At 53.7% G+C, this 70,607-nt stretch overlaps 2 long non-coding RNA genes across 3 annotated transcripts; one reads left to right on the top strand and one right to left on the bottom strand.

The window, feature by feature from the left end:
* The first annotated feature begins 11,691 nt into the window (after nt 1–11,691).
* On the top strand, nt 11,692–37,111 carry LOC143270034 (uncharacterized). 2 transcript variants are annotated; one of them, XR_013046892.1, is made up of 8 exons: nt 11,692–11,804; nt 16,486–16,755; nt 19,086–19,241; nt 21,775–21,947; nt 22,227–22,396; nt 30,295–30,429; nt 31,493–31,562; nt 34,594–37,111. It is a non-coding gene; the product is annotated as an uncharacterized LOC143270034 (long non-coding RNA). The 2 variants fall into 2 exon arrangements; XR_013046891.1 differs by lacking the exon at nt 34,594–37,111 and having other exon boundaries at nt 11,696–11,804; nt 31,395–32,584.
* A 5,586-nt stretch (nt 37,112–42,697) lies between these two features.
* Nucleotides 42,698–52,594, bottom strand: LOC143270033 (uncharacterized). Its single transcript, XR_013046890.1, has 3 exons — nt 50,765–52,594; nt 45,889–46,045; nt 42,698–45,308 (listed from the first exon to the last, which is right to left on the bottom strand). It is a non-coding gene; the product is annotated as an uncharacterized LOC143270033 (long non-coding RNA).
* Nucleotides 52,595–70,607: the final 18,013 nt, after the last annotated feature.

Genomic DNA, 70,607 nt, shown 5'->3' with positions numbered 1-70,607 from the left:
GACGGTTTCATTTCTCTTGCGCGATATAGGCCAAAGGACGACGGCAGGACAGTATGGCTGGACAGCTGCCAGCCTTACCTGAGGCTGCCACACTGTCCTGCAGAGTATCTGCTCCAACTCACATCCCCACCTCCAATGGACAGAGTCCTGCTCACATGCGGCATTATCAGTTTTTTGCTCTTTAGCCATGCGATGCTGTGTACGGTGGGGGCAGCGCCTTTTTGCAATTTTACTTTGCCTGTTTACCACCATAGAATGCAGGCTGGCCTCAAACTTAGGACCCTCCCTCCTCAGCCTCCACATTGTTGGTATTGCTGGCGTGCACCACCTCACCCAAACCAGTTCCTTTTCACTAAAGACCTTTAAAATCATGTAATGGACCAATAGTCACCCTATTTCTCAGGTTTATTTCAATTTTTTCTTTTTTTTTTTTTCTTTTTTTGCTACTTTTCCTCTCTGTGGTGCTAAGGCTTGACACCAACCTCATGTCTGACCTGCACGTCCCTTCTCTGCTACTGGCCACACCCCTTGCTCCTTCCCAGGATTTCACAGGGTTACCTGAACCCTTATTATTGAATTATTGGCATTCTCTATATATTCATCATGGAAGCCTCTTTGTTATGTGGGTTTGTGTATACATTTGTAAGGAGAGAAAACAATCTTTCAATGTGGGGCTTGCCTTCCCTTTGACAAGAGATGAAGTTTTTCGTAAATTTAACCTGTGCATTTTGACAAATTCTAATCCATCCTTTTTTTTTTTTTTTTTGTCCTGTGGCCAGTGCTTTTTGTATCTTGTCTAAGAAATCTGTCTACACTGATGTTTTTAGAATATAATTTTTATTTGTAGGTCCTTTGTATCTTTGTAGGGATTTTCGGGACATCTTGCCAGTGTCTGAATTTAAATGTTTAAGAAAGCGGGTTTCATTCTCTTTCTTTCATGTTTGGTGGGGTTTGTCACTGGAGGCATTTCTTTGTAGGAGGCTTTAAACTCCAAATTCAATTTAAGGAATACATCTAGAGCTCTTCAGAGTTTCAATTTCATTTTCGAGTAAGCTGTGGGAATTGAGGGTAGGGGCTGTGAGTTTCACCGGCTCTTACCATATTTTCTAGAACGATGCTCCTATAAGGTTTGTTTTTATGACCACCCCAAGGATAATAGTGAAACATTTAAAACCCACCAGCAGATGCTATCAAAAGGCATGGAGTCAAATTCAACAAGTTCTACCCCTCCAGATCCCAGCTGGACACAAAGGCTGGCCATTTGTCCATGTGGTTTCTGGATCCTCTAGCTGTAGGTAGAGTGTACACACAACACACACACACACACACACACACACACACACACACACACACACACACACACACACCAAGACACACACACACACCAAGCAGAGATGCAGCACTTCAGCCACTCCTGCCAACCAGGAGGCCATGCCAGTGGGTGCCCAGCTGCCTGAGGACAGGCCATAGCAGGCCCGGCAGAATGAGGTGTGGGGATTGCCTGGAAAACTTGAGCTGTGTTGTGTATCATTATGAAGCTTTCCCCGTGACACACTTGGTCTGGCTCATGCCAAGTACCTGATGGGGAAGGGTAGGGCCAAGGGCTTGGGGTCTGGGCTTAGCATTTAAGCCTCAGCACCTCCACTTCATTCCCAGCCCCAGCCCTAGATGCTATGTGCTTGCCACCTTTGGGAGGTCTCAGCCACCTGGGACTCCTAGGAACTCTGCCCACCTTCACCCATGCCCGAAGCTGCAGGCAGCCTGTGCTGAGCAATGCTCTTAAGGCATTTCATGGGCAAGCTCCCCCTTAGCATGGGTATCATTATTTTTCCTGAAGTAGCGTGACAGCCCATAGTCCCTGCTGCCTGAGTCAGATGGAGATCATCACCTCTCACAGGCATGGCTTGCTATTGGCCACTCAGGAATCACACTGTCCACAGCTCTCCAGTCCCAGCTCGAATACTCCAGGGCCTGAGGCACAACATGGCGACGGAGACGCTGCCCTGCTCAGAGCCTCTGCCCGGAGCCCTAGGGTGAGAGATGGCTTCTAGGTTGAGAGTAGACCCATCATGGGCACACAGAAGTCACAAGCTGGCAAAGAGGGGGACTCGGATAAAGTTGGCAATGGCAGCGGGAACTGCTCTTTGTGAGAATCTGAGGTCGAGTCCTGCCAGGGAAAGAGGCCCATCTCAGCAGTCACCCCATGAGAAGAAGAAAGAGTCCTGGGCTTCGGTGAGGTCAGGGCTGACCACTACTGTGGGTGAGCCATGATCAGTGGCAGGCAGCCAGAATGGGGTGTAGGGTAGCCGTGTACTGGGACAAGTACTTGACCCCCAAACCTCGTCACTGGTTTCTCCTGTGTGTGAGCTGCACATACGGGAGTCCCGCTTTGTCCCCGAGCACCTGAGCTCCCAACCCTACAGTGTCACCGGTTCTCACCCCACAGAGCTTCGGGCCCCATTCCTGCCCCCAGATCTTGTCAGAGCCTCTGTTCACTGCTTCCTGCGTCCAGCGGCCAGGTCCCCCTCCCCCACTTCTGAAGCTGCGTACTCCGAGGCCTGCCCCCTAAGCCATGGACACTGTGACCATTTCGTCATCGATATCTTGTCTCTGGTCCCTGGCACCTTCCACCTCGAGGGTCTCATGGCGGACCCCTGTTTTACAGGTCAGACGCAGGTAGGGAGGAAGCCTGTTTCTGAGGCAGGGCCCGAGTTGTCTTTCTTCCAGTCCCTTCTCTGGGAGAAAATGTCCCTAGGCACCATGGGTCTGAGGGGCAGGAACCCCCGGGACTGGAAATATCAGAGCACATCCTCTCCTTGATGGATTATCTCCCCTCCTGCCATAACAACACGTCTGACCTCCATGTGGAGATGGAGAAACTGAGGCCTCAGAGCTTAGCAAGGCAGTACAAAAAGGCCACTTCCAGAGGCTGAGCTGCCATCTGGCTTCTGCAGGCCAAAAGGGCTGACTACTCTGTAGGCCCTGTGGCCATGGGCTTCCCTGATTGTGTCCCCCACCCCACCCCCAACCCCACCCCAAGCCTCCTTCCTGCCTGCCCTAACTGAGAAAAAAACCTGAGATGGTAGGAAGCCCTCGCTCATGCAAAAGAGTGTAGGGCAGAGTCCTCTCATGGGTCTCAAGGCTCAGTGACATGCTGAGCTCACGTCCCTGAGCACAGCAGACTCCTGGGTTTCTTGACCTTTCAACTTATGGAGCCCTCCCTATGTCCAAGCCCTGCCCGGGACTGCTGGACTTGAATATCTGGTGTCTCTGAAAGAAAGTAATTTGGAAACAGCTGCATGGAGACAAGACTCTGTCAGGTCGGAGGCAGAGCAGGAGTGACCCTGATACCAGCCGAGGACCACTGTGGGCCACCGGGAAATGGATGGAAAGGCAAACTAGAGCCTTCTCTGGGGCCACTGGAGGAGTATGGCCTGTCTTCAGGGGAAGACATGAAGGGACATATGCCTTGCTTTCAGACATCGGACTTAGAACTCAGCAAAATGAATCTTTGTTAACAGTGAGCTGCTGGGTGTGAAGTAACTTGTTTCAGGAGACTCCTACAGAGGCCCAAACCATGGTGTTCCTGGTGTGAAGAACCTGCAGCAACAGCATTGAGACACCAGGACGCTCTTGGTGTGGAATTCCAGCAGTCAGCTGGCCCTGATCCTGGTCTGGGGACCCTGGTCCTGGTCTGGGGACCCCGATCCTGGTCTGGGGATCCTGATCCTGGTCTGGGGACCCTGATCCTGGTCTGGGGACCCTGATCCTGGTCTGGGGACCCTGATCCTGGTCTGGGGACTCTGATCCTGGTCTGGGGACCCCGATCCTGGTCTGGGGACCCCGATCCTGGTCTGGGGACCCCGATCCTGGTCTGGGGACCCCGATCCTGGTCTGGGGACCCCGATCCTGGTCTGGGGACCCCGATCCTGGTCTGGGGACCCAAGTGTGCTATGCCCTCTCTGAGTTTCAGTGATTCGGTGAAGTCAGACTTCAGGGTTCTCATTTGTAAAGAGGAAATTATTTTCCCGGTGGAGAGACATCTTCCTCCTTCCCCACACTGCTGTGTTTCTGCTTTGAGACAGACTTCTGCTGCCAGAAGAGACATCTTTAAACAAACACACACAACCCCCCTTGTTGGAGTAGACAAAGGCAGATGGAGCAAAACAGAGCGGCTGCCACCCACCACCCTCCCCATGCCCTGCTGCTTCTCCCGGGGCTGAGGCCAGAGCTGTGGAAATGCCCGCTCTACCCTTAAGTTCTCAAGGCTGAACTTGGGAAAAGCGTGATTCACCTCAGCCCGCGACCCCTCTGTCGGCCTCCCCTGCCCCTCTGGAGCCTCTAGCTCTGCCTTCCTGAGGGCACAGCAGGATCGCACTGTCCCGCTGTCCGAAGGGACTGATCCCACAAGGTGTCTGTCCCTCCTTGTGCATGACCCAGCTTCACCCCAGGAGCTAGTTCCTTCTGAGGAGGGTCCCCAGACTTGCTGGGACCTCCACCTTGGAGCTACGGTAATAAAATGGCAGCCCTGAAACTCTGACCCTAGGTCAGAGGGCAGACAGATCAGCACAGGCTAAGATAGGTAGTCCTGGGGTAAGGCCTGGCCTGAAGGAGGGGTAGAGTCTCTGGTGTCACAGGGAGAATTGGGATGATGGGTGGAGAGCCAAGGCAGGGCCCACTCCATTCAGTCACAGGAGTAGGTGGTGACATCCAGGGCCAGTGAGTCAGGTCAGCTGCAGAGTACAAAGCTGGTGAGTCCCAGGGGCCAAGGAAACTCCAGCCATTGTATGCAGAGCCATTGAGTCTTTGGCTCAGTGAGTGCCCAGGGTAGCGTGGTGGAAAGTGCAGTTTTTAGCCACTGTGCATGGGGCCAGTGGCGGGAGCAGGGAGGCATGTGCTCACTTGCCCGATGCTGGGTACCGATCCCGAGTCTCAAAGCCTCTCTCCTCCTCCCGTCAGCTGGAGGCCAGGTTCCATTGACACTTCTCCTGGTCTTGCTGGATATGTGGGCTCGGGGCAGTCTCCACAGACTGAGGATCTCCCGAGACTGTCAAGAGGATAGTTGGGGAGGCTGTGAGGAGCCTATGGGACAAGCACTCAGCGTTCTGGACCTGTACAGGAGTGAGGCAGGCTGCCTGTGCTCACCTCCCACCCCGGGCTCTCTGCCCAAGCTACCTGGGCGAGCCATTCAGTGGAAATCCTACTGCAATATTCCCTGCAGCTCCCGAGTCTTAGCTGTCCCCATCTTTCCTCCGAAGTGTCGCAGCACAAAGGGCCTGGCGGCTGTGCCGAGATGGCCTGGGGGTTGGGGAGGTATGGCTGTGGCTGTGGTGGACCTCTACCACCCCGGCTGAGGGCTGGTGGGACCGAAGCTGTGGTTCTCCATTTCCTTTCTGTCTGTGGTCGGGGGACACCTCCCCTGAACTTACACTTAGGAAAGAGAGACCTCCACAGCACTTCCCGTGCCTCTGGGCAGAGGGCACCGGTGCCCTCCTGGGAAAAGGGAAATGTAAGCAGAAGAGAGAAGTGGTTTGCTCCAAACTGGGGTCGAGTCCATGGCAAAAAGACACAAGGCACAGAGGTGGCAGAGATGTCTCCGGGCTGCTGTTGCAAAGCCTCGGAGGCCCCCGGCCCACCCTTGAGCAGAACCTGCCTAGGGTCCGGAGAGCACGTGTTGGCCGCTCACAGGCAGCGCCTCTGCCTTCCATTTCTCTGTTGCCCGAGCCAGCCTCTTAGACTCTCGTAGTCTGAGATCCACCCTTCAGAGACCCTGCCTTTTGAGGCTAGAAGGCCTATCACCAGCAATTTGTGGGTGGCCGACAGTGTACATACCCCAGGCAGATGGGAGAAGCCTGGACCCAGAGTGCTGACAGGGTTATGACGAGGGAGGGGATCTGGCCCAGTGGGCCCAGCATTCACGGTGCTGAGTGCTCAGTGGCACCAGGGGTTCCTGAGAGCGCATCGGGGAAAGTCTATGGTTGCTGCTGTCTGCAGCTCCCCCAGCGTGCCTGCCCTGCTGCAGGGTTCAGAGCTACCCCCCAGCCGGGCTGTCCATAAGGGGCTCTGAACCCCTGCCATTCTACATTCAGCAGGTCCTGCAGTGCCCTGGGAAAACCAGAGGCTGGCCCTGGGTGGGGTCAGCAGAAAGCGGAAGTGGTACAGCGTGTGGCCACCAGCACATGCTGCGCCTGCCACCACCAGCGGCATGCAGATCCTAGCAGCCCCTGCTGTCAGGAGACTCTTGGGACTGGGAGGGGGTTGCCCAGAGCATCCTGGGAACCCAGTCGCCAGCGGGCATCTTAGAGATGCATGCATTTGCACACGCTTGCACACACTCACATGCACACGTAGGAACCCAGGTGCGCACCACAGGCAGACAGCTATCTTCGGTCTTGTTCTGACTTGCTCACCACAGCAGGGTAGAAAAGCAAATGTTTTTGTCCCCGTGCTGTGGAGGAAGCCGAGGCTCAGGCACCCAGGAGTGACTCAGAGCAGATCATCCAGCCTGCTAGGCAAGGCTGGCCATGTGACCCCAGGTCAGGTGCCTCAGAGCTGGGGAGGGCCAGCATCTGGGGGGAACAAAGGCAAGAAGAGTTTCTTTCTTAATGGTGGTCAACATGACCCTGGGGTAGAGGTGACCAGGAGGACTGACCCTAGGGAGAGGGTGACTTTAGGAGGGAGGTGACCATGGGGGTAGAGGGGTGACCATAGGAAGTGGGGTGATTAGAAGGACAAAGCTTTCTGTAGATAGCTATCTCCCAGGGCAGGTGACCACAGGGGATGATCTTGGGGTAAGAAAAATAACCACAGGGAGCGATGACCGCAGAGGTGGCCGCAGGGGAAATGATGCCTGTCCACAGAGCAGGATGGGGTGCACCCACCCTGTGTTCCACCGGCATAAAGGCCCCGCGTGCCAAGCAGTTGAGGCAAATACTTCTGTGCCTGCCGACAGCCTGCAGCTGTTTGAGGTGACCTGACAACTATGGCCTGGGACCTTAGTGCCTCCAGCCCCTCGGCCTTCCACCATGCCTTGTGGTTACTGGTGGTTCAGCCCCCGCCTCCCCTCCCCCGCCCTGACAAACACACAAGAACCCAAGTTGCCACCGTGATGTCCCCAGTTGCTGAGGACAGAGCTGTGCCGAGGGGTTATGATAATGGATGCTGGCAAGGCTCAACTGCTCTGTGGGAAGCTGGCTGGGGCTTGTGTGGACCGAGACGGCTGAAGGAAGCCGCTCCGTTCCGAGACCAACGTGGACTTTGTCTTCTCACTCAGTGGTATCCTGCATGTCCAGGCAAAAGGGACTTTGAATTAAAACTGGCTCCTGCAGCCCCGGTGTCCTCAGCTCTGTCACAGGGCCTGCTTCTGAGAGGCCCCTGTGGGGAACTGGGCAGCAGAGGTTCTGCGGAGGGCAGCTTCCTGCTCAGCCAGGGGCCCGGGAGGAACTTGCTAACAAGTTCTAGCTTCTGGGTCTGTCCGAGTTTGATTTGGACATGACATCCACCCTTGAAAGTACATAGGCGCCCATCTCTCAGCCTTCCTTCCTGGGCTCCTGAGCCAGGATTGGGCTGTGGGCCAGAGGGGGAGAGGTGGGAAAGGAGGCAGCTGACTGTGTGTGTGTGCACATGCTATAAGCCGGGTAAGGTCTGAAGGAAGCTGTGCCGTCCTCTCCCCACAGCCCTGCCTAGGCTGCGGGATGAGTTGTAGGCTGTGGCTTTTGGTTTGAGGACATCAATAGGCATGGTGGAGAAGACCTGGAATAGGGGCCACACTCATACTGTACTGAGGGTCAGAGTAGCTTTCTTGAGCTGTGACTAGCTCCCAGGACAGCTTGATGCTCTGGGGAAGGTCTCCGAAATGTTCTGGGACTCCCAGCTGGGCAGGAGCTCCTCACCCTTGGGTGTAAACCAGCCCCTGGAAAGCGGTTCCCTGTTCAGTACCCCTGCTCAGCGCTTAGGCACCGCCCCCCTGCTCAGCGCTTAGGCACCGCCCCCCTGTTCAGCGCTTAGGCACCGCCCCCCTGCTCAGCGCTTAGGCACCGCCCCCCTGCTCAGCGCTTAGGCACCGCCCCCCTGCTCAGCGCTTAGGCACCGCCCCCTTGCTCAGTGCTTAGGCACCGCCCCCTTGAGAGGCATCTTTTTTTTTTTTTTTCGTTTTTTGTTTTTTCGAGACAGGGTTTCTCTGTGTAGCTTTGCGCCTTTCCTGGAACTCGCTTTGGAGACCAGGCTGGCCTCGAACTCACAGAGATCCGCCTGCCTCTGCCTCCTGAGTGCTGGGATTAAAGGCATGCGCCACCACCGCCCCCTTGAGAGGCCTCTTATTTATAGACTGAGGCAGTAACCTGGGGACATGGAAAGCACAATGACTCTCGGGTGGTCTTCCTCTGCTCTTCTCCTCCCGGTGGTCTGCATGAAAGTGGACTAAGTTTTGCAGCAGAACGAACCGTGAACCACGCCCTAGGCCCCTTGCCACGGTCTTTAGCAATCTTTCAACCAAGAGTGTTGGCCTGCCTGGGTAGATGGGCTCAGGCGGTGCTTGCTATGCACGAGGGCTTGACTTTCCCAGCACATATGCATTAAAAAACTGGACAGGCAGCAGCAAACTGTAATCCCAGCTCTAGGGAGGCAAAGACAGGGGACCCCCTGGGGCTTGTTGATCTGCTTGCTGGTCTAGCCAAATCAGCTTGTTCCAGGTTTAGTGAGAGACCTTGTCTCAAAAAAATAAGGTGAAGAACAATTTATCCAGACACCCGATGCCAACGTCTGTCCTCCATACTACACCTCCCCCCCCACATACACACACGTGAATAAGCCATAGCTTACAAAGTCTGCCCTTGAAACACCGGAACAGCAGGTTTGAAGCATCCCTGGACATTAAGAGCTATGGTCAGCACAGCCAGCCGAGGCAGAAGGGCAGAGTCTGGAGACCATGAATTTGATTCCTGGATCCAGCCGTACCTGACGCTGTATTCTTGGTGAAGCATTTTAGACTTGGCATTGCTGTTCCAAACGCTGCAGCACAGGAGCCAGCACGGGCAGACTCTGTGGGCTAAGTGGAAATGTCTTCCCAGCATGCACCACAGTAGGCGGACCCCCCCCCCCCACGCCGCGCCAGGGTGAGCAAGAGAAGACGCATGAATCTGGCTCCTGAGGAGCGATGGGTTTCTTTATCCAAGCCCTCCCAGTTCTACACACGCTGTTGAGCCAGGCTGGTGTCCATACATCGGGCTACAGGGACGAAATGGCCACAATGCGCCAAGTCTGACTCACTGTTAACTATGGGGAAAAGCGAGGACCCCCGGTGTGCTGTGTGCACAGGTCTTCAGCTCACTTCGTCTCTCGGGAGTGCCTTTCACACCCTCTTCTGCCTTCATTTTCCATTTACCCTCAAAGCACAGGCAAATGCAGCCATTTGACCTTCCCACAGCTCAGATGAGGACAAGAGCATCCAGCCATGCTGGGGACCGCGCAGGCCACTGTATTTTGGGGGTAGCTGTGATCAGTCAAGCTTCTCTCCCCTTGCTTAACTACTCTTGGGGAAGATTCCCCTAGCGTCTGGCCACTGTGTGTGTACACACGTGTACAAGTTTACGTGTATGCAAGAACATGTGTAGGTGTGGATGTTGACCTATAGAGGTCAGAGATCAACCTTGGATTGTACTGCTCCTTAGCAATCCACCTTGGTTTTTGAGACAGGTCTCTCCCTGGCCTGGAATTTACCATCGACCAGTGAGCAGGGAGCTCCAGGGATCCACCTGTCTTTGCCTTCCCAGGACTGGGATTACAAGCATACACCATCATATCCCTTTTTCTTTGTTTGTTCATTTGTTTTCTTCCTGGGGGCTCTGGGGCTCGAACTAAGATCCTTCCGCTTGCTTAGCAAGCACTTTGCCAAGTGGGCCATCTCACTAGTCCACATCCAGTCACTTTAGTTGGCTGTGTGTGGACAGGTCCAGTTTTAAGCTTCTTATCCATTGGCTCCTGCTTCTGAGTTGGCCTTTGAATCTCTCCAGACGTGGTGTGGGGACGGAAATACAATTGCTTTTGTCCTTACCCCACTCCATCTTCTGGGCTAGCTCCTTCACACTCCCCACCTCTGTGGACTTTGCCATTCTCTTGCCCACACACACAGGCAGGGCCTCACTGAGGAGTCCTTCAGGGGAGGCTGGCTAGATGAGTATCTTGGGATAGTAGAGAACTGTACATGAACTGGGGGCCAGCCACGGCTATTTTTAGCTGGGACTCCGGGTCTTGACTTCTTGGCCTCTAGTAAAATTCAAGACTTGTGGCATTTTCTCCACTGGCCCCAAGGCTCTTCACCTATGTTGGTCACAAAACTTTGGGTCCTCCGGGAACACCGAGCCAATGGGGCTATGTATTTATTTGTCATAAGAAATGGTTGCACATGATTATAGAGAGCACATTATATAGGAGAGCCCATAGGTGGCTCCAGTTCAAGTCTGAAGAGAAGCAAGCAAAACACTACGGCTTGAAGGACTCTCAGGCAGAGGGTGAGTCCCCTCTAGCCGGCTTTTGGGTGTCCCCAGGCCCCCACCAGACTGAAGGAGCCCCCTCATCCTGGGGAAGCCCGTACCTCTCTCAGCTACCAATTCTGAGTTCATCCTGCTCACGCCACCACCCGAAGCGATGCCCACCCGAGCAGGTACCTCCTGGTTCAGACAAATTAACACACAGTATATCACACATTATTGGACGCTAATAGCAGTAGGGCTGCTGGTCTGTGTGATGGGGATGGCCACCACCAGGTCACACATGACACTGATTTCCACCCTGTTCCATCTTGGATCTGTTTTATAAGGAGACCCAATCAACCTTACGGAGATATGGTAGGGTCTTAACCACCACCATCAGCCATATGCTGAGGCCTCCAGCCTCCGGCTACATGAGACGCTTCATAGCAATGGATTCCCAACTCCGTCACCTGCAGCTCTGGCTAAGTTCTCAGTTACAAGTTCATAATAGCCACTGAGCAAGCGGGCCCAGGGAACCAGTGCTTCCAAACTCAGAGCGCTGAAGCCCACAGACTTTGAGGAGATTTGCTATACCATGATAGTGCCGGCTCCCTCTCCTCCCTCTCCCAAATGCCCTGCCATTGTGTGGAGGAAGGGCAGTCATGTTTGCTAAATATCTGCTTGTCTTTATTCACACTCCCTCACCTCCCTTGTGATTAGATTGGGATCACGTGACCAGCCATGGCCAATGAGCGTAGGGGCAGAAGTAATACATGTACCTTCTTGCCAAAATATTCCTGGGCTGTAGGCCACACTGCAATCTTCTACTCCCGCCGTGGGCCTCTGGAAAGTACATCTGTGAGGTGGCGTCACAAATAGGGGGATCAGGATCCCCCAGTGCAGGAAAAGCTGACCTGTCCCTATGGCCCTTTGGAGTGCACTGTAACAGCATGGAGCCATAGGTTTGGAGGTGTTGGTTACTGACTCATTACCCAGACTATCCTGACCAATCCACAGAAGATTACTGGGGTCACCAAAGCCCGCGTGTGCATGAGGCCCCTAGGAGGTGTTCCATCAGGAGAGCAGGCTCAGGTGGACCCGAGAGCCATCTAAGATGCTATCACAAAGCTCTAGGAAGAAGGCTGGCCGTGCCAGCAAGCTGTCCCATCCCTGCATTGTGACGGGCGGGCTGTGTGCATGAGGCAAGAGCCTGGTAAGAGACAGGTGAGTGAGGCAGGAGCAGGCACCTGGAGTCCCGACGCACCTCGTGCGCTCAGGAGGGAAGGCAGCTGCTCCAGCTTTTACAACGGGAGCAAAGGGTACTCTCTCCAGCAGGTAACCCTGTTCTAAGTGGTTCTTATAGAGCCAGAATCCCAGGCTAAGCCCCTATTGGAAACATTGTTCCAGGTCAGTCTGCAGTGAGCTCCTGTATGCGTGGGAGCTCTGACGGCTTGCGTTGGCCTCTCTCTCATCACGTTGTGGTTCAAGAGGCTGTGGAGACAGTACTGAGTCTCCATTCTCCAACTTCCTTTGTACCCAGCCAACAGGAACAACCCCCCCCCCCCCCCCCCCCCGCAAAAAAAAAATAGGACAGGAGAGGTAAAGTTGGGATGTGATGATTAATTTAATGGGTCGTTTGGGCTAGACTGTAGTACCCAGTGATTAGTCAGATGTTGTTTGGGAAGGTGTTTGCCAGATGTGATTCTCACCTGCTGTCAGTCAACTTGGTAAAGAGGATGAGCCTTCTGTGTTTGGCTGGGCGTGGCTCAGTCAGTAGAGACCGGAAGAGCAATCCATCCCCAGGCTTCCCCCAGGAAGGAATTTTGCCTTAAGACTCCTGCAGTCCCCGGCTCACCAGCCTGCCCTCAACCTGCCCTTAAAAGAAATAGATCTCACCTTCCATCATTCAGGTGTGCGTTCTGTCCTATGTGTCAGCGATTTGGCATCCGCACACCCAGCCAACCAGAGACGGGGACGGCCGGCATTCAGGCTGCTGTGGCCACACATGCAGACTTTGTTTCCTCATAATCATACTGAGCCGTGCAAGCTGATGCCTAACTTTGACACTGTGTGGAGGGAGCTTCAAAGCATGTGGGATGGCACTTGTGGGTCATGAGCAAATGCTGCCATTTTGCATATGTGACTTGGTCATCCGGCTGGCTGAGTCCAGGTATGTGAACCCACTCACAGATGGGGAGGGCCACCCAAGGTCTGTGGTCCATTTCTCTGGAGGTCCCTGTATCTAGTCTGTACTCCACGGGGCGAGGGCTTGCCAGTGTCCTTTGAGTAGAAACCATAGCTGCTGTCAGGCATCTCCAACTACTGGTCTCTGAGGCTCACAGGTCAGTACTTCTTAGACCTGACTTCACAGCTACCCCAGCCACACTGATACTTGAGGCAGCCCGAGTCCTCTGTGTGGGCTCTTTATGAAGAGCTACTCAGTGACCCCCGTGTGAACAGAATAGCAATTTCTTGCCTGTTCCTCTCCAGTTCTGCTCCCCACACAGGCCATCTGCCATGGAGGGGACTTCCCAGACCTTGGAAAGCTGTTGCATGTGGAAAAAACTCCACTGCCCCAGCGGCTGGTGAAGACTTCTAATCGAGACCCAACCAGAATGTTAGAAACACATCTTGGCGCTCTTCCCACTAAAGGCTGCTCTCCATAGCAGCTGGAAACACAGGCGGAAACAGGAAATCCAGGACCTTCCATGTTCCTTCAGGAGGAGAGCTGAGGCTTCTGCTGAGCGTGGCATGGGATGCAGGAGGACAGGGGTTTCTGTCCTGTGCCCTGGGGACTGTCTCCATGTCCAAATTGGGATGAAGCCAACCCAAGTCTGACCTGGGAAAGCCCCTGGGGGAATTTCCTCTCACATCCTGGCATGTGTTTCCTGGGGGAGGAAGTCCATAGCCTCTTCCTAGAGGGATTCCCCTTCCTGGGGACACCTCATCCACCTCCCCAAACCAGTCACTATGGAGACCATCTTACGGAGGCGGGGCTGGTTCCGCCTGGCTTCCCTGGGCCCTGGGGCCAGGACTGAAGGCAGGGCATCCTGACTTGCTGAGAAGTTCAAGGTTTGTTCATCACGGATTGTGTCTTTGTTCTGGTTTTGAACAGTATTGTGCTAAAATATTGTTGATCTTGATTAGTGAGGTTTTAGTGGCCTCTTTCATTTTGTCCCAAACAAGCGCCCGGTCTCTTCTTGCCTTCTGAGACGAGGGAGGGCAGGGAGTGGGATCTATGGCATTCACCCTGAATAACTTTGGGGTGTCTCTGACTTCATGGCCACCATCAGCAAGGACATGGGACATCCCAAGGCCCCCTGAGCTCATCAGGACTGTGCTTGAAGGTGTCAAAGTGGGTTCTGAACCCCACTGAGATCAACACTGGGTTGCCCCCCCCTGCGCCCGCCCCCCCCCCCACATCAGCTCAGTAAGCACTGGTGACTTCAAGGGACCTGACCTGTGTAGCAGGCTGGGACAGCTTGGTGGCTCAGCAGCTACAGGACAGAAACGGGCCCCCAGATCTGTGTCTGTCACGACCAGCATTTCTGTGGCAGGGCAAGATTGGAGGCTAGGTTATACTCTCGCAGAGGAAGCCTTGGCCCAGCTTGGGCAGAGGTCCAGACCATCATTTGGAAGGTCCTTAGGGCAACACCCCAATCTGGTCCCAGGTCCCTCACTGAAAAAGCCTCATGTTGCAGAGGCCGGCAGCCAAACATTAGGTAGGATACGGAGAATCCTATGGAAGAGAGGGGGGAAGGATTGTAGGAGCCAGAGGGGTCAAGGACATCACAAGAAAACCCACAGAACCAACTAACTCGGCTCGTAGGAGCTCACAGAGACCGAACCAACAACCAGGGAGCCTGCGTGGGATTGACCTAGGCCCTATACACCTATGACAGTTGTGACTCCTAACCGTGGGGACAGGACCTGTCTCTGACTCTGTTGCCTACTTTTGGGACCCTTTCCTCCTACTGGATTGCCTCATCCAGCCTTAGTAGAAGAGGAAGTGCCTAGGCTTCCTGCAACTTGATATACCGTGGCTGGCTGATATACATAGGAGGCCTGCCTGTATCTGAAGAGAAACAGTGGAGGAGGTGTGTGGGGGGGGGGCTGAATAGAGGGGGAGTAGGTGGGTAGAAGGGAATGGGTGGAGGTGGGGTGGGGGTATAGGGAAGGTGGGAGGAGAGGAATTGGGAAGAAGAGAGGGAGGGGAAACTTTGGTTGGGATGTAAAAACAAAAAATGAAAGAAAGAGAGAAAGAAAGAAAGAGAGAAAAAGAAAGAAAGAAAGAAAGAAGGAAAGAAAGAAAGAAAGAAAGAAAGAAAGAAAGAAAGAAAGAAGGAAGGAAGGAAGGAAGGAAGGAAGGAAGGAAGGAAGGAAGGAAGAAAAGAAAGGAAAGGAAGGGAGGGAGAGAGAGAGGAAGAGGGAGAGAGAGAGGGAGCCTCATGTGGTATGGAGCCCTTCCCACCACTATCTTCATGTGGTAGATGGTCTCAAGGTACCCAGAGGACACTCTCCTGTCTTGCCAGGATGCAGCCCCCACAGCCTGGCCTAGCCTGCAGAAATCCTCATCCGGGAGGCCCAGCTCTCCTCAGCTTAGCTCCCTCAGACAGGAAAGCCCCTGGCAGGGCCTTAGGAGAACCAGGCTCCAGGCCAACAGAGCTTGCTGGGGCTCGAGGGGGTGGGGCTGGTCATGCACACACCACAGCACACGAGCTTCCCAGGCCGATACATTCCACTCACACACAACTGGGAGCACACGCCAAAGACACACACCACAGATATAGAAACGTCATAGGCATACAAATTCTACACACACACACACACACACACACACACACACACACACACACACACACCATACCCCACACACTCATACCCACAAGGTCACAGCTTACGATTCCCTCACAGCACACCCAGGACAGGCTTTTGACGACAGCCATGTACACACAGCTGTGTCAAGCTTCTGCAGCTCTCCTCCTGGGCCCAGGTGGTATTGCTCCCTTCCTTGGTGCTGCCGGGCTCTCTGGGTGGGGGTGGGGCAGGCCAGTGCCCTGCTCGGCCCAGAAGACCCTGGGGTATGTGCCAGGCATTGCTGAGGCAGCTGGGGGACAGTAGCAAGTGGGTACAGGCAGACTCTCACTGGGGGCTCCTCTCACATCAGGAAAAGATAAAGCTCCTGCTGAGCCCAGAGAGGCCAAGTACTCAACCCAAAATGCACAGCACAGGAAGGCCTTCAGCACACTATACTACTGGCTTTGGGCCTTCCTGGACATGGGCTGGATAGTCACCTGGATTCGGTTGTGGCCAAACTCCCCTGTCCATTCATGGTCCTTCCTGCTTCCCAGTGCTATACCGGGAAGGTAGTGAGTGTCCTGTCCATATTGCAGACGGTTGCTGTGCAGCCAGCTGGTCCCTCTTCCTCATCTTCCAGACCATTTAGTAGAGACCGGGGGACCATGCCTCGCCCTCCCAGAGGCCCCTACTAGTCCCTCTAGACCACACACAGCCTCAGCCATGCTATTCTGGGTCCCTCCTCTTCCCTTTCCAAAGACAGACAGATGCCCCTGGCCACTTCCAGCCTCTCCTTTCCCACGTGGTACCCTAACCCTTGCACTTGCAGCCTCCCTGGGGTGGCTGTTCTCTCCCAGTGGTCCGGGTACACCCTCTCTCCCCGTGGACTTATCCCCTCCTCCACGGAAGGAGGTCACACTGATAACCAGGCTAGCACATGTGAAATCCTGCCATGTCCCCCCCCCCCCGCCCCCGCCCCGTGATCCATGATGGATGGGTCATATGTGGACATTAAAACCTCATGGATCTGATATGTACCCAGGTGGGCTCAAAAAAAAAAAAAAAGGGAAGCTGGAGAAGTCAGGTGAGGGCTTCGCTCGAGGATGAACCAGAGGTGATATGGGGCCAAGGGCGAGCTACGTGTGGGATTCTTTGCCATCCTCCTGCCGGGACCGCTCCAGCCCCCGGGGCCGCTGTTTCTAGTGTCTTCTTTCACCAGTGTCTGCTGGAATATTCGTGGCTGCAGTGGAACATGACTCAGAATGAGGAGAAGGGCTCCAGAGTGAGGACCACAGCTGTTCAGAGGGCTCTGGGCTCTCGCCAGGTCCTACGGTTTGAGCTGTTGATTACAAGGGGCTGCCGTGGCTTTGAGTTCCAGAGGCACTCACAACGGGAAGAGCAGCTTCTTGAGGCTTGAGGGAAGCTGACATGCCCCGTGTCTTGGCCAGAACGGAGTCCGGAGCTCACTCCTCTCCAGGCATTGCTGAAGGTGAGGACATCACCGTGGCGGGTCTGCCACATCCCTGGGCACACCATAGGTAGCTTCTTGGCATCCCTCTGCCCCCCACCACCACCACCTCACATTGTCTATGAAACCTTGTGGTACTCTGGCTTTGGTCCCATCCCAACCAGCAGTTTGTTCCAGAACATCAGAATAGAACTCTCGCAGTGACTTAAACCAAAGAGACACTAGATGACATTTGAGCCAGGGCTCTGAGACCCATCTTTTCCTCGGTGCCAAGGGTTGGTCAGCACAGAACAGTTTGGTCAGCCCTGAGCCCCGGGGACCACCTCGGCACCCAGGAAAGATGCTAACTGTGTCCCTTAACCTACAGAGCCTATGATGGCCAGGTGAGATCCCTGCTGTCACATTAGACTGTGACACATTCTGTGACAGAGCTGAGAGACAAGGCAAGATGCTCAACATCTCCATCCCCACCCCAGCTTCTTAAACTGCGGAGCTCAGTCACATACACCAAGAGACTAAATATGGAGGTCTCCAAAAACCTAGCAGCAGCGAAAGGTTTCTGGACGCTCAGTGACCAAAAGTCAACTCAAAAATCAAACAAATGAAGCATCCAAGGGGTTGCTGGCCGTGCCCGCCTGTATTACATCCTGTGACCACACTGTAGCTTTGGTCCTGGACACATTGTGTGCATGCTGCACCTTGCACACTGCGCCATGGAGCGTGGTGTTTTTAACGTGCACACAAACTTTTCTGCCTTTCAAAGAAACAATTATAGAAAATAAGGACTCTTAAAATCTCCCAACCATCACTCCTCAGCACATGCGTATGAATCAGTATTTGAGCTGGATTGGGATAAAATGTTTAATTTTGTAAACTGCTGTTTGGGTTGCTGATGTGAGTTTTGTGAAATATTCTTAAGTACATTCTGACTTGGAATCAGAGAGCAGACGGTTTAGGGAGGGTAGACACAAGCACCTGGGGTCTAGGCACCAGACCAGACAATAGCAAAGGCTATTCGGTAGGTGTGATGTCTGTTGGGTCTTAACTGTGTGAGAAAATGTGACTGCTTATTCAGTGTCAGTGACATGGATACCTTTCTTTAATTGGCCCTAGACCTAAGGCAAGAAATGCCTAGATGTTTTTATCCTTTCTGCCTCCCCAGGAGAACAAGACATAGAGTGGTTGCCTCCATGTGATTTGGCCACTGCTGTCAGAGGTCAGGCCTTTTTTAGCCACATTGACCCAGGGGAACAGTGGGGCCACCCTTGAGGAAATCAACTTAGCACCCCCGACCCTGCAGCCCACACTCACTGGTGGTGTTTTGCCTCTTCAGGAACACTTTCCATGAGTCTTCTGGACCCTCCCACTCATCCATCCATCCATCCATCCATCCATCCATCCATCCATCCATCCTCCATTCATTCACCATCCAACCATCATGCATCCATCCTCCATCCTCCATCCATCCTCCATCCACCCATCCATCCATCCATCCATCCATCCATCCATCCATCCTTTGGGGCAGTGACTGGGACCATGAGCCACTGAGAAGTGAGCTGGATCGGATGCAGCTTCTGGCAAATTCCCTGATTTTCTTCACTTCTTTTTGTCCACTGTGCTGTCTGCGAGTTCAGTGGCTCATCAGCATTTGTCAGAATAGATGTGTCCTGTGAGAGAAATAAATCCAGGTGGCTTTAGGCCTCTGGGGTCTTGATGCTATTTGTCATTTTAGCTGACTTGGCCTATGGTGACAAAAAGGCTCCACTATTCTCAACTTGTTCTGGAAAGGGAGGAATTGCTGGGTCACCTGTCTCTCCCTCTTTGTGTACTCAGTATAGACAAAGCCACCTGAAGGAGCCCTCCTGCAGGTCCCTCTAGGGGTCCTCCTGAGGCTTTCCCCAAACAATGCTGGAGTCTGCCTCTCTGGCTGACATTTCCCCACCCCAGTGGAGCTAGGCACCGAGGGACCCTCCTAAGCCCTGCATGATTGCTGTTCTGCTGACTGCCTTAGCACCTCCCTCCTCTGCATTCACTCCGAGCTACACAGCCCCGATCGCCCTCACCCTGCTGACTGCTGCTTCCTTTCCCCACCCACCTGACACCTCAGCTCTGTAAAGCTGCTGGGAGGATGTCTGGGGACCCTCCATCCTGCCTGTACTGCCGAACCGCGCTGTGTGCAATGGGAGCACGATCCATACCTGTGCTGAGGGGTGGCGCTCATCATGTCTGTACCACTGGGCTGCGGTGCGACGCAGGCCCACTGAGAGCATGCAGGAAAAAAGCAGTGGAATGGGGGTTCGTGTTTATTTTGCTGAGCAGCCAACGTAACCTTCTCCTTCCTGTTCCTGCAGCTGTAACTCACCTTCGGGCAACCAAGAAACTGTCAGTCCATGTGCCCTGTACTGTTCAGCAGCGGCAATCTCAGCATGCAGCCTGCAGCAACCCTACCCGTGGGTCCCCAGGGCTGGGCAGGAGGGACGGTGTCCTCATTGGTGCAATGGGGCAAGGTGGGTGAAAACGGTCCTGTGTCCCCTCAGCAGAAGCCTCAAAGCCTAGGCACCTTCCACCTCAAGCCTTGCTCTCATCCCTGTTACCTGTGATATGCTGGGGTATTGGTGAAATTTATTAAGGCAACTCCACGTAGTTAAAAGGGAGGTTTATTTTGTGGGGTAACTCTCACATGAAGGGATAGGCTACAGGGTCTGGGGAAGATGTAGCGCAGTCCGGCGGTGTTCTTTGGAGAACTCTGTTCGGTCTACCTCTAGCGTCCAGGGTCCAGGAACCGAGGGAAGGCGGCGCATTCGGATCTCGGGTCTTCAGGGTCCTCTCTCAACCCCGCCTTGTAAACGTGATAGTTACTGAAGCCTCAATGGGGGTTGGAACTTCCAGACCAAAGCTGGAATGGCTACCCACTACATGGGGGGGGGGGGGTCACTGCAACCCGCTTTCCCTCCACATAGCCATGCCCTGCCCAGGCACGCCCCTGGCCCCAGGCCCTCCACTATGGGTAAATGCGCAGGCAATGGTGTGGACTGGGGGCCTGTGAGAGGGAGCAGGTCTCTGCCTTCTGGAAAGGACAAGATGGTGCTTGTAAAGTAGGTTCTGTCTCCTCCCTCCTCTGTCTTCTCTCTCTCCCTCCCTCTCCCCCCTCTGTCTCTCTAGCTCCCTCTCTCCTCCCTCTTCCCCTCTCCCATCTTCCTCTTTTCCTTCCCACCCTCTGATGAAGTGCTAAGAAAGCTCTTGATGCTGGAACCTTGACCATGACCTTCAGCCTCCAGACTGTAAGAACTTCACTTGTTCCTCATAAATCACAGGTCGGGAGAGGTGTTCTGGTCCTGCAACTCTCATAGACTGGACCCGCCCCCCCCCCCCATCCCTTGGCCACCTTGGATGATGTCTCAGGCTTGGTAGGACAGGGATGCAGAGGCCCCGCCCCGTCCCTGGCCCACTACCCATAGCTCAGCTCATAACGCTGAAGTCACCACCGCTCCCGTCAGGACCTGCTGGCATTTGCTGCTCCTGAGAGGAGGGAGGCTGCTTGCTGGGGCAGGTGACATCCCTGTCCCTGTATGGGTAACTGTCGGGCGTCATTCAAGAAGCAGGTTGGGCCTGGGTACTACACAGGCTGGCAGAGGATTTTCAGGACAGCAAAACTTTGACCTTGGAGTAGGCCCCGGTGTGGCTATACCCCCTGACCTGACTCCGTTCCTCGTTACCTTGCTTCTCAGCAAGCCATCTGCCTCCTTTCTTTAGATGTTCAGGGAGCCACGGTCACCAGTGGAGGACTCTGACCACTAGTGGATCCAGATCTCAGAGACAGGAAGCATAATGGGAGCGGCAGGCCACCCCCCAGCAGACCCCTCCTGCTCCAGTGTGATGGCCTCAGAGTGGCCATGATACGTGGGAACGCAGAATTGAGCTTTCTGATTTGGGTTCGGCGGGGAGTTCACACTGATGGCTCCTCACTTCTGTGACACCTGCTATTGCGGCCATCCAGATCACAGATGGCTTCTGGAAGATTTTGCTGTACACAGAGCCCCCACCCACCCCCACTGCCACTGGCAGCACCACTCGGAGTCAGAGGTCCTAGCTGGAAAGTAGAAAGTTCCCGGGGTAAAAGCAGTGGCTTGGGCTGTGGGTTGCTCATCCAAATCTGACGCCTTGTGTGGAAACAAAACACCTCGACAGAGGTTTCCCCAAAGATGCTTTCCAAGGCTTGGCTGACGCCGCAACTGCTTTAGACTCTTGGTAGATTACGCCTTGTTCTGTGAAGAGGCCCCAGTGTCCAGGAGGACACTGCCACAGAGCTTGCAGAGAGCTAGCTGCCTGTCTGTTATTTGAGAAAAGCTGAGGCTGGTTTTTTTCTGGATTTCATCACGGGTGTGGCATTTCCGTCCACTTTGACTACTTTTCCAACCCTAAGTATATTCTGTGATTGGGATTCTGGGTGACATTCCTCTTCTTCTTCTTCTTCTTCTTCTTCTTCTTCTTCTTCTTCTTCTTCTTCTTCTTCTTCTTCTTCTTCTTCTTCTTCTCCTTCTTCCTTCTTCCTTCTTCCTTCTTCCTTCTTCCTTCTTCCTTCTTCCTTCTTCCTTCTTCCTTCTTCCTTCTTCCTTCTTCCTTCTTCCTTCTTCCTTCTCCTTCTCCTTCTCCTTCTCCTTCTCCTTCTCCTCCTCCTCCTCCTCCTTCCTTCTCCTTCTCCTTCTCCTTCTCCTTCTCCTTTTCTCCTTCTCCTTCTCCTTCTCCTCCTCCTCCTCCTTCTCCTTCCTCTTCCTCTTCCTCTTCTTTCTCCTCCTCCTCCTCTTCCTCTTCTTCCCTTCTTCTTCTTCTTCTTCTTCTTCTTCTTCTTCTTCTTCTTCTTCTTCTTCTTCTTCTTCTTCTTTTTTTGTTTTTTCAAAACAGGGTTTGTCTATGTAGCCTGGATCTCTCTCTGTAGACCAACCTGACCTCAAACTCAGAGATCCACCTGCCTCTGCCTCCCTAGTGCTGGGATTAAAGGTGTGCGCCACCACCTGGTGCTGAATTACTTTTCTTAAACAGATACTCAGCTTAAAGTGCCCCAACGTGAATAAGCATCGGCTCACTAAACCTGAATCCGCTGCTGCCCCAGCCCTGTGCAGTGGAGCAAGATGACCAGGGAAGCTTCTGGAAGGACTGAGAGGGCAGGAGAAGGGGTCTGGGAAGCCTCAGGAAGAGGAACGTGGTGCCTCTCGGTGAGGCATGGGGTGACACCTGGCCCTTTAACACTCCCTTTTCCTCTCCAAAAAACCCAACCACCCCAGCCCATGATCTGGTCCCCAGCACACACTCTTTACCTCAGTTTCCACCTCTGAGGTTCTCTGTTGGTATGGCTACCTGGAGAAAGGGCCTTTCAAGACCTTAGCTATAGCCCACAGCTTCTTAAGAGGCGTTCTGGGCCCCTCAGCTTCTTGGCTAGCACCTCCTATATATAGGTCTTGAGGACCCTGACATAGAGGTTCCTCTTCCTCCAGAGAGGCCAGAGGGAAGAGCAGCCCACATTGCTTAGAGCTTCTCCGCAACACTGGGCTCTAGGCTGGAGGACCACCCCGCCGAGCAAAAGAGCCGTGTGGAGTTCTCTGGACACCCATGGAAACTTGGGAAGCATGCAGGAGGGTCCCGGGGCAGTGTCTTCTGATTACAGGTAAACGGCAAATGACCGAAGCTTCCAGGGGGGTCTGTGAGCCCCAGTCTGCATGCACCCGCAGTTCTGCATGCAGAACTCTGCTTCCCTGTGCCCTGCAGACTCTTCTCTGGCCTGGCTTCTGTCCTAAAACTCCTGGCCTCTCATGTGGTTTGGAGGAGCCAAACTCATTTCCAGGGATCAAGCTAAACAGCTGGAGAGCCCAGGATGCCCCAGAGGAGCAGCCGAGGGGCCCAGCCTGGCAGTGCAGAGGCACCAGAGCAGGGAGGCAGGGCAGGCAGCGTGGGTTCTGTCCTCCAGAAACAATGGCTCCGTAGCCCTGGCAAGCCTCCTCCTTGATGGCTGTCCACTCTCTGTGTTTAGAACCACTCAGAACATAAACACGTACTCGCAGCTCTGCAGCCACATTTACACACCCACGTGAACAGGTGGGAACACACTGAGGCACAGAATCAACACCCCCCTCCCAGCTCTACCATGAGCACCCCCTGCCCCCAGACTATGCTACTTGCATGTGAAGTTTCAATTCTCTACAGTCAACAGTCACTGTTCCTGCTCCCTGGTGTCCCTCCAAGTGGGTCTATGTGCAAGTTATCATGGGTATTCTTGACCTGAGCGGCTAGCAGGTTGACCCTTGACACAGAATCGAGCCACAGCGTGCTGGTCTAACCGTCCCAACTGGAAACTCCCAAGTGACCATTTAGGAAGGTGCAGCCATAGGATGACAAAGACAGACAGACAGACACGAAACATGTTTGCCTCACATGGTGTCTCAAAACCAGTATGGGCACAGAAGTATTGGAGCGAGAGCAAGGCCCAGCGGCCCATTCACGTAAGCTCTCACAGGAAGCCATGGTGAATCAGGGGTGGAGGTGGGAATGGAGCACAGTGTGACCGAAGAGGGACGTTCAGGCTGGTGGCATGGCAAAGGGCTGTGTGCTCTGGCTGCCTCCACTTCTGTGCAGAGGTGTGGCCTGTGGGGGCGCTGGGCACCCAGGTCCGAGTGTTCTGGGGACTCTGGAGACACCCCTGGATAGGAACAGCTCTGGCGACCTTGGTTTGGCTCACCAGATGGCCTCACTGTGTAGATGGGAAACTGATGGGCTGGTCGCAGGGTGTAGGGACTTGAACTGGCTCGTTTTTTATGTCAGCTTGACATGGGTTAGAAACGTTTGAAATATGGAACCTCAATTGAGAAAATGCCCCCACCAGACTGGCCTACAAGCAAGCCTGTGGTGCATTTTCCTAATAGCGGTTGATGTGGGAGATCCCAGCTCACTGGGGGTACTGCCATCCCTGGGCAGGTGGTCCTGGGTTGTATCAGAAAGCGCAATAAGAAAGCCCAGGGGAGCAAGCCAGCAAGCGGCCTTCGCCCCGCCTCAGTTCCCGCCCCAGGTTCTTGCCTTGAGCTCCCACTCTGAGTTTCCCAAGTGATGGAGTGGGACCTGAGAGTTGCAAGCCAAAAACAAACCCTTTCCTCCCTGAGTTGATTTGATCGTGGTGTTTTATCACAGCAATAGCAACCCTAAGACAGGGCTGCATGCGGGAGTTTGCTATGGTGATTGGCAGCCACATTGAGGGACCTGCCTACACGGGTGTTCATATACAATGACCCCATGTGCAACTGAAGCATAGGACTGAGCCCTGAGCATGTGTCCTTGAGGTGCTGGGCCAGGGAAGCTGCTGGTTCTAGAAGGCTGGCAGCCCCCCCCCCCAACAAAGCCTCCTAGCAGTTTGGTATCATTGCCTGCCATTGTATTGCCTGCTGGGGTCCCATATAACTAGGAGGAGCCTGCCTAGCTCTGAAGACCCTGGGGACCCCTTAATTCCTGCCCTCTCTCCTCCAGTTCTGTCCTTTTCCAACTGTGAGGAGGGAGGGGCCGTGCTACCTGAGCTGTCGTGAGCCCATGTTTCATTTCTGGTGGCTGTGGGCATGCTGGCCTTTTGACCAGTGATGATTCACTTTAGAGACTTCTCGGACAGAGACCCTTGGCCTTCCAGCTCCTGCGGATCCCATGGAGCCAAAGCTTCCCATCCAGACCCCTCATCCTCTTTGAGCCCCACGTGATCATATGCTCGTCATCCTTCATGTGTCTGATTTACAGGCCTGCGCTCTACTCAGTTTAGCCGTGACCCCCCCGCAGCTCCACCATGAGCACTCCCTGCGCCCCCCCTGCCCCCCGCCTCCAGGCTATGCTACTTGCCTGTGAAGTTCCAATTCTCCACAGTCAACAGTCACTGTTCCTGCTCCCTGGTGTCCCTCCAAGTGGCTCTATGTGCAGGTTATCACGGGTATTCTGGACCTGAGCGGCTAGCAGCTTGAACCTGGCATCGCGGGCAATTCTGTGTTTCTATAAAGGGCTGAGACGACCCTAGTGCCATCAGGCAAGCAGGGCCACATCGGGGCCGGTGGCTGGGGAAGGTAGCATGGCTGCTGCTGCTGTCTGCAGAAAGAATAGAGTTTGAAGTTCTGTCCGTGATGACGTGGTAGGCCCAGCTCAGGGAATGTGGTAAAGCCTCCGGGCCACTCTACCCTCGTGGACACCTGTTCTGGCATCCACTCTGAGTACCAGCTTTGGGCTCTGCCCAGCTATGGAAAGGGGCAGAAGTCCTGTTGCCTGCTAGGGACCAACTCATATCACTGCTCAGCCTGAAAAGCTGGTGAGGAAGTGCTCTGGGTACTCCTTGCAGCCTTGTCTTTTCAGGGTGTCTTTCTTTCTTTCTTTCTTTCTTTCTTTCTTTCTTTCTTTCTTTCTTTCTTTCTTTCTTTCTTTCTTTCTTTCTTTCTTTATTTCTTTATTTCTTTATTTCTTTATTTCTTTATTTCTTTATTTCTTTATTTCTTTATTTCTTCCTTCCTTCCTTTTTCTTTTTCTTCTTCTTCTTTTTTTTTTGGTTTTTTGAGACAGGGTTTCTCTGTGTAGCTTTGCGCCTTTCCTAGAACTCACTCTGTTGCCCAGGCTGGCCTCGAACTCACAAAGATCCGCCTGCCTCTGCCTCCTGAGTGCTGGGATTAAAGGCGCGCGCCACCATCGCCCGGCTCAGGGTGTCTTTCCAGGACTGTGTGACAGACAGTGCCAAGCACTTGACTGGAGGGTTCGTCGAGTCCTCCGTCAGCAAGGAAGAGGGACCATGAGTCCCTGGGCAAGGGGAGGTGAATCAAGCTGCCTGACTTCAGCCCATGAGCTGGTGGGACAACTGCCCCAGCTGGATCTGGGCCTCAGCGGCAAGAAGGTGGTTCTGGAATGTTCTTCCAGTTACACATTGGCAGGTCTAACCCTGACCTGGCACTTGGAGGCTACTGGGAAGTTCGCAGCTAGTCCTCCACATGATGGTTTAAAGTGTAAGGAACTGAGGAGAGACAGCCCCAGAGCCCTAGGCTTGAAACCGGGTCTACATTCTACTCTGAGGGTGCAGGGAGATCTATGGAGAACAGAAGCCGGCCAGGCCAGCTGCTGGGGGGCTGGGGAGAAATATATCCCCATCCCTGTCCCTTTTCAGACAGTAGCCAGCCCAGGGAGGTCGGACCTCAGCAACCTGCAACCCAGGACAGTTACCAGTTCACTGTTAACATTCCATGCTTGTCTCAGAAGCTTTGGTTCCCCAGCTGAGACCCGGCAGGACTGGTGGGGGTCAGGCTCCTTGGGGACACTGCATCCCCAAGCCCAACTGACTGGAGGCAGAAGCCTGGAGAGAGGGAGCCGGGGGGGGGGGGGGGGGGGGGGAGGGTAAAGGCCGCCTCTGGAAGCAGAAACACTCCGGAAGCCTTGGATGCTGCTGCTGTTGCCATGGTAATGCTGGCTGCAGGGAATGGAGGGCAGGTGGGCCAGTAGCTGCCACTCAGCCTGGTTGTCAAGTCTTCTGAAGGCTCTCAGCCCCACATCGCTCCCTCCCATACCCCTTCCATTTCTCAAAGGTGTGTGAACCACATCACCTCCACTGCTTCCTCTGTGGAGACTCTCACTCCTAAAACACCCCAAGTAGAACACCTGACCGGCAGCCAATCAGAGCCATCTAACCGAGGGCTGACTCCGCCTCAGCCTCAGCCCATGCCAGAGGACACAGGGGTCAACATGAGCTCCATACTGCTCCAGGGTGAGACCACCTCTCAGAAAAGATGCCATTCTTTTCCTTTGGACTTAAAGCATGAAGGCTGCAAGGCTGAGCTGGCTGGGCCACCATGCAAAGATGTTTTTCTGGAAGTTGCACCCTCTTGGAGAAAAGCAGAGCCTCTTTACCAAGGGAGTTGTGATCTCCTGGGTCCAGCTGTGCCTGAAGCAAGTGTCGCTGGACCTCCAATTATGTGAGCTAACACTCGGCTTTTTCTTGCTAAAATCAGTTTGAGTTCTTTGGGTATATAGGGTGCACATGATGGGCTCCGGCCTGACACTTCCAATCCAGGAGGCCTGCAGGATGAGTCCCCCTCATGCACTCTCTCCCCAAACTTCTGCCTCTTCCAGGCTGCAGGGGAGCCTGCTGCATGGTGGACTCGGTGTCTTCTGAGGCAGTGCTGTGAAGATTTGGCTTCCTGGTGCTTCCTTGCCGTGAGGAGGCACTGAGGGGTCAATCTCAGCATCTATTGATGAGGATGCTGCAAAATCTGGAGCTGCCAGTCTCCCAGACTCTCAGAGGGGAACAAACACCAATGGGCCCTGAACCCAGCTTCCCTAGATCTTGGATCCCCAGCCTGAAGCAGCAGGGGCATCCACAGCATGGGGGGTGTCCAGGGAATCCCTGTCTCAACCATACCCACCTCTTACAGGAGACTCCCGGTACAGGTGGAGCAGATGGCTATGGTGGCCAGGGACAAAGGGACAGTGACCTGGAGCCCCACATTCCAGCTGTGCCTCAGAGAGTGTCAAGGGCACACTCTTAGCCGATAAGGCACAGAGCCAGTCTAGTCTTGAGCAGGCCAAGGATAGAGTCTGTGAGGCCGTCTATACAGGCCCTGGGCTTCCAGTGAGTGGCTTAGGGCTCTAAATGGTCACACCCATCTTACCAGAGTGGTCTCTCCCTGGGAGGTACAAGACGTCCAGCTGGAATGCTGTGCCAGCTGTGCTGACACAACAGGTGTGCCGCCGTGTGCCAAGCTCTAGGCTGGTACTAAAGACGAAGAAAAGCCTGTCTCCACTGCAACCCTCAGTTCCTCAGGGAGCAGTTCCTCAGGGCGAGTGGCCTCACTCACCCAAGCACACGTCAATCAAAGAGAGCTCTAGGGGGTCTTTGGGTGCCTGCATCACACTGGCACTGGCTGGGTGTTGTCATCAAGGACTGTCCGTGTGGATGAGAGCATCCCTAAGGTGAGCAGCTCCCAGAGGTCTCTCTCCCAAAGTGACCCTAAAACTAACTGCTGGATGAGCTCAGCTGTCGCCAGGTCCGTACCATACAATGCATTGTGTGCCATGTGCTCGGAGGAGCTGTGCCCTGGGGCCTCTGGGGACAAGGACAGCCATGGGAGCCTTGGGCTGCCCTGTAAGCCCTGCCTTATCACTCTTCACACAGGCTTTGCTGCAGTGACGACAGAGGTCACAGTGTCCCCAAGGTCACCGGGAACGCTCAGCAGGACTGGGTGGCTAGGTGCTCATATCAAGGTCCCTCGTGCTTTTCTGGTCTGACCTCGAGGCAACTGGTTCTCCTCAGGCCCAGCTCCCAACCCGAGCCGTGCCAGCCTCCCGTCCTTCACATCTTGCCTCGCTCTTGGAGCTGCAGATTCCAGGCTCAGGACAAAACAAAGTCTAAGGCTCCTTGAGCATTGGACAGCCCAAACTCTCTTCAGGCCACAGGTCAGATACCTAAGGTAGACAGTGCCCCCTGCCCCAAGGATTGTAGCACCTTCGCCCTATAGAGGAGGGTCACCGAGGCCTCCATGTGCCCCTTGCATAGCTCTTCTCGGTGGCCTCCACCTGCCTGCTCCCTCCAGAGCCTGGGCAAGGCTCCCACACCTCACATCCGAGCAGAGGGAGGATGTTGGTTCCCACAGAAACAGGCAAACATCCAATTTCATCTCTGCTTCTTCTCAAAGCCTATTACATGACAGGAACACCCCACAGGACAGAGACAGGCACAGACGAGGAAGAGGGGAGCCAGGGCGGTGCTGCAAAGAGAGCTCAGCATTTAAGCAGGAGTGGACGGGGAGGCCTGGGCAGCCATCGCAGGTGGGAGCAGAGCTCCAGAGTACACTCTCTGGAAGGAGCCCCTTCCTCCTCTCCGTGCGGGAGGATTTGTATCCCGTCCACCCTCTTCCTGGTGATAGCAAAGCTGTCCCCTGCTCAAGTGCATGCCAGAGCATTCTTCTGGACTGTCGGTTGCCTGGCACAGGAAATCCTATACCCATCGAAAGGTGGCATCTGGAGAGAGCACTTCAATGTGCACATGAACCTGGGGCTCCCGGCACACGCCAGCACGGTCGTGTCTCTGAGAAAGTTCTGCTGTTAAAATTCTGCCTGACTCTGCTGGCTTTCGTCTAACCTGACGTTTCTCAAGCCTAACAGAGAACCTGGTTTGTTTAATGTCACGTTTATTGACATCCATGGGATAAGCTGGTGTGTGGCTGCACCCAGAACTTCCTTGTGTGGAGAAACAGAAACCCCGAGTCACGTGACTGAGGAAGGGACACGGTGTCCTTGAGGGCAGGCTGCCCAAGCCCTGTGGGAGATGCTGCCGTGTGGGGGTCCTTGCTCATGCTGGGTCACTATGGAGGGGGCTCCTCTATATGGCAGCTCTCTCTCCACTCCTCCGCCACAGTGAGTCATGCATGATTCATTAATCTTAATGAAAATGCAAATGCACCGCCAGCCTTCTGCCTTAATTGAAGGCTGTTATGGGACCACGCTCTGGGCTTCTGGGCTGAGATGAACAGACGACCCTTTTAGCTTTCTTTGCCCGGAGTGGTACTATTGGCGGAGGCGGCGCAGACAGGCAGTTTGGTCCCTAAAGAAGAGACTGCCTCCCTCTCCCGCTCCAACACACATGCTCACCCTGGGCACACCATTCCAGCTGTGAACTCAGCCCAGCTGTCATTTCCTCTGCAGTACCTGGCCCTTGGGTCCCCTACTTGGCAAGGGAGGAAATGCTAATTAAGGCTTAGTTTCCTGCAAGAAAGAGTCCATTTCCTTCTTGCTGTCCTAACGCAGCCTCCAAGTGGGTCAGAGAGGCTTCCAGATTCCCAAAGAAGCCTTGTAGGAGAAAATTACCCCTAAGCAGCTGAGCCAGGCCCATGGGCAGTAGGAAGGACTGGGGGCCAAGCAGGGGAATGTTGGATCAAGAGTGGGCTCTTGGTCTCTCCCATCATCCCTCAGTGCCCTGAGTGATCCACAGAGGTGCCAGGATGCTGGAGCCTCTACCCACCTAACTGCCATCCCCTACCCTCCACCCCAGAAACTGAGCTGAGAATCACCTTTGTAGCCAAGGGAACTGGAGCTGATGTGGAGCCTGTTCAGGCAGCCTTCATGTCCGAGGGTTCCCCATTGTGGAGTCAACCAGCTGCAGATGGGAAATATTTGGGGCAAAATTACATCTGCATGAAGTATGTGCAGACCTTGTCCTCCATGTTTATTTCCCAAGCACTGGAGAGCAGCAGCCTCTTCCATGGTGTGTCTGTTGCGCTGTGTAGAGAAAGATGGTGGATATGCAGGGTAGATGGAGACCCATGCCATTCTCCACAAGGTCTTAAGCCATCAGAACTTGGCATCCTAGGAAACTCCTGGACCCAGACCCCGTGGTCACTGAATGGGAGCCTCCTCCTGCCCCATGTGGCCTGATACATACTGACAGTTTCCATTAAAGATATATGATCCAGCCCACAGATCACATTTAATCGATTACTTCTTATGATTTCATCACATATAATTAAATACTATAAAGGACGTTTCAAACCTGTCCCCTCGTTCTGCTTTCAGATAATCCAGTTCTGAGCTGACAACAACTAGGGAGCGAGGCATCATGCCGTTCCATCACCACTGTGCTTACATGGCTGACGCCAGGGCTGCCTGTCCTCACTGAGGACATCTTTTCGCCTCAGATGACAAGCAGAGGTGAGTCATTGCCATCCCGGGGTGAGATGTTCTGTCACAGAATGTTCTCCATGGTTGGACAAAGGCGAGCCTGCCAGGAACCATTTTCCTCATCAGCCTGACAGAAGAGGCTCTGAGGAGCCGTGCGCCTGGGAGTGTGTGTGCCGAGGAACGTGTGCTCAGCTGCAGATGGGAGCTCGGTACCGCCTAGCCTGCTGCCCTCTGTAGTGCCCAACCAGTTATTCTTTAATAGATATGTGTTATATATTACACGCACGTGCACGCGCGCGCGCACACACACACACACATGCACGCACGCACGCACGCACGCACGCACGCACGCACGCACGCACGCACACGGCACCCAGACTCACCACATGACTATTCCATTATTCTTTGCTTTGGAAGAGTGAAAAAGAGAAAGAGAAGGAAGGAAGAAAAGGAGACCCAGGAACTTTGGATCTCCTCGCCCACTTCCCATAGGTCACCTTGAGTAGGAGGTCCCTTAGCAAATTAGTTTGATGCCTGGGTTGTATGAAGCGTGGAGTTCCTGAACCTCAGTTGTACACAGGCTTGGACAGGCTTGTCTGGCTGGGAACTCCCTCCATCCCCTCTCGGCCTGTTCAGGTGCCATCACTAGACTCTCCTCCTGCCTTCGTGGTACCTCGTGTCCCCACTTGTCAAGACCAGTTCTCAGGATCTTCATGTACCTCTTACAGGTCCCGGAGCCACCTCAGCAGGAGCTGCATGCAGCTATGATGTGGCGCTGAACACAGTTTTTTTTTTTTTCTTCTAGTGTGTCTTTTTATTTATTTTTTATCAGCTTCTCACCGGCAACTCTAAGGCTTTGTATTTTATGCCACAAGTTTAATTTCTTGCTCACTTTGTCAACTGTCATTGTTCGTCCTGGGGCTGGGATGAAAATGCAGTGCCTACTGGAGGGAGTCACACAGTCCACATTTCTTGTGCCCCCACATTGTCAGCAGGGACTATCTGGCCCCACAGGCCACCAGCAGGACCTGGCAGTTATTCTCCCAAGGACAGAAGCAGGAGCCAAGGCCACAGGCAGCTTCTTTTCTCATAGGGACAACTAATCCTGTTGAACCCAGAGGCAGAAATTGCGTGGTGGGGATAAGAAAAGCCAAGGAGCTGCGGTGAGTCTGTCTTCTGTCCCTGGGGATGTATGGATGTAAGGTCTCGAGCAGAACAGAAGCTGAGACCACTGTTCCCTTCTATAGCTTGATCTCTGGACTGTGACTGAAACCCGCGTGGGCTCTCCCAGCCACTGTCCTAAGGACTATTCAAGGGACACTAGTGGGATCCTTAACTTAGATGGACTCATGTTTGTTAAGCACATTTGGAACCTCTGTCCACCTGTGTGATGTCCCATTTGGACCAAGACTGCTTCCTGTCCTGGGTTCTTCTTTGCCAGAATCATGGAAGATGCCCTGTTTCAGTCAATGGAGGCTGAGAATCATGGGAGATGCCCAGCTGTTCAATGGGTGCTGAACTGATTCTACACGGCTCTCTCTCTCACCTAGATGTGTTGGGTGATTGGGAGGGGTAGGGTTGGCAGCTGCCTGATGTGCCTCTCTGAGTCTGTACCCAGCACCCACCCCAGTCCTGCTCTAGAGTCACAGAAAGCACAGGAGTCACTGGAAGGTCGGTGGTGATGCTGGGGACACACATTTTGTAGTGTTTGATGGAGAGATTCAGCTAAGGAGATCCAGGTGACCAGGGGAGGGAAGGCTCTGGTGTCATGTCAGCAGTCCCTTGTCTCTCATGGCAGCTGAGCTGACATCTCGAACAGGCTGGCGTCTTTAGAACAAACTGCACAAACCCGAGACTCTGGCCCAAGAACAAAGAGAAATGAGCCCCAGAGCCACATCCAGGAAGCCCGCAGCCCAGAGGGGAAGAGTCCGAGATAATGAAGACAGGCCAGCATCAGTTATGCTCAGGTGGCAGCATGCTGGGGCAGGTCCTGTGGCCAGGAACCACTCTTGCCATCCTCCTGGTGACTGTCAAGGGCCCCAGCTTGAGCAAGATTTTTATGGGATTACCTTTGTTGCAGTGTATCACAAAAAAAAAAGTCCACGGGGGTGCCCCCCGCTCTTCAGAAAACAGACCACAAAATGCCCATCTTCCTACTCAAATGAATTAAAAGAGACTTCATTTTCCCAGTGGACTCCTTTTTTTTTTTTTTTTCTTTTAATTGCAATAAAAGAAAGCCTGTAATTTGCCAGACAACTCTGCTAGCCCCCTCCTCTAGTGCGAGTGTGCTGGCCGCACGATCATGCTTCTTTTACAAAACGAGGCTTCGTCTCAGGCGCACACCAGGGCTTGGAACAAAGTGCCCTTTAGAGCTCCGAAGCCCAAGCGACTGCACCATGGCTGACGCACAGCCAGGCGGATGGCGGCGTGGTGCAGATGGAGGGTGCCCACCCGCTGGCTGTGTCGCCCCTGGGCTTCTGGAGAGTGGCTGGCGGAGGAAACAACAGATGGGAAGGCTGGTGCTCTGCTCCTCAGAAGAGCAATTCTTGCTTCTGGCGGGAGGAAGGTGGGGTGCCACTACCCCAACAGGGGCATGCGACTGTGCAGAGGGTCACTGAGCAGCTGACGTGAGGAGAGCGAGGATGACGCCACCGGTGACGGCTGATGAGGGACCGTCATGCAATACGAATTGAGAGGGAAGAAAAGGTCTGTGAGGGAACACACCCGGTGCGAGCCGCCCTCCCCACCCCAGGACATCTTCAACGTGGAAAACAAATGGAGACGTGGGAGCGGTGATTCACAACGCTAAATGGTGCCTGAATTAAGCAGGGGAGGGCACTTGCCTGCGTTGCGGGTTGTCAGTGTTTTCAAGAGGATCCACTGCCCCGAAGTCCTTTGTGTCTTTTGCTCACTGGGGGTTCATCTTGTGCAAGGAGACAAAGCAGGTTATGGGTGGGTCCTGGGGGGTTGGAAACTGCAAATGTTTCATTAGGAGGCAGCCACCAGCTCCCTGCCTAGGACAGGGCTGGTTAAGTAAGAGTGGGCTTTAAAAAACTCTCATACCATTGTCAAACAAAGCAACCAGGACTTCAGGTCCTGTAATGGCTGCCCCTCCTCCCTGCTCGCCAAGGGACCAACCCCAGGTCCTCACTAAGACCTTGTCTGCTCAACACACGAGCTGGGCCAGCTCTCCAGAATCCAAGCAGGCCAGCCCTGCTCTCTTACCCTAAAGGAGAAGTCCACAGCTCCAAGGATTGTCACCAAAAACCCAATAAAACCCAGGACTTAGAACCCCAAGAAGGATTCTGCTGCTGAGCTGACCCGGGTGGACTCTTGTCTGTCATCCATAGTGCCGTGCTTGCTCTTTGATGGAGGACTCTGTAAGGGGCCACTTCGTCCCCTCCGCACCACTGTGGTAGAGCACCCTCACCAGCAGGTGTGAGCACTGTCTGTCACCCCACTGCTGCTGGGTTCCATCTTTTGTTGATACTTGAAGGAAGACAATGCTGTTTGCTTCCATCCATTGGACTCGGCGGTACAAGCTGCTCCTGTGGTCACACACATCCAGTGTCTCTAGGACCCCAGGCCTAGCCTCACTCTGCTGGATTATCATCTAAAGGACAAGGATGGCCAGGGCATTCGAGATGGGGTTGGGTGTTGGAGTCACAGTTCCCAGGGAAGGGGAAACTGAATCTCTCTTGGAAAGAGATCTGGATGGGTCAGATGATGGAATCTGGCTCCAGCTCTCCTTGAGGTATAGTCAAGTTGTCTATCCATGTTGGATTCTGTCCCCACCTCTGTGAAATGGGAGGGGCTGAACAGGCATGGTGCCATCTTAGGACCTAAGGAGACAGCTTCTTTTAATACGTGGAATTGGCTAGTTTTGTTTATAAGTAAAGAGAGATGTGGAAGAAGTGGTACCCAGGCCACTTCAAGACCCCTAGTCGGGGCAGGATAGAGATGCTGCAGTCACTCAGAGCCACCCAGGCCTCCTGCAGAGCTATCTGTGACATCCCATGTTCCTGGTGACTAAGGTCCTAGGGGACTCTGTGCAGGGGGGTCTGATGGCCTGGGCAGGAAGTGGGCGTTGTTTGTAGATGTTGAGACAGAGGAGAAGAAGGCCACTGAGGGCTCTCTCTGCCTGGGCTTGTTAGATCTGCTTCTCAACAGCTGTGTGTGCCCTCCCCTGTGCAGAGGCGAAAACCGAGGCACACAGAGGTCACAAAGCTGACAACATGGGATGTCACTCAGAGATGGATCCTCAAAGGAGACCCTGTGGCCACCAAGGCAAGGTTGACTTCAGTGTGTGCTTTCCAGATGTCCAGATACCTACATCTCCCCTGAGAGTCCCATGATACTTGACTTGTGTTTCAGGAAAGCCAAAGGTAAGCATGTACCTGCCGCATGTGGGTCTAGTCCTTGTACCCATGAGTACATGGGCAAAGAAGCTGGGCCATGTCACTGCTGGTAAAAGATTTTTTTTTTCTTCTGTAACTCTAAGCACCTAAAGAATGCTGCGGTCACACAAGCCAGTTCATTTATTAGGATAAAAGCACAAGGAAATGACCTTGTTCAGGGACCTTGGGCATGGCCTCTGCTGGGAATGGAATGGCAATGAGTTGACTCCTCATCCCAGTGAGTGACAGGGAAGGCCTGGGGCACAGGGCACAGCCGGGCATGCTGCTCCCTTTTGAGAAGTCCTGAGAGTCAGGGCCTGAAGTCACACAGCTGGGCCGCAGGAAGTGGATCTCTGGGTCTGTAAATCTGTCTAGGAGCCAGCAAGTTGCCCCCACTCCAGGCTGGACCTCTGCCTGCCTTGAATTCCTGCTTTCCAAGCCTCAGCTTCCTCATTTGCTGCCAACACCTGGGCAGGTTTTCTGATGCTCCAGGCCTTCCTCATTGGTCTGGGCCACCTCCCAGACCCCAGGATGTAACAGAAGTACCAAGATATGTTTCCTTCTTTGTACCTCCAAGATGCAATACAAACTCTCCTGTGCACACGTCCCTGGTGGCTCTGTACCCTGCTCTTCTTTTTCTATGAGGACACTAGGCAGATTGGATCAGATGCTCCCCCCTCCCTCTACAGGGACTCTAGGTTACCTGAATTACCCCCCAAAAGCTCTGTGTCCAGGTAAGTGTGGTGGCGCACGCCTTTAATCCTAGCACTCCAGGAAGCAGAGGCAGGCAGATCTCTGAGAGTTTGCGTCCAACCTGGTCTACAGAATGAGTTCCAGGACAACCAGGGCTACACAGAGAAACCCTGCCTTGAAAACAAACGAACAAACAAACAGACAGACAGACAAACAAAAAGCCCTGTGTACAAACAGTCATACTCTGAGGCACTGGGGATTAAGAAGGAAACATGAATTTGAGGGGCACATAATTCACCCACAACAGCCTGGGGTCAATTCTTGCAATGAATCACCTTCACAAGATCTCTCCCCAGGCTCTGCTTCCTGGGGAACACAGACTGAGAGTGACCCGCCCTGCCCCCCAGCTTCCAGTAGAAGAGGGACAATCCCTCCATTCCTTGGTGTAGGGTAGGTCAACTAGCTGCCTGGAGATGACCTCCTGGGGTGTTCACCTATAGCTGCTGGCACTCCCAGGAGACAGATTGTAAGTCAGGAAGAAACGGACAGGAGACCTGGGATGAGGTAATGGGGTGCAGCCCATGCTTCCCAGTATTTAAAAATGTGGCGTTGTCCAGAAACTGCCCCCACGTGTCCTTTTGTTGATTGAAATGTATGCTCCCCATTAACAATTGAAATCAGGGCTGAGGCTGTAGTTCAGTTGGTGGAGTGCTTATCTGGATGTGTGAAGTTCTGAGTTCAGTCCCCAGTGATCCCTAAGCCAGACAGGGATCAGATAGGTGGTTTAAGCCAGTCTCCCAGCACTCAGGAGGCAGAGGCAGGAGGATCAGCAGTTCAAGGTCATCCTTGGCTACCCAGTGAGTTCATGGCTAGCCTGTGCTTTGTAAGACCCTGTCTCAAAGGAAGGAAGGAGGGGAAGGCGGGAAGGAGGGAAAGAGGAAGAAATAGTTTAATATAAATAATTTGCTCCTCAACTTTCTTGACAAGAGTCCTCTTTGGATTCCTGGTAAATCAGAGGAACAAAGGAATTATAAATGACAGGAATGGGAAGAAAACCACTCCACAGACTCGCCCCGGGGGCTTCTCTAGCTGGCGTGGGGAGCTGCCGGTGAAGCTGAATCCTTCAGCCTTCCCAGACTCAGCCAGGGTCATCAGGAGTCAGGGCTCCCTGCAGCGTCCAGCCCCAGAGCCAACTCCACATGTGATAACAAACAGTTTAATTAACCTCTCAGCTTTTTCCATCTGTGTGGCAGGACTCCAAATACTTGCCACTGGGAAGCCATGAATGGACGCCTTCCACCAGGACGGACCACAGCAAAGCTGCAGTGCCGTGAGCAGTGTGAAGGGAGCTGACTATAGTCTGCTCGCACGGTCCTAGCAGATGTGCCTCATCCACACCCTTAGACACCCCGTGCACCCTCCTGAGTCCTGGGTAGATCCCTCAAAGCTTCACCCACACAGTGCAGTGGTCTGTGGGGCCCAGGTCCTGGCAAGTTTTGACTTCCTCTTTCTGCAAGTAGGGGCGGAGGGGGGGGCTGCTGGGTCCCCCTTCTCCAAGGCAGCAGGGTGCTCAGCGGGAATCCAGCCTTACTAATTGCCTTTTAATAAATGGGTTATTTTTTAAATAGGTAAGTTGTCTGTCTGCATTTAATTAATAGTGACTAGTTACTGATGCAACCCATTTATTTGAGATGAGCTCTTACTTCTGTGAGAAACCCAGCACCCTCCACTTTATTATTTGGGTCAGAAGTGACACACACAGCACATGGAAGGCTGACAGGTGGGTCCTAGTCCTGATCTGCCACATTTGGTCACTGTACTCAAATTCAACCTCTAAGATTTTGCTAAGGGTTCAGTTACTTACAGTTAAACACTGCAGGACCTTAGATAGAGCGTTCCAGACTCCAAGGATGTCGTAAATAGCTAGAAGTGGCATTACCCCCAGCTGGCCCTTTCAAGTACGGAGTAAGGGTTGGGGAGGGTCATATGAGAAGTTGGGGACCTGCAGCCAGAGTGAGCTATGAGGGTTTGTCTGTCACCTGTGTGTGGGGGTCTGTGTATTTTGGTGTCAGGGAGGATGGGGGGGGGGGAGAAAGGCAAAAAGCAGTGGGTACCATACTCTTAGGTGGGCTCACAGACAAAACATCTGGTCGGGACCCACAGATGGTGCTGCCCCCAGGAGCGGTTAAGCCTGGCTCTCAGCAAAGCTTCAGCCTCAAGTCTAACACCAAGAACTTGAAGCCACATTCCAGCAGGTGACCTACTTGTCAAGATGCACATTTGTGTGCATGTGCGAGCCTGTGTATACAGGTGCGTGCACAGCGCATGTGTATACTTGCATCGGGAGGCCAAAAGCCAGCTTGGATGCCTTCCTCGACTGATTTTCACCCTTTTTTGGTATTTTGGCAGTCTCTCGCTGAACCTGGAGCTCACCAATCCAACTAGTCTGAATGAAACACATTAATTTTCTCCCAGCCCCATGATGCTCACGTTTTTTGAAAGCAACGGGAATTCTTGTTTTGTTTTGTTTTTTAAGACACGGTGGGTTGAACCTCCCCCCGCAACCTACTCTGTCCCAGCCAACACAGAAGGCCTTGACCCAGCAGCAGCCCAGTCCTTCCTCATAGCCCTCTTCAGATGGCCAACGTGGTGTGGACATGTCAACTGCTTTGGGGACTGTCCAAAGCAGGGGCTCTGATTTAAGTGGCTTTCTTTACACTCCAATGAGAGGATCTGTCCAGGCTCTCTGGTTGGCTAGGGGGTACGGTGGCATAAACATAAAAGGTTGAGCTGAGCAGACCCCAATCACCAGGGTCTCTCACTGCCAGTGTATGGTTTTGAAGTAGATCATGGGCTTAGCTCTTCAGGGCATCCCTGCTTGCCTGTCATTAGCCTGGGAACACCCATTCATTATGGTGAGATAAGCAAACGCAGGCGCCAGCCCAGACAAAGTTCCTCCAGGCCTGAGAAGGTGGGGAAGCTACGCTATTCACATCCTCCGGAGAAATGAGCCCTGGGCTCCTGGCTGGGGGCTGTGCCCTGAGTTGAGCAAGGGCCTGCTGTGAGTGAAGGTTGTCCTTCTGATGCATTGCGTTGGTGGGGCTAGGGGAGGCCCGAAGGACTCAGAGACCCGGGACCAGTTTGGATCTGACGTCCAGAGACCTCAAAAGGCACCGAGTCAGAGGATGGTCCACCTTCACGCTGCAGCCTGCTTGCCTCTTGCCCTGCTTCGAGTGCCAGGGTCATTTGTAAATAATCAGCTTACTCAAATGAGAGTCTTTGAGTAAGCAGCACATCTATCTCTCTATGGCTTTGCATTCGTGCCAAGGGTCCGAGGTACCAAAGGAGCACAGGGAATATGTCCTCTGAAGCCTCCCTCTAGTCTGGGCCCTGCTCCGGCAGGATGGTCACTGTGGCACTCACAAGAGAACACGAGAGTATCTGTTGTCTAATCCGGCTACACAGAGTCGGCTCTCTCCCGCACCCTAGGTTTCTTCTTCCTACACTGTGTGCCAAAGCTTTGCTCACGGGACACAGCCCTGGCTCTTCCTGTGGCCGGGCCGTGTCTCATTAGAAGATGGCTCGTGGTTGCTGGTGGATACTCACGCTGTGGGCAAGTGTCGTGTCAAACAGTGCTCTTCAACGTACTCTTACGTGGAAGTGTCTGCAGGGTGAGCCCAGGAGTGGACAGCAGGACAGACACTTGTGTGCAAATCTGCATCCCCACTTGCAGGACATGGTGGAGGCAGGCTGCAGGTTTGCGTGGCTGTTTTTTGTCTAGTACTCTTCCATTCAGTGGCTGCTCCGAGAGCAGCATGCTCCGGCAATCAGGTCCAGTGAGGAAACCCCTCAGATCCATGTGTCCCAAAGCTGTACTTGAATACTAGGAACGGGTTATCCAGGAGGAGGAAGGGGCTTGGAGGGGCCAAAGTAGCTCTCGAGGACCAGGACTGTCCTGCTCGACTTGCCACTGCTGGGCTCCCAGGACCATGGCTGCAGAGGGTTGACAAGGGGCTACCTCTAGTTGAGGCAGGAGAATAAGGCGGAGAGTGCGATCCGATCCCCAAAACCTTACACTCGGGCTATGAATTAGCATATGAAAGGTTCTGGCAGAGAGGGAGACTGGTAGCCCATCTCCAAGAATGGCAGGTAACAACAGACAGAGCACTCCAGGAAAAGCCTGCTCTACGCAAATGCATTGGGAAACCTGCAGCGTAAAAGCCGGTCTTTTGCATGGCATTCATTGTTGAACTGATAACCTTCCCCGCCTGCTCCAGCCCACTTCCTTCTTTGGAAATGCTCTCTCTTTGTTAAGAAAATGTCCCTGCTTCTACCAAAGGTCACGCGTCTCTGTCCAAGTCCTTCCTTGGGAACACAGAAACCTTGACATCCCAGTGGGTTCCTACTGAACCCAAACACCTGCAATATCACAGTGGCATGGTCTTTCCCTGACCTTCGTGGCCATGGCCACCTAGAAGCAAGAAGTACTCCCCCCCTCCTCAAAAGCAGATCTAGCTGAACAACCAAGATCAGGGCTCTAGAAGTGAGTGTGAGGGGCTTCAGTCCCCTAGAAACAAAGCAAGGAACCAGGAGACAGGCACAGGGGGTGTACAGTGCAGCTTTACCTCACCAGTGGCCGTGTTATGAGGGCGGGTCATTCCATTGGCTCTGATCCAGCAGGGTTAGAGCTCCCTGGGCAGTGGGTATGCATTATCCCTGCATCCCTGAGTCCCGACCTTCAAGCTTTCTGTGTGTGTCCAACTGTGTCACCTTGAATTGTCTGTGCCAGGTGGCCCCTCCATATCCAGGCCTCATCCAGGGGACTTGCCTCACTGGGCTGCAAAGGTATCCATGTAAAAAGTTTTTGGCATGGCAGCGCATGTCTGCTATCTGGTGGAGTGCCAGAGCTCACTGTCCAGCTAGTCCAGCCAATCAGTGAGCTCCAGGTTAAATGAGAGACTCAAAAATAATAAGATGGAAAACTATTGGAGAAGACACATGAATGACATCAACCGCTGACCTCTATACATATGCATGAGTGCTCTCTCTCTCTCTCTCTCTCTCTCTCTCTCTCTCTCTCTCTCTCTCTCTCTCTCACACACACACACACACACACACACACACACACACACACACACACACACACACAAATTCCTCAGGATGTGACTCGTAGAGGTGCAATGTCAAGGTAGAGAAGTCAATGCCATTGAGGACTTCCTGCTCACAACAGAAGGGGCCAACCAGCACCCCACAGCACCAAAAGAGCTTGTCTGGTCAGGCAGAGCAGGCACAGGGAGTCCTCTTCGAGTTTCCCAGGGGAGGAAGATAGAAGGCAGGTGTCTTGGTTACTTTTCTATTGTCTTGCCAAAACACCATTGACCAAGGCAACTTGTGGAAGGGAGGGTTTATTTGAGCTTCCAGTTCCAAAGGGATAAGAGGAAGCATGGCAGTAGGCAGGCATGGTGGCTGGACCACACTGAGTGCTCACGTCTTAAACCCCAAGCACAAAGCAGAGAGAGAGAGCCCCGAGGAACCTCAAAGCCCAGCCCTAGTGACATAGTTCCTCCAGCAAGGCACCGTCTCCTAGGCACCCCCCCCAAAAAAAAAAAAAACAGCACCACCAACAGGGAACCAAGTGTATCAAACACATGGGCCTATGCAGGACATCTCATTCCGACTGCCGTAGTGGGGAATCCACAAAGATTTGCTGGCTTGAGGAAGTCTGGTGAGCTTGGAAGTCTTGTGGATTTTCTCTTGGCCTTGGTCAGGTATGCAGGTGAGTGGAGGGGAATTGGGACTGACCACTGTGGACCCAGCCATTCCTTCACTCGGAGAGTCTACCAGCCCTGGGGGGATCAGCTGTCCTGGGGTGACTAGCCTGAGGTGACAGGTGTCAGACAGATGGAAGCAGAACTGAGGAAGGATGGTTAGAGCCCACCCATCAGCACATGGAACATTAGGCTGTGCGTGTAAAATGCAGAGAGGCAGGGGCAGGCCGAGGGAGGTGACTCAGAATGTTGACAGTGCCACCCCTGCAGGGACAACATGCTGTCATTCCCTTCTGCCTCCTATGATGCTCTTAATGTGAATTCTATGTGAGCGGAGAAGAATTATTTTTATACGGGAAGAAACAGTTTGACCCACATACATGGCTCCCAGGGGACTGTAGCCTGGCCCAAGCCCCTGCACCTGGAGCCCTGCATCTACCCCATTTCAGGATGTGATTTGGGTGCTGTGTCTTACTCCACAGCACTCTAAGATGAGATGGGAAGAGAAGGGGGGGAGTACTGGGTAAGATTGGGCTATGAACAAGCCTAGGCTGCACTAAACACATTGCCCTGAGGACAAAGCTCCATGGTCAGGCTCAACCCAGCTGCCTCCTCAGCCTGTGTGAAAGGCTCTAGCCAGGACTCAGCCACTATCCAAAGGGGGAGGTCCAGCGTGGAAGATTCAGGACAGACAGACCTGGAGTCCTACCCTCTTCTCAGCACTCCTCACCAGAGAAGTATTTAGAACCCTCACTGAGTCCTCCCCCCGCCCCCGCCCCCCCCCCCCGACAGGTGGCCAGGGTCTTGTTTCCCCAGAACTAATGGAGTTTCAGTTCTGAGAGTCCTATGATCCAAAAGGCCCAGTGCTCCCCGCATGGTCCTGAGTCATGAGTCATTCCCATGCCTCGTTGCCTCCTCATCCTGTGCTACTCATAGGTCTGAGCTGACTGGATTCTGTCCTCTGGCTCCCACAGTCTCTGACAATCACAATTCATTGTGTCCACAGCTGCCACCTCTCAATGCTCAGAACACTGGTTATGTGTGGGGGTGGGAGGGTGGACAGATGGTCCACCCCAGCCACGTGTTACCCTCCCCAAGGATATAGGTTGACCATTCTCCTTTCTAGCTTGTAGACTGCCTGCAGTGGGGGGACGTGCGTTTGTATGTGTGTGCATGTGCATGTGCATGCATGTGTGTGAATATGTGTGTACGCTCCCACTGCATATGGTAGAAAGAGGAGAGGGAGAGACGAGAGCTTGGGAATGGAGAGAATGACCGAGCTGATGCCCAGACATGGCCCAGGTACCTTCAGCCTCCAGAGTGTTTCTTGATTTAGTCATAATCCTTGAGAGGACAGTTAAATAGCCAAGAGGATTCCCCAGTGTGGAAACCATACACATTACATTGCTTAGAAAGCACAGAGAAACATAGTGGCCGATGAATTTGATTCACTGTCGATAGAGTCCATACATGCTCACAAACACATGCTAAAAACTGTAATACCAGATACTGTAGTTAATGGATAATTAAGAAGGCAAATATTTAAAATCACTGTTTTTACCCTGTTTGTGCCCATGGGTGATACTCAGAATTGGTTATTGCAAAGATAAAGGCTTCCTGCCTGAAGGAGAAGTTTCTGGAATATTCTACAAGTCAAAAAGGCATTTGAGAGGAAGGAGCCAGCGTTGGCTTCAAGAAACGCATTTTTACAGTTTCCTACAACTGCTTAAATTCCCTTCCTTGAACCAACAGCCAGCTCTGTCCTTTGTCCAGTGTTCACGCTGGTCTGATTGTTCAAGCAGAGGCCACACCTCCACAGTAACTGCTCATAACCATGCCCCCAAACTTCACCTTTACAGTTCCCCCTGGAGTATAAAATAACACCTCAGAAGTCCGGAGAGCAGCAGCCTGTATTTTGCGCAATGTAGGGCATGAAGTCAAGATTCAAGCATGCTAGCTAAGAGCCCTGCATTGAGCTGCACCCAAGCCCCGGAGCCAGTCTTGACACCCCAAGCCCAAAGCTTGTCAACATCATCTCCGTTTCCCCCCAAAGGGTGAGAGGGATCACTCTCCTATCTCCATCCTTTGCTCAAAATGGTGGTCCTCAGCAAGGCTCCTGGAGTCTTTCAGCATGAGCCGCATAGCCAGATACTGAGATCGACCAACCCTTCCCCACGGAGTCCACCTTGGATGCATCATGGCTGAGGGTGGAAGGCTTAGTTGCTCTGCATCCTCCCATCTCGGAATCAGAGGATAAGCTGCCGTGTGCGCTTCTGTGCAGGAAGCTGTCCAACTCTGGAGGTCCTGGGGGCTTCCTCCACAAGCTCAGCCCCAGCTCCCCTAAGAACAGCACAGCCTCACAGCAGAGCCTCCAAGGAACTCAGTTGCTCCTGCCAGCTACTGCTTGCCCCAAAGTGCTTCATCCCATCAAGAAGTACGTGGCTCCCAGCAGGCAGCTGCCAAGTTTAGGTTCCTGAATGGTCCTGTTGAGTAGTCGTGGGCCAGAAGGGGGAAATGAGAGAGTTGGGAACCTTTCCTATCCTTTGGGCTTTTGTTTTTCTAACACATCATAGTCAGTGACAGCTTCTGGGCCTCTGGAATATTCTGGCACCACCACTGAAGTCATTTTGGTTCAATGACGGGAGGTCAGTATGGTCCTGGAGGGGTCAAGAGTGGATCTGAGCTGTGGCAAAGCCACCCTCTGCTAGGAAGGTACCTTTCCACTGCAGACCATGAGACTGCTGACACCTGAAGCCATCTTGGATCAATGATGGGAGGCCAGCTTGGCCGAGCTGTCCTTGATGGGTCATAAGTAGACCTGAGCTATGACTGGCAGCCTTATGGAGAGAACCCACCCTCTGCTGAGAATGTACCCTTGCACTGTAGACATCGAGACCAGTCCAAGCAAGTCAGGCTTGGGTCTGCACTGTATAAGGAGGAGTTCTGGAACTCTGGGTATGTATGTACCTACTCCCCTGGGCCTGCTAGTGCCTTCCTCTGAGCCACCAGGCTCTGCCTATGTCCCTGCTCGCCTTCACACAAGTGACTGACTCCCTCAGTGTCACTGCTACAGGGATCAGTCCTTGAACTGCTGGAAGCTACATCACCCTTGGCCCTGGGAATACCCTCTTTTGTAGAACATCTTGGTAGCTCATTTGAATGCCAAGGGGACCCGAGGCATGGACCTGCAGACTCAGAGGGTGCCAGAAAGCAAGAAGTCAACTCAAAGTGGGGTCATTAGTGGGGTCACAGCTGTCCTCCCTCCCTCTTCTTCTGATCCTGGGGGAGAGGTTCAGGCACAGAATTCTGAGGCATTCATGGAGGATGACTCAGAGACCTCAGAGGAGTAAGAACCCTGAGTATTTCTCTTATTATCTGCTTCGGGCCCAGTCACCACAGCTGAGAGGCAGGGCCACCTTTATCTAGCCTGGGCAACTACATGTGCTTAGTTACAGTTCAGTCAATGATTTTCAATATGGGTTGCACCCCAGCATCGTAACTGGCGATACCTAATCCCCAAGAGAAGGGGCACTGCACAGCCAATGAGATTTGTAATGCCAGGCTGGTGGCCACCAGCATCCCTTGAAACTGGCCTCTAGTGTAGAGACAGGGTTTTAGCTGTGTAGACTCCAAGGAGTCCCTTCCATGCATCGCCTCTCCTTGTATAGTGTGGGTGACTTTGGGCAACATCAAGGGTCCACTTCTAAAGCCAAAGGTCAAGCTGACCATAGGCAAAAGACATAGTTTACATTTTTGAATGTCTTGGCTGGGGAGACTTATCTCAAGATACGTGAAAGTTACACAAAATTCCCACACGAACGCAGTTGAGCAGGGCATCCCACTTGCCCCTGGGGCATCATGGGTGCTCTGACCCTGTGGTCGCTGCTTACTGACCCTGAGACAGATTCCACTGTCCACACTTCAGTCTTTTTCGGAACACGACGACGAGCTGCTGACGGATCCAAAATGTGCTCCGGGCTTTCTACCCAGGCCGCTTGGCTCCTGCGTGTCAGCCGCTGGGTTCCCAAGAGGCTGTGGTGCCACTTTCCACCTAAAGCAGACAGATAAGGTTAGGGTTTTGCTGCCTGGGGTGAGGACCACCCAGGCAGCTTCCTGACCCACTTGCCATGGTCTGGGAACCATCAGACTATCTCAGGAACATTCCACTTGTATTCCACCAAGGCCCAGAGTCCAGGCGTTGGTACATGAGGATGGAGTTGGTTTACCAGTTCCTGCCAGGGGCCCATGGCTGAGGGCCAGGAAGGAAGCGCCAGGGCTGGTTCCTAGGCTCCTGCGATGCCAGTGGGCATCACTGGCACCTCCTGACACGTCTGAGCAGGGAATTCCCATTTCCAGCTGGCACACATGTCTTGGAAGAGACATTAAGTAGATAACCTCCCCCAGCAATGGTCTGATTGAGAACCCCATGGTGGGGACTACTCATTCCCCCAACAAATCAGGCCTGGATTGTTAGACCATGCTTCTAGAGCATTCTCCAGTGTCCCCACCATTTCCCCCCCACTCAGAGCAACCGTGATAGAGGAAGAGGTAGAGGAGAGGGACCCATGTGGTTAGAGGCCCCTGGGGGCAGCAGAGGGGGTCATGCACCTCCAAATCAAGCTAGTTCTCACCAAGTGTCTGCCCCGAGTTCCCTCTGCACTGGGGAAACTTTTGGAAAGTGGAACCTGATGAAATGCACCTGGACTTCAGGGCGGGTCGGAGAGGGCGCTCTGGGCTGAAAGGGGTGGCGGAGAGTCAGTGAGCCCTTGAGAGACAGATCCACAGGGACTGCAAGGGAGACCAAGGAAGAGAGAGAAACGTGAGTGGAGATGTGGAAGTCTGCATCCAGGCCTGCTTCACAGGAAGAAGGGAACGGAAATGAGAGAATGAGAGGAAGCTTCCACGTGTTACAACAGGCCATAGCACGTGCCCTGTACACATGACCCGACCAAAAGACTTGACCTGTACATATCCTCAACATGGTGGGCACAGGATTGGCCATAAATCATGTTCCTTCTGGTCTGTTTGGGTAGCCTAATTTTTCCTTCTGCCCTCCCAGGCCCAAGGGCTACTCCATCCACCCATGGCATCCAGAGGCCCTGTGGGAAAATGTGCAACTTCTTCGTCAGCCTCAGTCTGATACACAGTCCTCATTACCCTCCCACAGGGCTGGGGACCAAGGACCCACCCTGTATCAGAATCAAGCACATGTCTAGGGGGGGTCCACACTGTTTCCTTCCAAATCCCGCTCTGCAGCCCCAATGGTGGTGGGGGGCACCTGCGGAGTGAGGAGAGGCTCCACCGAGGTGCACCCAGGTCTGGAGACACACTCCTCAGTGTCTTGTCAGCATTTAAAGAACACAACCAGAGCCCCACAGTCCTGGGATCCTGGCTCCTCCGGTAGAGTGTGTCGTGACTCCCAGGAGATGCTTTCTCGGGAGATATTCCCAGGAAGGAGCAGCCACCGGACCCCACGGCTCTGTGATTCTTCTGGAATGTTCGGGAAAGAGACCTGATGGCAGGGAGCTGTCACCGTGCCCAGAAGACTCCACTGGCCTCTCTTAGCACCTGGTAGAGGCTGGAGAGAGCAAGCTTTAGACCTTCCTTCTTTGTCTTGTGTGACTATGTGGCTCACTCAGCAATGCCCACCGCTGCCCTCCTGGTCTTCAGCACCGCCATGTGAGAGGGGTCTGGAGTGTCTCCTGAATTCTCGCAAGCACCCTGTCTCTCAGAAGTGTTGGGTTAAGCCTAGGTTGGTCTCTCTGTGACGTCCCCCCCGCCCCAGGTGCATGCTGGGATTTGGCTGTGTGGTGTGGTGCCTCGAGGCTGAGCACCTCTTCATCCACCGCTCAGGGCCTCCTGCAACCTTCTTCCTCCTCAAAATCTGCTTCCTTCCAGTTCCCTGGGGGCATGGAGATGATGAAAGTGGGGTTCAGACGGAGGGGTGGGAGGGCTGTGGACACTCAGGAGACCCCCGCCCCCCCCCCCTCGAAATCCTTCTCCTCGTGCCGTTTAGAAAGAGCCGTGTTAGCTTTTGAAGGGCAGCGGTGTGTGAACACCACTTAAAGGATAACTTTGGATTATTTTCTTAATGGGAAAGCAAACACTGATGTCTTAGACACCAAAGGGCCTGCTGGAGTGTGGGAATATTGACTCTCAGGGCGCCGGCCTCTGCGGCTGTGGGGCTCAGGCAGGGAGAGAGGAACTGCGGGCTGCTGGCTGCCTCGCTTGACCACCACAAGCCAAACACTCGTTCCTTTGTCCCTGGGCTATGAAGGTTATGGCGGTGGCCGTGGCTGTGGCTGCGGCTGCGGCTGGGGCCTGGGCCATGAGCTACCTACCAGTCCTGCTTTCCTGTGAACAGCAAAAAAATGCTGGGTGTGCAGCGCCAGCGTCCGTTCAGGTTTTTTGAGTCGATCCATCCTGACCGACACACTTTCTTTGTTAGATGTCAGGATGTCAGGTGGAATGGGGGCAGGTCCTTCCTCTCTGACGCTGACGTCTTGGCTGTGCCGGAGATGTAAATCCCTGCTTGGAGGGCTATGAAGATGGCCCAGTTGATAAAGTGCTTGCTTGACGAGCACAGGGACAGGGGCCTGAGCTCCATCCCCACGGTCCATGGGAAAAAGGCTCGGTGTAGAGCATTCATTTGCAATGCCAGCCCTGGAGAGGTGGAGAAAGACGAGGCCCTGGGACTTGATGGCCAGCCAGCCTTGCCTACTTGGTGAACTCTAGGTCAGTAAGAGACGCTGTCTCAATAAAGTGGAGTGGACGATGCCTGAGGTTGTCCTCTGACTTCTACATGTATATGCACACAAGTGAACTCACACCAGCACACATGTATACTGGAATACACACACACACACACACACACACACACACACACACACACACACACACACACACCATATTGCCCATGTCCTGCTCCGCAGCCTCATTCCTACGTATATATGAAGTCCACCCTGTAGTCCCTATCGGAAGCGTCATTCAGCGGCCCTTTGGTGGACGCAGCCTGCACCAGTTATTTAGATTATGGCAGCTTAGCATTATACACAACGAAAAAGCACACTGTTGTCTGGGGTACCGCAGAAGGAGCAGGAGCCCATGGTAAGAACAGGGCCACCGAGGAGCTGTCGCCCAGGGTCATGCTGGCATCGGGAGGCTCAGGGTTCATTCTCCATCCTTGCAGCCTTGAGTGTGTAAGATCCGCTACACACCACGTTGCCCGTTACAGCTGCCGCTTGATGAGGCAAGTGGCCAGAATGTGTCCTCTTCCCACCAGGGTGGCCCACTGGTCCCCCTCACCCTGTTCTGTGCTTGCGTGCCCACCTGGCCTGTCATAGTAAAGACATCTTGGAGATCATATGAACAAACATAGCTTTGTTCTGTCCACCCACCTGGACCTGCCCCATCCTGGGGCAGCTAATCCCACCACAGCCACCCCGCCCTGTGGCTTCTCTCAGCTTCTGGAGATGCCGCCCTTGCAGGTTCACACACACAGGCGAAGATGCGGGCACTCTGGGCCTGACACACAGCATGGATGCTCATGAGCAGACGCTTACATGTGGATATACCAATGTGTGTATTATGTATTACGCTCATTATGTGCCTGCATGGGTGTGCAACACTATGAACATATATGTGCATGGGTAGTTATACAGGCCGTGAACCCAGGTATGTGCTATGTTCACATGTACCATATATACACTGTGCTCTTCTGTGGATCTCATGTGTGTATATGTATATGCATGTGCACGTATGAATAAGAGTCCTCCCATTTAAGGAAGCATGGCATGCTCCAGAGGCTGGCAGAATTTCTGGGCCATGTGCGGCTCTTCTTAGGGTGACTGAGGCTCTCGTGCCTGCCCCCATTCAGTGGTACCTGCAAAGTGCCTGGTGTCCTGACGCTCATTCACCCTTATTCACCCTCATGAACTCATTAACGTGTTCCTCCCGGATTGCAGCAGGTGTGCGTGTGACGACAGGCTCTGGAGTCTTCTGATGGGGCAGAGCAGCTCCTCAGAGGCCAAGAAAGGCTGGCCCCTGCAGCTCAGCTGAACGCAATGCTGCACCCTCCTTATAGCCTGTGGGCCATCCTCACGCCCTCTGGGTGTGTTCATCCACCTGGCCTTCTTTCCTCCCAAGTCCCCAGTGGTCAGAGCCAAAGGACCCCTGTGCCACTAGGGGACGGGGCAAGGGGCGGGAGGAGGCCAGCAGGCAGGACGTGTGGCCCCTAAGGCAGCTGTCTCTCCTTGACCTTCAGAGCCCCACACGCCACGCTGGCCGCCCTTTAAAGAGCAGCTGATTCTCTCAAGCGCTACCCGGCTCTGGAGCCCACATGCCCTCCCTCCGTGGACCGCAGGCTGCCAGCTGAGTGGCGGGTGGCAGCTGCTCTGAGCTCGAAGCTTTTGATTTGCGTCAGTGCCTAGCTGGCCAGGAGGGGCCTGGTGCTTGGCAGCTGGGGAGAGGCACAGTGACATCACGGTTCTCAGGGCCCAGGCAGGCATCCCAGGGGGGACAGGCTGCATGGTCAATGGAGTGCAAGCTGCGGGAGCCCTCTCCCCTCTCCCCACCGAGCTGGGCTTTGAAGGCAGTTTCCATGATGCACATGCAGTGGAGGTCAAGCCCCCAGAGGCGGAACGGAAGTAGCTTATCCCTCCCCCATTGGGCTCCCTTTGGCTCACAGAGCCGCCGGCTTGCCACTCTGTGGCCACCCGGTCATGGAGAACGCCTGCTAATTGAGGGTCTCTGTAGGAGCCCTGGCCACTCCAGCAAACCTGCAATTTCACAGAGATAAAAGGATCCTCAAAGGGCCCCAGTGAGAGCCCCGCGGCGGCAAGAAGGGGTCAGAAGGAGGGGGCACTGTCGTCTCTTCCCTGGAGTGCCACAGAGGCTGTGCCAGAGCCCAGCCTCTTCCTGGGTGGAAAGAGCCAAGCAGTAGTGGAACTGTGTCAACCTACATGTGTCCCCTCCCGGCCCCTCTCTTTGTTACTGATGCCTCCTGCTCAGGGCAGGAGCCATTGTGAGTCACTTCAAAGACGGGTTGGTTTATCCTTACAAAGACTTTCTGGGAAGGCGCCCGCCCGCCCCGCAGCCTGCTCTCAAAGAAACGAGACTGGTTGTCACCATGGTCACCCAGCCCCACCCCCTCCTGTCAGCAAGATGCTCCAGCTCCTGGCAGTAATTACTCCTGGTGGGGCTGGCCACAACCCTTCCCGCTCGTGTCTACAGGGCCCCCTCCGCTCCTAAGCCAAAAGCCCCTTTTTGCACACGACTTGTACCTCAATTCACCTGCACAAACGCTTCCTCCCCCAGACAGAACACTCTGAGAATACTGTTCCTCCTGGCCTCTGAATGCTCAGTGAGTCCTGGGATGAGCGTGGCGTGGGTGGCAGTCCATGACTACAATGGACTTGTGGTCAGACCACTGGTCCCCCGGCCTGGGTTTGCAGACTAAGGGACATTGGCTGTGGAGGTGACACCAAGGTATGCCCTGGTTCTCCATACCTTGCTGAAGGCTCCTTAATACCCTGGGTCCAAGTCGATTTTTTTTTTTCTCACTCCCAAAGGTAACTTATTACCGTCTTCTCTCCCGGGGAATTCAAGAATCCAGGAAATGGGTGTTTCCAGAAACCCCATTCCAGCCAGGTGGGGGTTTGGGTCCACAGGGAAGCAGTTAAAGGGCCTTGTGTCCTCACCTTGAGAGTTCAGACCTTTTGCCCAGGACCCGTCAGCCTAGGGGACAGGAAGCTGGCATTAGAGCCTGTGGTGGTGATGACAGACGGCGTCTGATTTGAATGGAGCTGTGGTTTGGAGAACAGCAGGGCCACACTGTGTTCCTTCCCTACCAAGCGACTGTGTGGATCTCATTTCTGAGTGTCTGGGACCTTCCCTCACCCACCCCCCCTGGGCTTCTCTGTGGCTGACAGGCTGTATGCTGAGTCACCAGTGCGTCCCTAACTCGGAGCCTCTCAGAGGATTTGTTTCCTGTGGCCGATGTGACAAAGCACAGCAGACTGGGTGGCTTCAACCACAGACATCCACTGTCTCGGGGATCTGGAGGTCAGAAGTTCAAGGCTAAGGTGTGGGCAGGCAGCTGCCCAAAGGTCTGAGGGCAGTTGGTGACCTGCTTCTCCTGACCACTGGTGCTTGGCCCCTGACTCATCACCTGGCTTCCCCATCTGTCTGTGCCGGCATCTCCCACTCCATCTCTGGTAATGATTACAATGGTTGCCTTTAAGGCCCACCCTCATCCAGGGCCACCTCATCTCTAGAGCCTCACCCTAGACACAGCTGCAAGACCCTTCTTCCAAACACAGTCCCACTCACCGGTTCCCCAGGGACAGACTTGGAGACTCCCATTCAGTCCCTTAGGGATTCACAGGAGAGTGCCTTCCCATCTCAACCAAGTTTCTCTCACAGACCCAACCAAGTGCCACAGTGAACAGATAGCAAACAGAGAACCAGTTGGGACAGAGCCAGGACTATAGCCCAGGTCATGTGCCCTTGATGTTCCTGTGCGTAGAACATCATTGAGGTGGAATGGGGATGTTGGGGAAAGGAAGTCTCCCGGGTACCACTGAGCTCCAGCTTGAGGGGACTCTCCTTTTGTGGTCTGATTCACAGCCTGACCCATGCCCCGCCCCCCCACTTACCAACCCTGTGACCTCTGCACAGGTTCACCTCACAGACATGTGGCTGGCCACCAGCTACTGGCTGTCTGACTCCTCCTGGCCTGTAGCGAGCTGTATGTGGCCACCCACCCTGGCATGAACCTGACCTCCAGCCACCAGGGATAGAGCCATGTGTCAGATGCCAAGGAGGCCTCGTGACATGCCAGGGCTCTGAGGCAGGCAGAGCCAGTATGTGCGGCCAGTCAGCTGCACTTAGGTCACAGACTGAGCCACACAGAGTTGGAAGGAAACTCCGGACTTCCAGCCCAAGCACAAGGCAGACCCTTCTGCCTTTCCCATCCATTCCTACTGGGGTCAGTGTCCTTACTGTAAGAGTGAAGCCACTAAAGTCTCCACGGGCCAGGCTGCGATGGGTGACTTGTGGCACAGACCCTCTGAGAGCAGAAAAGTGACCCAGCAAGGACCAGAGGAAGACTCCCCGCCCACAAATAGTCACACATGTGCCAACTGTCTACCAAGATAGGAGAGCCTGGAGCTTGGTGCCAGTTCTCTGGGTCTTAGAGCTTCCAAGAGGTCAGTCTTGACTCCAGCCTTTGAGGTACTGGCTTCAGAGAGGGGAGCCCACAGGCTGCAAGAGATCATCAGACAGGCTACCTACCACTCATGGAGGTGGATGCCTGGGGGTCCCCTCCTTCCTGGCTTCTCTTCCTGCAGCAGGGGCCCTTGGCTGAGGTGTGAAACAAGCGTCCCTGATCAGGAGTAAAATGTCAGGTGGACACACTGCTTCCCCCTATGCTCCTGGACACCTGGGAAGGGGTTCTTAGTGGTCCCCATGGTTCTAAGACATCCATAGGAGAGACAGCAGGAACTGATTGGAAAAAAACACCAGGGCAGTGGGACCAGATGGTACTTCTACCAACCTGGGCCTTCCAGTCACAGGGAGGAAGGGAATGGAATTGCAAGCAGAGGTAGGGCCGTCCGTTCTGGAATTCCAAGGTTCCAGAACTGCCTTCTGTGTTCGAGCAGGTGAGCAGGGTGATGAATGGCCAGGGAGTGAGGACGTCACTCTGGAAGAGGCTGTACTGTTGTGTATACCCAGTATCTACGTCCATCGCTGCCCTGGACACAGGGTCACGATGAGACAGAGCACCTGCGTGGTTGCAGCTCTGAGGACTTTCAGGCCAGCAAGGTCTACAGCGTCCCTCCCTGTGACTCATGCTGTGACTTTGTCTGCAGTTTGCTGAGTTCTAAGACCTGAGTTCTTCTCCAGAGGGCTTCCTGGCTCGAGTTCACGGCCAGGGCCATGGCTCCCATTGGAGTACCATGACCACGTTTCTTTCCACCAATGTGTAAGCATGGATGGCAGATCTTCCTGTTTAAGCTCTGGGTAGTCTTATCCTCGCTGGCTTGTCCGAGGCCTACATCAGTGCCTCAAGCTGTGGCCGTGAATGTATCACTCTTCCTCAACATGGCATCTCCAGGAAGAGTGGGAGACGTCTAGCGGTCCCATCAATATTTAGAGTCATTCTTCTGGAAAGCCTGTGACTCTTAGGTGGTGGACTGCAAAGGGGCAAGGCTCCAGCGTGGCAACACAGTGGGTCGAGGTGTGGAGACCTCACCACACACCTTCCAGGACCACGCTCTCCTATTTAACATCTGTTTTCAGTGGGATTCTTCACTTGGCAAGATGAAGTAGGGCCTCGATTGGTGTGGCTGTTGGCTTCGTAGGGAGCCCCAATGACCTGGCAAGGTGTTTGCAGCCACAATCCTCCCCAGCCAACTGCTGTTCCATCAGATAGTACCTTCAGCCCTGTAGACTGCCTCACACAGCTTGTGGATTCATGGCCAAGAACTTCCTGCAGTACTCTGCCCTGCCCAGGCCTCAAGGGAGAGGGGCCTCAAGCTGATGAGGCCCAGCACGCAGAGGACTCTGCACAGTGGCCATTTGGAGGGACACTGGAGGAGGTAAAGCTGTAGGGACTTCCCCGTCCCCTTCCTGGAAGGTCACTTTTCAGTCCAGGGTCTCCCAGGCCCTGGAGCTGTTGCCTTCTGGGAGGGTTAACTGATCTGACCAAGGCCTTCAATGGGCTCTGTCTTAGTCAGGGTTTCTATTGCTGGGAAGAGACACCATGACCACGGCAACTCTTATAAAGGAAAATATTTAGCTGGGGTGACTTACAGTTTCAGAGGTTCAGTCCATTGTCATCATGGAGGACAGCATGGTGGCGTGTGCAGACAGACATGGTAGCTGAGAGGTCTACATCTGGATCCACGGGCAGCGTGAAGAAGGGAGACACTGGGCCTGGCTTGAGCATTTGAAACCCCACGGTCCACCCCCAGTGGCACACTTCCTCCAACAAGGCCACACCTCCTAATCCCTCTCAAGTAGTGCCACTCCGTAATGACCAAGCATTCAAATATATGAGCCTAGGGAGGCCGTTCCTATTCAACCACCACAGACTCCCAACTGTACTTGTGGTTCAGTCCTCAGAGGTACGTGTTCCTGTCCGTTATCCTACATCTCAGGGGAGGAGACTCAGGAAACTATACCTGGCCATCAGTTCACAGCTCTGGCCCACAGTGGGGGCCAAGGACCACAGTCCTTCTGTGGGACCCAAGGTCACAGTCCCTCTGAGTTCCCTGGCCATCCCTCCTGCCCACATTGCTCCTACATGCCAGGAGATGTTGGGGGTTGGACTGTACCCCCTAAATGGATATGTTCACTGGCACTTGTGAATGCAAAACTATGACTGTCCTAAGAGTGTTAAGTTAAGATGAATTCACTGCATTAGTGTGGCTGATGCCACTGAGGAAGATGGGTTTGGCCACACACACAGACACAGGGAGCCTTTATGTGATGGTGGAGGTAGGAGTCGGAGAGGAACTTCTGGAAGCTAAGAAGCCCCGGGCACCATTGGTGATCATCTAGGCCTGGGGCAGATGCCCTTTCAGGGCTCCAGAAGGACTCAGCCCTGCAGCACCTTGACTTTGGAACCCTGGACCCAGGACTGTGAGCAAAGGGTTTTCAATTTGTTTAAACTCTGGCTTGGAAGACTCTGTTACAGATGGAAACCAACACAGACAGGATCTGAGGAAGCAGCCAGATGCCTTCAGCAAGGGACCCACCCCTCTTTGGTCCCAGGTGGATGTGGCAGGGTGAGAGGCCTCTCTCCTCTGCTGGTTGTGCCCATTCTCTGCTCCCTTGACCTCCTCAGACAATGCCTTCCCACCCCTCACTTGTCCAGCATGGGCCTTCAGCTCAATACCTCTGCTCTGTACCCTCCTCTCCTATACGTCTTCCACATCTTGACCCCTAAAGAAAGCAGCCACCTTCCTGCTGGAGAGGGGGTGCGGGTAACCTAGGGTGGGTAGAATCAATGGCACCACCCACCTGTAAACCCCCTAAGGCAAGGGCAAAGCCAGGAAGCCCGAGTTACAGCCACATGTTTACACCCAAGTCTTCCTGGGAGAGACACTGGGCCAGCTCCCCTCCATCTCTAAGGATCCTCCAACCCCTCACCCCACATCTGTTCATCCTACAGTCTCCCTTGAGACCTGTTGAACCCTCGCCCCATCCACACGAATGGACTGAGCCAGTGTCCGGTGATTTTTCAGCTCTCTATCTGGGATGAAGGTCCTGTCTGTCCCGGCCTTCACTGAGGTTGTATTGGACTGAGCCCTGTGTCATAGCCTCACTCATTGACCTTGGCGGGGGGTTGGGGGAGGCAGGTCTCACATTCTTGACCACCAACTGGACAACTCCAGGTTCAGGTGGCTGCTGGTGCCACATCTGGGGAAGACAGAGCAGAGAAGCCATTGCACATGATTGGATTTCCTGTCCCTACTGTGGCAAAGGCCCACAGACCTGAAGGCTTAAAGCACAGATGTATCGTCCAGTGGTTCTGGGGAGTCAGGGTCTGACCCAGATTCCACTGGTTAAGGTCAAGGTGTTACAGGACTTCTCTCCTCCTGAGGCTCCAGGGAGTCTGTCTCCATGCCTCTCCTGGTCTGCCTCCAAGCCTCTGGAGGCCATACACCCCTCCACTCATCTTCTCTGGGCAGAGGCAGCTGCAGGCAGACCATCTCTCTAATCCTGTACCCCCCCCCCACTCTCCCGCTTCCCATCTAACAGATTCTGTGTGTGTACCCCAGACCTCCACAGACAAGCCAGTAAACCCCCACCTCACCTCCAGCAAGACACCAGTCCTCGCAACCTTCCTTCCCTGTGTAGGGTAAAAAAAAAACCCACAACCTCTAGGAAGTGGAAGAGTCATCTTTGGGAGACCCTTCCCCCAACCACACTCAGCCCCTCTGGGGACTCTGTATTTGTCACCTGTGTGTGCCTGACAGTGACACTGAGCTCCTTCACTGACCCTTTCCTCCACTTACTCACCTTGTCCATGGCGCCAGGCCTGGGGCCCAGGAGGATCAGGTGGCCAGAGGCACAAGCTACCCATTGTGTTTGTGCGGGTGGGTCCCACAGGGCCTGGCAGGCCAGCACCAGCATCCTCCCACTGGTTTAAAAAAAAAAGGCCTTTGTGCAGGCAGCATGCCCCCACCCTTTTCCACATGAGCCAAGACTGGCTGCCAGCCTCCCTGTTCGCAGGCAGGGTGACGGTGTGGCTCGTCATTCGGTGTCACCAGCATTGCGTGGCAGACAGCTCAGATCTGCAGGAGACCAACAGACCCACCTGCTGAGGACCAGTCCTTCATGGCTACAGTATTGGTGAAGTCATAGGGGAATGACACATGGGAAGACATTGATGCTGGCCTGCCAGGCCCTGTGGCTGTCCCGTGAGCACTTGGGGACACCTTCCGAATCTCTTAGGTAAAGAAATGGCCTCTACAGAGAAGATGTACTCAGAAGAGGGTGAGCTGCCCTGGGGGGGCACTGACAGCCTGGTGGAGAGCAGGTGCTTGAATTGGCTGATGCTGTTGTCACTGTGGAAAAGACTAAGGACAGGAGGGAGGAGGTGGCCAGGAGACAGCAGTGGACATTAGAGTCCGGAGCCATGACAAAGGTCGGAGTCTAGAAGGCAGTGGAGTCCCGAGGGATGTGGGAGCCATTAGGACCTCAGAGAAGGAGCAACTGCATTGCACCATCCCCGGCACCATCCCTGGGGGTCCTACACCAAAAGCCAACGTTCCATTTCCAGCCAGTCCCAGGGAGTCCACATGCACCCTGGCTTGGAACACGGCCCCTGAACAGGGGCCCGATGTCAAGGCATCTATCTCAAAGGCTCGAGATTGGGGACACTCTTCGAGAAGAGACTGTGAACGATAGTGATAACGTCCCACTCATGCAGTCGCAGGGCCCTGGCTCACTACAGACCCTCCTGAGGAAGATTCCTCCCTCAGGCAGGCGCCCTGTGTCAGCTCGCAGGGTAGGAGAGGCCCGTTCAGAGTCCTGCTGGCTCCTTTGTGTTCTGTTTCTTCGGAAGGTCAAAGCGGAGCCACCGACAACCCACCCGGACCTGAGGCTGCTTGGCGTCCTAGCGATGGAGACTCCAGCACTGTCCCCAGGGCCAGGGTCAGGGTGGAAGGGAAGGAGGAAACAAGGGAACTACTTTTGTGAAAAGAGAGCTGGGTGGGGGCACAGGAAGGGCAGGGGAGGAAAGCAGGAAGGAGGGTGGGGAGGGCGGCCCTGATGGAAAGCGCCCGAGGCCCCAAGGACAGAGGCCCTGCATTGACCTGAGGTAGAGGCAGGGGGAGCCTTCTCTACTCCTCCTACGGGGCTCAGACACTGGACTCCTGCAGCTCTTCATGGAGTCAGGCCAGGAAAGGCCTCTACAGGCTATACCTCCAGTGGAGGGTGGGTGGGACCCCCCATTCCCACATCATCTACCTGAGGCCGTATTTCAATCCTGTGGGTCATGCCACACCAGTGGCTGAGGCAATGCCCGTCTTGTCCAGGAGCTGCTGGGTCTCCCGACTGTGAGCACTGTTCCTGGAGCCATTCCAAGAGTAGATGGGAACAGGCAGCCCATGCAGAGGGGCTTGGAGAGACCAACTCATGAGAAGGGCTTCATGGATTGGAGCCAGGCTGTGGGGGACACTAACCCTCCAAAGACATCAGGGGATCTGTGGGAGACGAGACCACACCTGGGGTCAAAGGGCAAAAGGGGGGAAGGGTAGGAGGAAGGGCCATGGGGGGAGCCCTCGAGTGGGGTCTTCTGGAAAGGCAGCAAGGCAAGGACAGTGAAGGAAGGACAGAGTTCTCCCAAGACAGACTCCCATCCAAGTCATTCCTGCCTCGGATGTTCTTCTCTGCCTCCAGACAGCTGAGATCCCACCCAGAAGCCCCCAGTGAGGGGTCTGGTGTGATACTCACTGACCCGGCAGGGCAGTTTTCTAGTGCCTAGCACAGACAACACAATGACCACGGGCAGACAAAGATCCACTTGCTACCCCGGTGGCTGTCATGGTGGTTGACAGCAGTTGGTGGTGCAGATGGTGATGGCCCTGGCCACGGTTTTGGCGGCAGTGACGACAGTGATATTTGCGGTGGTGACAGTGACGGTAATGGTCATGGTGGTCATGTTCATAGGTTTAGTGGTCCTGAAGATGCTCATGTGGGGAATAGTGGTCATGGTGGTGGCGACAATATGGTGGTGAGGGAGCTGATGGTGGTCGTGTTCTTTGGTTTGGTGGCGGTGATGGTGATGGCGTTGAGGTTGGCATCGGTAGAGATGGTGGCGAGGACAGCGGTATGGCGCTGATGTTGATAATAGCGGTGAAGGTGGTGATGACAGTGATACGGTCGGGATGGTGGTTGTTGCATCAGCTTTGGTGGTGGCTGGTGTCAGTCATGGTGATGGTGGCGATGGGAGTGAAATGGTGGTGATGGCACTCATGTGCTTAGTCCTGGTGGTGGTCATGATATTCACAGTCACAGTTTCAGTGGTCGTGGGGGCTACACCACCATGGCAGGTAATGAAACTGTCATTTTCTGAAGAGCCCGGACTGTCCCGCAGCATTACTCTCTGCTTCAGACCACTTGTTCCTCTTGGAAGCACTGGACAAACCCTGAGTCCCCTCTGTCCACACTGAGCCGTTGAGCAATGTCACCAGGCACAGGAAATCACCCCTGGCCAGGATGAGTCCTGCTGGCCATTAACTCACCACCCGCCTGCTGTTTGCCCACACTGCCGTGCATCTTAGTCCCTCCTTGGATGGCTGGCCACAGGTCATGCATCCCATGGCAGGCTCCAGTGCCCAACACCGACCCTTCCTAGGCCAGGTCACTTATTTCCCAAGGCCTTCGTGGGCCACCCATGGGAAGTTTGCTTCTGGGAGCTAGTGTTGTCCAGGATTCCTCTTCTGTCCTCTACCCAGGTACCTGCCCACCCAGCAAAGTCTTCTTTCTCCTTCTCAGGCCTCCAGCAAGTCCCCCCTCCTCCCTGTCATGAGAAACTTGGCTGGCACTGGGAGGAGAAGACATACTGGCATCTCAGAAAGAACGCTGCTGGCTGCCGGCTGCTGGCTGCTGGCTGCAAACCCATACCTTCCTGGCCTCTGAGCATACACTGTCTGCACCTTGGCAGAGGACAGGTGGGTGTATTCAGTTCAAGTTTACAAAATAGAGCAGTCTGACCCTACATGGTTTATGCATGAATTCACTCCATTGCTTTTTATTTATTTTTCTTTTTTTGCTGGGGATTTGGCCAGGAGCATGCCAGGCAAACACTCTGCCATCTGAGTTAGGCCCAGCCCCCTCCTCTGTCACTCTTCAAACCAGACTTGCCTGTAAGCACTCGTGTGTAAATACACTGCATACACGCTGCACCATCACATAACACATTCACACAAGCATGCATATACATGTAACATGCACGGAGTCATACGTCATACATAAGCCACACACATATTCTCATATGCCTAACACATATGAGCTCATTAATACCACACATACTCATTCATGACACAGTACCCCTGTGTGCACATAACACTCTCGCGCATACCTACATTCGACATGCTCAAACATGCTCTTGAACACACACACACACACACACACACACACACACACACCCCATATACACAAACACCTTACTCACTTTTACACATATGCAAAAAAGTCACGAGCGTACAAAAGCATGCATGCACGTACATTCAGAGAACACACAAAACACTCCCACACCATAGTATATACACTACACCTGCACATACCGGCATCTTTTCATCTGGGATTGTATGTAGGAGTTCCCACATTGGTACTCTCCAAAAAGAGGCTGCCAGTCATTATTCTTCCTGCCCCCTGGACCTTGACCACAGAAGCAGACCTACTTTTAGTCCGTGTCCCAGTAGTTCATGGATGGGTGTGACAGGCTCCTGGGACAAAGGAGGGCTGCTGTGACCACCTAGGCTGCCCGACCCTCATGAGGGTTCCAAACAGGCCTGGATTCCCGAAGCCCAGCTGTGAGAAAGGCTGTCTAGGGGAAGGGTGAGTGTAAAGAGTATGTGCAGGACTTTTCTACAGCCCTAGGGAGCCAAAGACACTTTGTCACCACAGGGGACTCTTCACCTTCAGCCCCGACCTTCCCCGAGACTCCAGAATTGCCCACCCAAATGTTTCTCATTTTTATTGAGGACTGGATCTCGAGCCTCCCAGGCAAGGACTCTCTACCAACTGAACTATCTCCACCTCCAGTTCCTCAGTTCCTCTTCTTGCTCTGCTTGGTGTCCAACAGCATCTCCAAGGAGACACATCTAACTTCCCCCGCGGTACATGCCGTGGCAGCTGCCTGTTGCTCAACTATGTTCTCCTGGTTCCCAGGAGAGCCTTTGAGTTTCAGCATCCAAATGCATCAGAGCCTGAGTCCCTCCCCACCCAGCACTGGACTTCTGAAGGTTTCTGCTGCAGCCTCCACAGCAGGAGAACAGAGAGAGGGAGAGCATCTGCAGAGGGCTCTGCTCTCAGCCATGCCAGGCGGCTGCCTCTGGCCCAGCAGGTAGCAGATGCCCCTCAGCCAGTATGGGAGGACCTTGACCTGGCTCCCAGGACTCTCCTCCAGAATCCTTTCACAACGGTAATGCTGCAGTCACTTCCGCAGCCCTTTCCTACCTGTTCCTTTCTTCTGTTTTTATTTATGATTTAAGAGATGCCACTTCTGTTCCTTTCCTACCTCCTTGGGGACGTACGTACACCCCAGAAAGGTGCCAGCCTCCACCGGATATGCTAATGAAGGTCAGGGAGTTGGAGGAAGACAGGAAGAGGAGGAAGAAGAGGAGGAAAGGGGGAGGAGAGAGGACTTGGTAAATGTTTTGCTAAGGGAGTGAGTGAATGGAACACAGCTCTGCAGCCCTCCCCTCCCCCGTGAGGTTCCGAAAACACAGAAACCAGGGAAGAAACTGCAAAGGAGAAGACAGCCCTGCCTCACAGCGAAAGGGACGTCTCAGGCTGGCAAACCTGTCCCTTCCTCTCAGATCCCTCGGAGGACCCTGAGCCTCTACCAGGTTCATGAGCAGCTGAACTGCTAGGCAGACATTAGCAGAGGCGGTGCTGGGGGGAGGGAGGGAGTAGGGGGAGGGAAGGGGGGGTGCGCACAGCCTGTCACTGCAGCTGCTTTATGCCAAATGCCTGGAATTCTGGAGTCCCTCCCACCCAGCAAGCAGGGCCAGCTGAAGGCTGGCCCCCTCGAGCTGGCTGCCAAAAGGGTCTGTCTGCCTGCCGCTCTACCTCTCAGCTTTACTCAGAAGCCCAGAGTGCAGGTCAGTCAGCAGCGTGAGGACTGTGCTTAGGAGGCCCCTCCCACCCATGCTTGCAGTGAGGCAACCTGACCTGGCACTCCCCATCATCACATGCTCCCCCCTCCACCTCCCACCCCCACGAGCCACCCTAAGAGTCACAAGGCAGAGTTTCCATTAGCGTCAAATGTACGTGGATGTTGGTCCTAAAACCGGTGGGAATGCGAGGGAAGAGGACAGTTTTAGAAAATTCACATGCCTGGGGTCACATGGTGACCAAAGACGCAGCATCCCCCAGCAGGAGGTGAATGGTCCTTAGGGTGTGGACTCTGCGCTTGTGTGTCGTGTCCCCCCCCCCCCCCCGACCCCATCACATTGCCACTTCAAGGAGGGGTGGTGGCGGCAGATGCTCACCCCCAAATAAGATATTCTACCTGCAAGGTGCGTGACTGGAGGGTTCACTGGTCTCCAGGCCTGAAAAGCCTGTTTGAGCCCTGCTCCACACATGCTCCCAAGGCTGTGTGTGTCACCGGCCAAAGCAGTCTGCAAGAGGCTGGGCACGTGCCCCAAGTTCAAACACTCCATCTTGCCCAAGGTTTTCCTGGACGATCAGTAGAATCACCAGAGCCCCACAAGTTCAAGGAGGGCCCTATCCAAGGATTCCTGGGGTCATTTCTGCTGAAAATCCAGCCACCTCAGGAAACAGCAAGTTTAGGGAATAAACGCATTGGCTCTCGGGGAGTGCTCAGGGGCTCTCTGTTCCAGGGTCCAGCCACAGCCGGGTTCACCGTGAAGTTCAGGCACCTGGAGTGATAGGGTGGAGCTCAAAACGATTTGAGGAACGGGGAAGCTCGCAATCCCAGCCAGCTCTCTAGCACAGGTGTGGCTGGCCAGTGTGAATAAGCCACCTTCTTCTCCACCTCCCCCAGGGGGAAGTCAGGGAGGCCCCTATTGCAGGGACACCCTCTTCGAGCTATTCCCCCACAGTTGATATGCCTACCAAAACAAAACAAAACAGACAAACAAACAAATCACTAATGCTCGAATCAAAAGCCCCGGAAGAGCAGCGCCAACCCTGCCGATCTGCTGTGCCCCGCCCTAACCGGGTGCAGCCAGCCAGCCTCAGGACACTCCAGATTGTGGTCCTTTCCTGGAGGCAGGGGATGGATGCAATGCTTCCACACAGCCAAGGGAGGGTAGGGTGTCAAGTCCATTCAACTCTTCAGCTTCACAGCTTTGACGGGTTTAAATGAGAATGGCCCCCGTAGGTTTATATAGTTAAATACTTGGTCCCTTTGGGGCTGGAGAGATGGCTCAGTGGCTAAGAGCACTGGCTGCTCTTTCAAAGGACCTGGGTTCAATTCCCAGTACCCACATGGCAGTTCAAAACTGTCTGTAACTCTAGTGCCAGGGAATTTGAGATACAGAGGTACATGCAGGCAAAACCCCAATGTACGTTAAATAAATAAATAAATAAATAAATAAATAAATAAATAAATAAATAAATAAATAAATAAATAAATAAATAAATAAATGCATGTTTGGTCCCCAGTTGGTAAAACTTTGGAAAGGGTTAGGAGATGTAGGATTGCTGGAGGAGGTGTGTCACCGTGGGGCAGACTTTGAGGTTTCCCACCATGCCTTTCTCTCTCTGGTTTTTTTTGTTTTGTTTTGTTTTTTCGAGACAGGGTTTCTCTGTGTTGCTTTGCGCCTTTCCTGGAACTCGCTTTGGAGACCAGGCTGACCTCGAACTCACAGAGGTCCGCCTGCCTCTGCCTCCCGAGTGCTGGAATTAAAGGCGTGCGCCACCACCGCCCAGCGCCTTTCTCTCTCTGACCTGTGGCTGTAGGTCCAGATGTGCGCTCTCAGCTGTCCCTTGGAACCCTAAGGCAAATGAACCCCTTTCTTTTATAACTTGCCTTGGTCATGGTGTTCTGTCACCGCAAAGGAAAAGTGACCCAAGGCAATGGCTTTGAAAGCTCTAGACTCCAGGCAGGAGGGCTGTTCCAGAACTTTCCTGTAGTATCAAGCAAGTAGGCTGTCCCCAGTTCTACCATCTGTGGCACCCACACCTTCCTCTCGGGGCACATCCCACACTGCAGGCACATCAGTACTTCTTGGCTCCTCAAATCCTGACCGAGCCTGGCCATGGCCCCCTCCTCACAGAGAAGAGGGCTGCCTAGAATCAAGGAACCAAAGAGGAGTCCTGGAAGAGCCATACCCCTCCCATCTGAGTCCCAAAGAGGAGCCAGGACAGTTCCCAGCTTTGTGCTCCCTAGGGACCACCGTTCTGGAGTTACTTAGCTAGTGGCACTCCCTAGGGCCCAGGTCACAGATGGCTGGAGATGAGGGCAGAGGAAGTTCGCCTCCGGGATTCTCTGTTATCCGGGGAATGGGATTGGTAGGAGAACTCAAGTGTGTCTGCAGACTCAACTGGGACTATCAAGATGGACACACAACCAACTCTTCTCACATCCCAATTCCACAGGGAGAACTCATCAGTGGCTCAAGTCACTGCTGCCACACTCAGGACACTCTTGTGTAACACTACGTGTGGAGGCCATTCTCACGGTGGAAGACACTCAAGGCTCCTGTCTCCTCAGTGAGGAGTGAGGCCTCACGCTTAGTGGTGCCCACTTGGTTACAGCGAGCCTCGAATGGAAAACCCACCTGGTACTCCGTGCCATGGCAGAGGGCTCACATGCAGGGTCCCAGACATCTGCTAACTGAAAGAGGCTTCATGATATATAGCATGTGTCAGATAGAGGCTTTTCTGTAACATGGCTGCGTGAGGCTGCCCCTTGACCAACAAGGAATAAAAATAGTGAAGGAAAAAAAAAAAGGCCTTAGGGCAGATAACCAGGAACAGTTAGGAAAGTTCTGGCCCAACCCATCTCTGGTCTCAAAGATCCACCCAATCCTCAGCACTGTGTCGTTCTGATGAGCATTCTGGTATCAAGCAAGGGAGAAGCCACTGCCCCACAGGATGAGACGGACAGAGTCAATGCTAGGGGAGGAAGAGCCAGCGAGCGCTGTGGCAGCCCAGGGGACCCCAGCTCAAGAGGCATTTTAACTAGGAATCTTCACCCAGAATCCCGCTCTAAAGGCCAAACATCAGGCTGTCTTAATCCTACCTCAGACTCTCCCTCCTATCCAGGTATCTAGCAGTCAGTCCTACCAGGCTTTCAGTCAACCTGGAGAGAATAGAGACGGAACAGACACGGAGGAGTTCCTGTGTGCACAATGGCCCCACGAGTTCTGTGTCTGTAACACTGTGGAAGCGCTTTGGATAGCTTGGATAGGGAGGGCTAGGGACCAGGGTAAGGTGCCCAGCTTCGGGCCCTCCTGAGAGCCTCCAGGCCACCATAGTCTGAGTCCAGAGTCACTGCTCAGATGCAGCTGTTCCTATGAGCCCCCCCCGCCCCCCACCGTGCGGTCACTACTCCATGCGCCCACGTTGACTCCCCTGGCCTGCTTCTTTTGTGGACAGACGTCCCTACTTCTTGTGCCAGCCATGATGCCACCCACACTGGAGGCCCCACTGTTCTTGCCTGTCAGGGAAAGACACTCCAGAGTGTCGTCCATGGCTGCTGCCCTGCCTCAGCTGTCGCCAGGCTTTGTGCCGTATCCAATGTCACCTAGACAGCATGTTCTCTGAACACACCACCCTGGGGTGTTGTGGAAGGAGGCACTCTCCCAGGTGAGCAGGTCTCTCACCTGTGCGTCGGGACTGTGTACACACTGGGTAACGCCTTTTCCCTTGTTCTGTGGCTCAGAGGCCCAGGTCAGGCCCAGGAGGACAGGACACTTCTGACAGCTCTAAAGGGACCCTGCTCCTGCCCCTCCAGTGTCTGCCAGTGCTCTCCACAACCCTGGTGCCCTGCCTGGTTCATCCCACCTCAGTCTAGTTCCTGCCTCAGTTCTCATACAACCTCCGCCTGTGGATCCAGGGTGACCTCACCTCAACCTGATCACTCCTTCCAAGGCCTTTATACCACAAAACTCCCATTCACAGGCTCAGGCGGACATGAATTTGGTCCAGTAGACCATGCTAGAAAACCTCAGAGGGTGAGGCTAGAGAGATGGCTCAGTGTCGTAGAGCACCGGCTGCTCTTCCAGAGGACCTGGGTTCAAGTCCCAGCACTCACTTGGCGGCTCACAGCCATCTGTAACTCCGGTCCGGGGGGGGGGGGGGGGATCTGATGCCTTCTTCTGACCCCTGAAGGTATTGAACGCACACGATGCACAAACTTTATGCGCAGGGAAAACACCCATACACACCAAATAAAAATGATAAAAATTTAAAAAAAAAAAAAACAAAAAAAACAGAGGAATAAAGAATCTGGCCCAAGTTCAGAGACTCCCATTTAGCCCGGGTCAGCAGAGCCTGAAGCACAGCTTGATGCATACCTTCTCCGTACGGCTATGCCCTAAAGTTCAGGTCACACCATGCTGCCAGCGTCCCCACAGCAGATCTATTGGCTCCATCCTGCTGGCCTCCCTCTAGGATCTCCTACCACCCCAGAGCTGGGAGCGTGTTCTCCATCAGTTGTTAAGAAGCGGGGTGTGATGCACAGTACGCCATCATTTTCGTGGTAAAGGGCAAAAACGTGAATACCCACGAGGCTATTTATAGTCGCAAAGATGACCTAGAAAGATAAATAAGAAACTAATAAAAACCAGTGGCTCGGGGCTGGAGGTAGACTTTAACTCTCCCGAACGTGCTTGGCCATAGTGGTTGACGCCAGAACTGTGTGGATGTTCTCCGTGTTTAAAAAAAAATAAACGTCGGCTTTAAAACAAAGTATCCTTTAAAAAGAAACCAACAAAATATAATGCTTATATGGCGTTTATACAATAACCAAGCAGAGAAAAAAAGATTTATTTCAAATGATGTGAGAGCGGCGTTTAGGTCAGGTTTTGTTTTTTTAGTGGGCTACATCTTCAGGGAGACAGACACACACAAGCTACTGTCAGGGCTGACTCTGCTACTGGGGTGTCCCCTCCTTGTACAAAATCAACAGTTCTGAGAAGGTCCCACAATTAATAATGCCTGAGAAAAGCGTGCCCGTGCAAGATCTAATCGATTAAGTGGCAAAAGAGAATTGTACGTGTGAACCGGACATGGAATGTCACCGTTGAACGTAGAACTTACATTTTCTTGTTCCTGAGGAGGCTGGGAGCATGGGCCACTCTGCAGCCAGGAGGCTGAACAGGTCTCTAAGCCACCTGCCTGGGGAGGACTGATTCCAGATCAAAGGTAGAGAGCGTGTGTGCCCGGGATTTTGGGTTATGCCAAAAGTTAGGGAAGAAACAGAAACTGTATTGAGGTCATGGCCAGGGAACTGAAGCTGAGGAGACCTTCTCTGGCAGTCAGCTAGGACACCCCAGATACCCTGCCTGCAATTGGTTCAAATATGTTTAATTCAGAGAATTACTTCCAGGACCAGGTGTGACTTAGAGATTGTGCTTGCCTAACAAGTGGTGGGCTCTGGGTTTTACTCTCAGAGTAGACACACAGACACACAGATCTACACACACACACAAGCACACATATGTGTGTGTACCCATTCATTCCCATGATTCTGAAAAATAGTGGGAAAGATTTACCCTCACTTGTGACCATTGGAGATAATTTCTGTGCCAACTCCTCACTCTGAAAATTGCTAATTAAGGGGAGGGGGAAACCATGCATTTATCTTATCCTTCTGTATCTTGTAAGTTTGGAGTGGATGATATGCTCAGTTCCTCTTTGTGAGTAGTTGGTTAACAAATTCAGGGTAGGTATAGGAAGTAGAGATTCCCTCTCTGCGAGCTCCCAGAAAGCCGTTACTCAGGTATCCATTACCAATCACCGGTTGGCCTCAGGTCACTAAGGAAAATGTCTCTAGGAAGCTGGATGACCTGGGGCCACCATCCCCACAGGCAGAGCAGAGTGCAGCAGCACCAAGTGACCACTATGTGTATTAACCGGGCTGGTGTCAGCATTTGTGGAAGGGAGGGTGTCTCCAGAGCCACACCATGCCAATGACGCTTTCCTTTGCCACACAGGGAAGTGGAACAGCACCACCAGTCAGCAACACTGCCTGTAAACAGAGACATCCCAAACAGGGGTTTTGCTTCGTTTCTTGGATAGGCCTTAGCCCAGAAGAAAAATGAAGGAGAAATGACCTAGATTTAAAAGGAAATTAAGAGACACAAAGAATTGGGACCTTGAACCACCTGAGGAAAAGTACTGGGGGAACTGTGGTAGTTTAAATGAGAATGTTCTCCATCGTCTCAGGCGTCTGTACACTCAGTCTCCACTTGGTGGCGCTGTCTGGGGAGGTTTAGATGGTTACAGCCTTCCTGGAGAAAGGACATCACTGGGAGCAGGCTTTGGGAGCAGGAGACCCACCTGCTTCTGTGTCTCTTTCTGCTTCGTGCTCCAAGTTCAAAGTGTGAGCTCTCGGTTCCTGCTTCCATGCCTGCCGTCCATCTGCTGCCTTGCCTGCCGTCCACTGCTATGATGTCCCTCATTAGAGACTCCGATGCTCCAGAACCACATCAACTCTTTCTTCTATGGCTTGTCTTGATCAGGTTGGTTCATCACAGCCACAGGGAAGTCATCAATACAGGGAAATTTAAGCGTGGGCCGATATGGAGTGGCACCTTCCTTTCTTTCCCTGGCCCTGTAATAATATTCTCTGACAAATTGTCTGAAAGGAGAAAGGGTTTATCTCGGTCCACAGTTCAAGGGCACCGGCCGTCACGGCAACAGGAGCCTGAGGCAGCCGCTCGCGGGCATCCACAGTCGGGATGCAGAGGGGTGCTGGTGATTAGTTCACTTTCTCCTTTTCTGTACCCTCCTAGATCCCCGCCCAGGGAACGGTCCCTCCCACAGGGAGATGTGTCTTCCCGCTTCGCTTAACCTAATTAAGAGAATCCCCACAAGCATGCCCAGAAGCAGCCTGACCTAGATCACCCCTCACAGGTGTGCTAACAGTCTGTCTCCCGTGTGAGTCTAGACCATGTCAAGCCGACAGTTAACACTAGCTATCCCAACCCCTCTCTGGTCCACTTGACACCTGAACATCACTTTTAAGCCATAACCTCCCACCCCTTGTCCTCTTAGATTTATGGCCCTCTTTTTTTTTTTTTTTTTTTTGTTTGTTTGTTTGTTTTTTTTGTTTTTCGAGACAGGGTTTCTCTGCGTAGCTTTGCGCCTTTCCTGGGACTCACTTGGTAGCCCAGGCTGGCCTCGAACTCACAGAGATCCGCCTGGCTCTGCCTCCCGAGTGCTGGGATTAAAGGCGTGCGCCACCACCGCCCGGCGATTTATGGCCCTCTTAATAATGTCAAATTCATCCAGTCCAACATCAAAGTCCCCCCAGTGATGTAACTCCTCCAACAAAGGCCACACCTAATCCTCCCCCCAAACAAACCCCAATCAGGGACCAAGTATCAAATGTCTGAGACTTATGGGGAGGGAGAATCTCCTTCAAACTACACTTCCAACATGTAACCATACAGGGCAAACATTCCTATTCCAAAACAGAGGATTGGAGGTACAGCGAGAAATGACCAGCCCCAAGCAAGACTAAATCCCAGCAGAAAACCCACCAAATCCTGCAGCTCCATGTTCAGCATCGGGGCTTGTAATGAAATCAGCTGGGCTCCAGAAAGTTTAGACAACCCCACTCCTCCAGCTCTGCTGCCTGTCAGACAGACACATGGATTCTGTCCTGGAATGACCCATTCCATGCCCACAGTTCTTCACAAATGTCCATGGTCCTGACACCTTCAATATCCCGGGGTTTCCAACTGCAGCCTGGGCCTCATCTCACAACTTCATGCAATGACCTCTCAAAGCCTCCTCCTCTCCATTCTAGGGCAGCCACACCCTGTACACACACACACACACACACACACACACACACACACACACACACACACACACACACACACTTTAAAAGACCGTGAAAAGGAGAACATGTTTCTTCCATGTCCGCCATATCCAGCTGTTTGCTGCTACTTTACTGGGAAAGTCACAGGAAGCTTGTGGGGACAGGAACCGGAAGCTTGGTCACTTGATGGGTCGCATGAGAACACAAGCAGAATGATGGGCACACTGGTCTGATCACATCGTGAGAAGGGACGTCCAGTTTTTGTTGTCTCCGGCAGCTTAGTGGACACCTGCTACCCCCTCAGCATGCAAGGGAGGCCCTTGGAAGAGCTCGGGTGCTTGTGTTCTATAGGAATTGAGTTCTTGGGGGTAGAACTGGTTGATGGAACCCACTCAGGGTCGGTACCCGGCTACAAGGAATGCAAGCAACCTACCCTTGGGTTGTCAACAGTGGAGCCCCAACCTGTATCTCAGGGTGCAGGGGAGGTGGCCTCCGTCCTAGCCTGGAGTGGGACCACTTCACTGTCCCTTGCAGTGTAGACCCAAGTCCAGCCCTGGTCTACGTGGAAGCTGTCTCTAAATTCTCCTCACTCATACAAAGTCAGTAGGGAGGAGCTTAGAGACCATCTTCAGTCTCTTGGCTGTGGGGTTTTCCCTGTGTGCCCCCCTCAAGTGTCCCGTCCTCTGACCAGTCCATCAGAAGTGACACTAGGCACTGTTCCTGTCTCCCACTCAGGGTTCTCCACGCAGGCAGAGCAGTGCAGTGGCCCAGGACATGAGCTGGGGTTCCATTCTGCCTCCTTATCTGAGGTGTTACTCACCTCATCTGTGATCTGCTTTATGCTAGCCGAGAGGAAGCCTTTTGTCGCTCTGCAGAGAGGCTTAGGGTGGAATGGATACTGGGGTTCTCATCAGAGCCGGGTCTGCTTTGCATGCTAACGGGAACTCAAAGAGAGCAAGGACCCAGCACTTGGCCCAGAACCTACTATGGTTAGCAGCTTCCCACCTGCTTCACGTGTTGAGATAGACCAGTGTTCCCCACAAGGACATACTGTTTTAGGGGCACTGGTCCAAAGCAATGCTCCCTCTTTCCACTTGCAGAATAGAAGGCGAGTGTTCACGGGAACTCTGCAAACGTTTCCTGTGT

The sequence above is a fragment of the Peromyscus maniculatus genome, chromosome 21 (assembly GCF_049852395.1).
Source record: "Peromyscus maniculatus bairdii isolate BWxNUB_F1_BW_parent chromosome 21, HU_Pman_BW_mat_3.1, whole genome shotgun sequence".
NCBI classification, from domain to species: domain Eukaryota; kingdom Metazoa; phylum Chordata; class Mammalia; order Rodentia; family Cricetidae; genus Peromyscus; species Peromyscus maniculatus.
The sequence above is the reverse complement of the archived record's forward strand: the minus strand, read 5'-3'. Positions and strand labels throughout refer to the sequence as shown.